We start from the raw sequence: 71,228 nt of genomic DNA on the forward strand, positions 1-71,228 counted from the left end.
TTGCTCTAGATATCCTAACCCTGCCACTATTACACTTTGTGTTCTAGGTTCTACAAATGAGCAGGACACTAAATGACTTATGACATTATGACAATGCTTGTCAGCAATTTCATTGTGGACTTACAAATATACTAAGGCATTATGGTTAGGCTGGGCTTTCACCACAGACAATGCTAGACCTATTTGTTATGTTTATTATGTAATACAAGCAAAGTTATATTAAGGCTTTATCGAGGCACAGTGCTCCCCTTTCGCATGCTTTGGACTAAGGCCCCTGCAGCCATTGGGTTTCCTCTTACAAATTTACACAAGGATTGTTCCTTTGCTTTGGTTCTTCATCTGTACCATTTGCAAGTGTCTGTCACCTTACATGCTAAGTGACATTGCATGGACCATTACGAGTGGGCTGAGTTTCTTCTTTCTTGAGTATGATAATGATCAGACAGAGATCTGATCCTCCTTAAGTGGTAGCCACAGAATTCTGTAGTCTGTACTAGTTCCTTCATCATGATGTAATTTTGCTCCACTGCATCTCCCATCAACTGCTGATAATTATTTTTGAGGTATGGAGGAAGAAGAGGGTTTGTCTTGTGACTTTTCAGGAAATTATACTTTGAATTAATTTTGTTACAGACTGTTATCCCGGTGATCTGATTTGTAAGACACTCAAAGCTACAGGAGGTTTTCAAATCAGCCATTTGCAGATGCAAATTCACCACCCAAGGCTGGAAACATGAACACATGACTAAGTAGGCTGCCTCTGCCCTAATGCATGCACTGTACAAAGCTGGGCACATATCCAAGCCACTCATTTGTTCCTGTTGTTCTTATGTTGGCTAAAAGCATATTTGCTATAAATCTCCATCAGCTGGGATTTGCTGAGTTGCAGCTAAGGAGGGCAAAATGTCTACAAGAGTCATGACTCATCAGCTTGGTTTTGTTATGACAGGAGATGGTTGTTATTGAAGGTTGTGGGAAGGAGGCCTCAGGATGGAAGACACTCATCCCTGTCACCCCCTCAGGACACAGCTGATTGAATTCACTGGTGTTCATCTTCCCCCTCACCCTACCTGAACCCAGCAAGACCCATGTGACTTCAAGCCTGATTTCATCTGCTTTGACATGGTGTTTTCTATGTTCTCTATGGTGCTCTCTAACAACAACAAACCCCTAATCTGAATAGAAATGCCTCCCAGATGGTGTTACTGGGAGACGACATTTAAGCAACTAGCTTTCTGTACAAAGCACGGTTTGGGTTGAAAGCAACTTTAAAGATCATCCAGCTCCAGCCACCCTGCCACAGGCAGGAACACCTTCCACTATAGAATGTTGCTCAAAGCCACATCCAACCTGGCCTTGAACACTTATCTTCAACACAAACTTCCAACATTTCCATATTATTTTTCTTGTTCTTCCAAGGCTCTGGAAATTAATACTTTTGCAAGCAGTTATTAATGATCTCTGTGTGAAGCTAAATACAATTTCTAGGAGACTACCTGCATATCTTGTACATATTAAAATACATGGCATATATCTAATACATACTTTCCTAGATATATGTGTGTAAAGATGTTTGGATGTGGTTTGTTTCTCATTAGTGTTTCTAATGAAACTGTAAGATAAAGAACTGTAAGTGTTCTGCTACACTAACTGCTTTTCCTGCCTTCCCCTGTTTCTCCAGAAACTAGAAACTGGTCCATGCAGAAGCTGTAATTTATCTGCCCTATATCTTACATCACCTCTGAGCCCTGATCCCAGAGGTGCACCATAACTTGTGTGACTGCCTGCCTCTGTTGCCTAGATGGTTTTTTAGTAAGATTACCTCTCTTATCCCTTATCACAATTATTTCCCAGCCTCCTATCCCTGGGAAGTTGACTTTAAAAAAAATTTGGTTAAAAAGAATCATCAAATAAAAAAATAAAATCAATAGAAAAAGGTACTCCATCAGAAGGTAATCTGCACAAGAGAGTAGAAAATTAAGCTTATCCTGAAATATTTACTTGATTAGATTTTGAATTGAAAAATTGAATTTGAATTAGATTTTTTAATCAAACATTTGTTGTTTTAATCAAGTGCATTTGATGGAAGTAGACTTTTCTTTTTTTCCAAAAAATAAGGAATTTGATGTTTTTTTTTCTCTTTTTTCTATATAGAGTATTGTAACATAACTATGTTTTATTTACAGTTTTGTAGAAATATCTCCCACAATAATAATTAGCTTCTTGGGAACACTGGCAATTCCTTAGTTTTAAATACATAAATTAACAGATAGGCATGTGTCCAATTTGCACAGAAGACTTTAGCAGATCATTAATCATTTACAGGCATTTACTGCTAATTTAATGATTTAATTCATGGTAACATTGCTAGAATGAGCTGTCACAACATTGGTCACTTTTTTGCATTACTTTGGTGGTAGAGGAAGTAGAACTTCTGGGAAATACAGAAAAGAATCCAAAGCCATATTAGTGGTAGTGGCAGCTCAGATTCCCCAGTGTGCATCTTCATAACTACACTTCTACCTTTTCCTTTTGGTGCCTCAGAGAAGATATAAGCACTTTAATAGAAATCATAGAATAAATATTTACAATCATCAAGTCCAACCTTTAACCTGGCACTGCCATGTCAATCACTAAACCATGTCCCTAAATGAAGTCTACACATACCTTAAATACCTCCAGAGATGTGACTCAACAACTTCCCTGAGCAACCTGTTCCAGTGCTTGACAACCCTTTCAATGAAGAAATTTTCCCTAATATTAGATCTAAGCCACCCCTGATGCAACTGGAGGCTATTTTCTCTTGTCCTTTTGCTTGTTATTAGGAGAAGAGACCAGCACTCACCTTGCTACAACCTCCTTTCAGGCTGTAGAGAGTTGCAGAGAGTGATAAGGTCTCCCCTGGGCTTTTCTACAGGCTAATCTACCCTAGTTCCCTCAGCCACTCCTCATAGGACTTGTGCTCTGCACCATTATTGCACTAGTTCTTAAATCTGAATTGACTGGGGGTTTTATTAAAGGTTTTCTACCAGTGCTTTAACCAGTCATTTACCAGACTCGATAACCTGACTTCCAAGCTATCAATAAATTGGATAAAATCAATAATATGCTGCCATTGTCGCCCTTTTACATATTTGTAAATAGGTCTCCATCAATAATTCTAACACTTCAACCATGTAAGTCCTGCTAACGAATCTCAGTAGTAACAACCTTATAGCTGTGTCCTGTATGCAGACTTTCAATTCCTCCACGTTTTCTTGAGCGTTGTGCATTAATACAGAGGTAACATTTCTAAATTGCACATTTTGCCTGCATTAGTTTTGCAATTCAGTTATGATGGTAGTCTTATTTTTCCTTCACAGATCTGAAGTTCCAATGATTCAATGAAATATCTACCGCCTGGAAAAGCCCTTCCAGATCTGAACACAAAAGCAAAGTACCAATTGACAATTATTAGGTGAATGGTTTAAGTAATATTTTTCATATATACAGGATCATAAATTAACTCATATGAAGGATTAAATAATGGTTCTTTCTCATGGTGGATAGTTTATCCACAGGTAATAATTCACAGATATGCTCTTTATGTCTGTAAAACAATTATGTTCTTCTTTTATGTAAACAGGATTTGCATGGGTGATCCTGTGTAACATACTGCTGCTTTTTTTGCTATTATACAGTTCAATACCACTTCTTTAGGGCTGTTAAAAGACTGTACGCATATTCTGTAAAAAGTCAAAAAGGTATGGGTCACGGTACTTTAAGGAAAAGTCAGGGTAGTGTAGCAAATGAGGCCATACAATACCACTGGCACTGTCCTAGATCCTCGAAGACGTATTTTTCAACTGTAAAGCACGCTGCCAGTTACCAATTCCCCAACAGTCAAGGTACTAGCTACATGTGCCATACTTGCATAACTTCCTCCTCGTATCAACCAAACCCATTTCATCAGGAGTTTCCCAGTAAAATCCAAAGAAAGAACCTGTGCAATTAACAGTAATTTTTTTTAATCAGCCTGAAAAGAGAGAAAACTAGCTCATACTGTTGGGCCTAAGCAGTTGGTGTTTTCCAATGCATGCTTTAGTAATCAAAGTAAATGCTCAGAGTAATAAAAAAAAAATGTTTAATAGCCAATAACTACCAAACTCCACCACTCTTTCTTCAGAACAGTGGTTTTAAGCTATATAGGAAGCTAATTTCAGCATTTCAAAGCACAAGAACAGTTATAACTGACTCATATAAAAGGCTTTCTTTTCTTTTTCCCTGTGAATGGCAGCGTATCAATGAGCCTAAGACTTTCAAAGTCCTAATACACATATACACATGCCTAGCCTAATAGAGTCAGCAGCCTACTGCTATCACAATACGTCATGACCCTGTTTCAGAAAAGCTTATACTGGGATGAGAAATTATTGGTCTCATTACTAGAAGTAGAAGTTGACAAGGGCAAGGTGACTTTGTAATGGGGTCCCTGTCTGCTTGGTAATGAAACAAATGATTTCACATGTGTAACACTGTATTTTCCACTAACCCAGTGGGGCTCAAACCACCAACATAAATAGGTGAAAGTTTGCTGCCAGTCTCCACTTTTGTGAAGTGAGAGGATTTTTCAAACGCTTTCTGCCTTGTCCCACTTCTGCTGCCATGGGGATCAGCCCAATATAAAAAGAAACTGATTTTGTGGCAAAGCAGCTAAATGAAGTAGGAACCTTCCCATTTTCTATGGAGGGGCAGACACAGTTAAAGTTTGGCCTTTGGTGGCCACCCGTGGCACCTTCTTTCCCCATTCATTTTTCTCTTCTGACTACCACAGGTCAATGTGGACACCAAATACTTTATCTACTGCACAGTGGATGTTTGATTCTCAAGTAGCTGTGAATGATAGTCATCAAAGATACCAGGGCTTCTTTTAAGTTCAAGAAGTTTATATTGTTGGGGGGGGAGAGTGGTTATATAGGGTTTTTTTCTCCAATTTTGCATGAATATATACTGCTTGAATGTGGGCTGTTTGATTCAGCACAAACTTCCACTACTGAAGCTAACAGGACTAATTCAACATGGGTTTAATACTTGTGCTCACTCAGTCATATAAAAAAATCATCTGGACAAGGAACAAAAAATAATTTAATTCCCATGCTTGTTACCAATTGTCCTGGGTTCAGCAGTAGCTTATTCCACAATGCTTGTCAAGTGCCAAATATTTTGGAAAATCCCTAGCACATCTAATCTGAATCTTGTAGGTGTTCGTGATTTCTGAAATTTCATGAAACAAATTATTTTTACAGTGAGTACATTACTTTTCTTCTACTTGAAGAAAAGTAATGTAAGGCATATGTGTGCAATTTAAGCTGCACAAGAGGTCAGTGAAGAAATTATTCAGCTTCTATTTTGAAGTAATAACATCCTCATACACCTCTTGTGATATCAGATTAAAGGAACCCAGAAATAGTGCTGATTGCTTTCAGTATTATGGCATTACAAAATCAGTACTACTAAGAGATGCCTAGAAGATGTGGTGGTTTGAGCCCAGTGCCAAAAGATTAGGAAGGTGAAATATTGGGGTTCTTTTTTCTTTTTTGGTTGTATATGTGTAGTAAAACTTAAGCCAAATCTGTCTTTGCTTGCTATTTTGAACATGGCAGATTCTTTGGACCAAAGTACTTCCAACTTAGAGAAATCATTATGGTTTGGAGAAGCAGATCCTGAGTGATTTTGCTAATCACTCCTTTCATGATAAATTTTTCTTGAATGTTAGGTAACTTCAGTTCATAGGTGAAAGAGTGTGGTTTTCTTTACACCTGCTTTCCCCTCTACAAGCAGTTGACATATTTGTTCAAAAAGCTTCACATAATATTGTTGTTCTTTGCCCACACAAAGCTAGTTTATTATTAAGAATGGTCTCTCTATTTCCACTATACATGCATGAGACCAAATCATGTACTAAAAAAATAGCATGAAGCCTCTTCACCGCAAGTCCCTACTGTAGCATTTATTCAGTATTTATGTGGACAGAAACATGCTTTGACTTCTTTACACTATTTCCCTTAATGCATTATTTCATTCTTCGCATATGTGAATTGAGTTGCAGATGTTAGGAGTCTAATCATTCATCATAAACAAATGGCAGTTATAGTCTTGTATTTGTTTGAATAGATGAGAAACTATTTATATTTATTGGGAGGATTTGGGGTTTGTGTCTGTTCAATAAACTATTATTCTAGCATAAGGAATACAGTCACATTGGCATTACTATGCAGAAACACAGACTGAGTCCAGACACTGATTTTATTTACTGGTTCTCCCTCTTTTTCCCAGCCAACACATTTTCACTTTTCCTAAAGGAACCAATATGTCTGAGACTCCTCTCCCTCCTGAGTTGGATTGACATGAACAGTAATGTCAAAAGTTAATGGAAGGAGGTGAGAAAACAGGGTGCACATTCACAGAGGCAAAATGGTTGAGTATGTCAAAGTCTCCCTGGAAAAATCCTATAAAATAACTATGTGAAGCACTACATGATTTTTTTCTGTCCTCACCTTCCTCTTTGCTCTTCTTTGTAGAGAAATGTAAAGGCCAAAAGCTATAAAAGGGCTATATTTATCTATAAAGATCATAAGCTTCTTTCTTTCTTCCTTTTTGCCCACTATGCATGGTGCAAAGATCCTTTCATAGGAAACCAGTTTTCATCATCCTTGTCATCTCTTACTGTGATCCAGGACATCTGAGCACATATAATGCATGACAAGAATACTTTGTTTGCATTCTTTTCACTTCCTTATTAACTCAGAGAGATAACTAAATAGAAATTTCCCCTATGAAGAGTATCAACTGAAAAAAAAAATTAGATAATCAGGCCAAAGTAAGTAGGCATATTAGTTGTGTATTCTATTTTATTGCTTGGGGGTTTTTAACTTCCCTATCCTTTATTTTCTCATAAAGACAGCTGTTATCAGGAGACTAACTTCACTCTATGTGAATGACTCTATGTCTATGACATAGCTGTTAATAATACCAAAGATAAAGGAGCACTTTCTGCTGACTTTCAGATGGATTTGAAATTATTCTGTTCCCACTGAGTCAGTAGCTCTTTGCCAAAAGCTTTTGAAATCCCCCTCTTCTTTCCTGCCATTTTTTGAACTAGCACCTTTTTCACAACAATGGTAAGCAGCACATTCAGACCATCAGTATGTACACCCACACAGGAGAGCACTGTGTCCTGCCTGCTTGCACATCAATTTATATTTATTTTGCTATTCTGCCAATCTTTCTTTATTCTCCCAGTCAACCTTCTTTTCCACAACTCAAATGAGTCATGGGATCATGCAATCTGTTGTAGCATAAGCAGTTTTCCTACATACTTGTTGAAAATGGTTTCCTTAGAGCCCCACCAAAGGCAGTGACTCTAAGTACTTTCTAAATATGGCATTGAGAACTACTTCTTTAGATGCCTCTTCATTTAACAGCTGAAGTACCTCACTCCATAATTCATTCTCCAGCAATACTTTTGTATTTTAGTTCCTACCTAAATCCATAAGATGTGGTACATCCTGTTCCAGGAATGCCAAGACATGCTTTTCAAACATGTGGTCTCCGAATGTACAGTCCTGTATGGGGTCTGGGTGAGGTGGAAATAGTTTTCCCCACAGCAGCCCTTATAGCACTGTACTTCGTATTTATAGCTAGAAGGGTGTTGCTAACTCATCAGTGTTTTGACTACTGCTGAGCAGTGCTTGCACAGCATCAAGGCTGTCTCTCCAACGTTCCCCCTCGCTAGTAGGCTGGAAGGTGGGAAAGATCTTAGGAGGTGATATAGTCAGCACAGCTGACCCAAATTGACAAAAGGGATATTCCAGACCATATGGTGTCTGCTCAGTAATGAAACCTAAGAGAAAGGAGGGGCAAGGGGGTTTTTTACATTTGTCTTCCAGAGCAACTGCTATGCATACTGAAGTCCTGCTTCCCAGGACATGTCCTGCCTATGGGAAGCAGAGAATAAATCTTTTGCTTTCTTTTGCTTCCACATGTGGCCTTTACGTTTATTAAACAGTCTATATCTTGACCCATGAGATTTTTTCACCTCATTTTCTCCCCCCAGCACACCCTGACCCGCTGTGGATAGAGCAGCTTGGTGGGCACCCAATGTCCAGTCAAGGTCAATGCACCACAAGTCCTTTATTTTGTATAAATCCTAATCACAAGCCTGCTATAAGCATCCTTACAGGGACCCACAGTATGTCTATGCTTTGTTTCCTCCAGCATTCTGGTTCTTCTTCCTGGCAGTACTACCAACACAGGAAGCTTCTTTACAGCTGCAGGGTTTTACACTGCTAACAGCTTTTAACGCTTTGCTCAAACTTGTTAAACTGAAATAATTTTGAAAATGCATTATAGTAACATGACAAATCAATTACCACAGCATAACCTTCCCTTTCTTCATCTGCAGATTTATATTAATTGCTTAAAAAAGGAAGATGAACTTGTCAAATAAATCTACTCTTATTCAATTAGAAAACAGAGGGAAAAGACATTTTTAGAAGTTATTCCAAAGTGTTCATAAACCTGTAAAACAGTTCATTCTGTTCTACATGTTTCTTATGCTCCTAAACTATTCCACCTTCATTTAATTCAAGATGACTAACTCTAGAAACAATCAACGGTTTCTTTCTTTCCTCCTGCTTTCCACAGCTGTTTGAGAATTCTCTGAAGTCATTAAAACTGAAATCTGTTACTATGCATTGTCCTGAGGTAAGTTAGGGAAGCTTTGACAAAGTCCTTTTCTTAAGCAGGGAGGGGTGCAGATGGCTGAGCTATTAGGAGGGTGGAGGGACAATGAGTGCACAGCAGTATCAAGTTGAATTCTTACTGTAAATGAGCTCAAAACTAGTATTTAAGCCACTAAAACTTGTAATTTATGGAGGAAGCTTGGCGGCTGTAACTTGTTCTGGCTCAGTGGAAGTACGGGACTGGGAGTCAAGAGACCTGGATTCTGTTTCTTTATTTTCTTTATTGCTCAGTTAACTTCAGTTGCTTATGTTTCTGTCTCCTGTTCTCTCTGCCTGTTTGGATCTGTGTAAACTGTAAGCTCTTTGAAGCAGAGACCATCTCAGTACACACAGCGCAGTTGCAAAGCATTGCCCTCACAATTAATAACACTTTTTCTTGTCTATACTAAAGATTTATTTTTTTGCAAGTATATACGCTGGAGGATACAGCAAGACATAGTTTCAGAAGAGGGGCACCCTGCAAAATTACACTCATGCTAACCATGTTCTATTTGTTACAGGAGCTAAAAACAGGAACAAAGGATGTTGATTCCAAGAACTGTGATTTTTACCTTATATCTTAAATCTTGCTCAAAATCTAATAGTGGAAATCAGATACACTTTTCTTCATAAACAAAATTTCAGCTTCTGAAAGCTCTTTCTGCCGTGTGAGCATCTGATGGTAATTCCCGATCACAATCAAGGACTTGTTTTCCTTCTGAGTCTTAAGTGAGACTCAAATGCCTATGCAGTGATGTCTCAGGATGCACTTCTGTGCTCACTTGAGACCTAGAGAATTCCCTTGGAAAAGGAGTTTTGGGAAATTCTTTCTCTTCTCTGTGCACATGTGACCATGGCAGAGCTACTTGCTGTGGTTGTGCTACCCTCCTGCTCAGGTTTGCCAAAAGACTCTACCTGTACCATGGACAAGACAGAAGTTACGCTGCATGCTCTCAGTGATATCTCTCCCTGCATCTGGGATACTTTGATCTCATTACAAGATGTGTAACTCTCCCCATTAACCTGAGCACCAGCTGAAGTTTTCAGTATTTTAAGACCCTGAGCTCTTCTTTTACCAAGCCTTTATCCTGTCATCTGTAAGTACTTTCCCATCTCATTTGGATGTTGTCAGGAGAAATACTTTTACAATATTGCATGTCTCTCAACTATAATAAGATGAATGCCATACACATAATGGATAGCAGCAGACAGTGTTCAAACCATTGTCAAGTTACAAAGCTGGAAAGTAGTATGTCCTTTTATTTAGAGGATATATTTTCCTACTTTTACTACATTTGTGTCAGTCACCCTATAATGAGACATGCTGAAATATTAGGTATTTATTTATAATTTGGGTATTATAAACATTTAAATAACTCTTTAGTTTCACTCCAAATATTTTGAAATAGTTACTGAATTAAACCCTTTTTTAAGCTGTCACCTTGTAGTTCATGCTTCTTTTATTATTTTGGAAAATGGCAATATAAAAAAAATAAAATATAGAAAACTACTCTTTTTCAAGTAACATGCATGGAATTAGTTTTTAATTGCTATTTAAAGCTGGGTAATGAGCTAGAAAATGACATATGTATCAAGGCTTAACCAGGGTTGTCACACAGGCCACATTAGCAAAGAAGCTGCTCACACAAGGAAAAGGTGCTATTCCACTTCTAGAGTTAAATTGCATTGCTGAACCTACAATGGAGTCACGTGAAAAAGTGATGTGGGTTTTATTTGGCACAGCATAGCCAGGTGTTGGCTAGAAGCACCAGCAAACCTCAGAACAAAGTGCTAAATGCCCACATATCTATTCACCTCCACAGAGGACATGCCAGACCAGGGGTCTAATTGTAGAGAAACGGTACAGCCCCACTTAATGGGAGCAGGCAGGGGCATGAACAAGGTGAAGATCTGGCCCCACTCATGCCACTCACCATCCACTGGAAGGCTGTGTGGGATGGGCCCGTAGTGACTGAAGGAAGCATTAGACCAGCAGTGAATACTTGCATGCCTGCGGCCAGGAGGAAGCGTGGAGGCAGCCTGCGTCAGAGGACTGAGTCACCATGCCTCCTGGGCCAATGCCCTGGGGTGCAGCTTACAATCACTGGGACCAAGCATTTAGTCATCAAAATCACACAGAAGCAATGCTTGAGCAGAGCCAACGAAGGCACCTGAAGTAAAGACGCAGTCAAAGTGGAGTTACAGGTAACAAAATCCAGCCAGGGTTTGAATAACTATACCTCAGCATAAACCAACAGAAAATGTATGCCACACATTTTCATGCTTCCCCTTTTAATACCTGTCAGATGCACGCAGAGCTAAGTTGAAGTGTGTGTTAAAAAAACATGCTGGAAGTAGAAGCATGTTTCCTGATGAGAGAGCTCCAGCCGACCCACATGCAGAGGCAGCTTATACTATACCTCCCGAGATTAATTTTATACACACTTCTATATAGGGGTGATACAGATGTATTTCATACAAAACAAAACAAAAAAAACCCAAAACCTAACTAACTGGTATGAGGCAGTGTTAGGTAGGAGCACACGCCTCTAATTCTAGCAGACCAGTGCAGCTATTAACTGAAATACTGCTCATCTCCTGTAATAATTTCCCACATGATCTGGAGTTCCCTTTTCTCTTTGGCATTGTTGAAGATAATGGGGACCTAGAGGCTGTACACCGCAATTGGGGAGATGAGTATGACTGGTTAATTGCAGTATGGATTTTATTTTCTGGTTCTAGACCTGACTATTTTATCTCACAGCAGATTTTATACACCTGACCTCATACAGTGTGCATTTCTTTTCATGGAAGCTATCCAAAAAACTACCTGCAAGCTGAAAATTTCTCCTCCTTTAACCTGCAATTGGAACGGTTGGTCTGCTGTGGACTATGAAATCTTCACCTCATAAAGGGTATTTATCACTCAAAGGAGCACTTCACAGCTTTGAAGCTGATGAGGTCAGCTTCTTGATAGTTCCTCCCCAGGAAAAAAAATCATGCTACTGAAGAGATTTTCTGGTGCTTCTGTGTTGGTAAAATTGTCCCTTTCACATACTTCCACTTGTTGTAAATTAGGGAAAAGTTAACTGTCCATTTTGAAAATGGATTGACCAAGTGTTAGTCGCATAGCACAGTCAATCTAGAGACAGCATCTTCAGCTACTGATAAAGGTCACTTGAACTTCCTTGGCTAGCCTTTTGCTTTAGGAAGGGAGTTCTCAGATGTTTCTGCTCCACAAAAGCTGTAGAAACAGCAAACCCTATGGTTATGGATTCTAATAACCAGCTGGAAACTTAGGCATTCAAATATTCCTGAATCTGATGTTTGGAGGCTTCCATACAGTAGCCTTGATGTTTCTTTATGCTTAAAAATTATTTGTCCTAATAGAATACATAGACATTAATTTTTCTTTGCAGTCAGTTGAAACCTGAAACTATTACTCTGCGGACAAGGTCCAACGAATTTTTTCCAGTATACAGGAGAAAACATGAAATTTCCAAGGAACACAAGAGAAAGGTAGTTTCATAGTAAGAGCATATTGTAAATATGGGCTTCCTCCTTGAGTCAAGTCTTGGCTGATTAGAAGGACACAGAAGATGTTTTTCTTTTAACGTGCAATATTCCATCACTATTTATTGAAATAAATTTTGTGATTTTGCAGGACAGAAACAACAAAGTCTACAAGCAGTACAGCACAATGGGAACTCTTGACATTGAGGTCTGCATGAATGAATGCAGAAAGTAAACTTGACTGAGTCTTTATTCTCCCCTCTCTTCAATGTGAATATTGTTTCTTTGAAGTAGCATTAGTAAAAGCAATTCAAAGCTCAGCTATGTGTACACAGCACCGTTACTTCTTTACAGCAACTTTTGTTGTAACGAAAAATATAAAACCTTTTTACCTGGATACAGTGCTTTTCATGTTCAAAGCATTTTCACAAATACACTCTAGCTAATTTGAACACCCCTTTAAACATAGTTAAGGTTGATTATCATCATGATTATGACTTTACAGGAGGGACAGAGTTTAAATTACTTAAATGCACAAAGTATTTAATGCTGGAAGAGGAATTAAAAAGCAAGGATCACTATGTCCCAATTATCTGCCCACAGCATTAGACCTTCTTCTCCCAACCTTGGTTTGCACTAGGAAGAATTATCTTATTATACATACACCATCCTCTATATTTAACTAAATAATATGCTATTTGTGTAATTGAAGTGCTTCTTAAGCAAACAAGAGGGTTTCAGTTCACTGGGGTAAGATTTCACAACCCTGTCAGACATAAGGCCAAAACTGCCAGATAGTTGCAGTGACCTTAAATTGTCACTTTCCCATCCATATTTCTAAGGACAGGGTCTTCAGGTATTAGAGGTGGGACTTTCACCATAATTCTCTAAAGGCACAACAGATGAAGCTTCATATTTAAGTTTGAAGGGCCTTTAATTAGGCTTATAAATTACTTATTTTCATCTAAAGGTTTTTTTGTATCTTTTGAGTGGTGTAAGGTGAGACTTAGTTCTTATACATTATTTTAATTTAAGCCAAGGAAACACTGCCCATGAGACACAACCACTGAAACACTAAGAAATCAAAGCAGAGAGACTTTAAGTCATTCTTCATTTATTTTTTAAAAAGTGAAACTCCACTAAACTACTCATTTTTATTCAGATAAATGAATTTACATTCAGAACATGAAGTACAAAGTGCACCCTCTGGGAGAATACAAAGCTATCATTTTATTTCAAGGTTTTCTGTGTGGTTTTGAGTTACCGGCTGGGCTTACACACCATGACACTGTAATATCATAAATGGAATTGTGAACAGAAATTGCAACCTCTCTAGTAATCCTGTAACTGGTGTCTTTTTAATAGTGTATGTTAATCCTGAACATACATGTTCACAATGTTTTCTTGAATATTATGGCAGTGTCTTTGGTGCGATGGTGTTTGATTACCTGCTGCCAACTTAAAATGGCAGCTGCAGAAAGCTGATTACTCACAATGATGAATGCTCCATTAAGAACTTTTAGATTACAGTTAACTGATGAACGATCACAGAACTGGATTCCACCTCTCAGTCCTGTAAAAGGATTTTAAGCTATTCAAAACTGACATACCAAAAGAATAACATCTACAAGAATGAAAGTATTAAAAAAAGTTTATTTCACAAAACACTGTTTCTTACCTGTCACTGAACACTTAAATCATTTTGAAGCCCTAAATGCATGTATGCCTTGACCTAGGGTGTATGCTGCTATAAGTAATGGGGATTCACTAGATGTTGATATATGGTGAGCTCACTTGAAGAAGTGCAAAATTTCATACTGATACAGATTTTGCCTACTAGTTAACTGTTAAATTTAAATTAGGATTGTATGAAATTTTAAAACGTACTTAGTCTGCAAGAATACAGTTTACAGATTCTTTCTCTGAGTATAAGCTGTCCACCTACTGTTTGGAATATGCCCAAATGGTGGCTCAGACTAGACATCTTTGGACACCTCATATAATGAAGCTTCTTTGAGCTTCCAGCTCAACGTCTCTTGAAGTATCTATGTCATCAACAATTTACCATGAGCTGGCTTTTCTGCTTGCTGTTCTATATTCAGATTTACCATTTATCTACATGAAGACATATATATATCCTTATATAGAGTAATGGTCCTACAACATATAGTACAAAGAGTCCATAAGCATGAAGTTGGAAAGCTGGTACCTCTCTAGACAGGTACAGGATCAAACTCCCATTGGAACAGCCTGTGCAAGAACAGCTAGCACAAGTTTTAAATGAGAGTAAGAAATAAATCTTTTAACTTACAGTCCCTGAGAATTCATGCAGTGAATATTTTTGAACTATTTGAACAAATGAGCTCTCATATCCAAAAAGAAGCAAAAAATAGAATCGGAAAAGCAAAGAGATAGCACATATTTGTGATAAAACTTTAATACTGCAACACAACTGACAGCTTTTTATAAGCAATTCAATGGAGGGAAAATGTAATAGAATTAGACAGAATTGCCAATAATTATTCACTAAAAGATTCTGTGCACTGGAAGTCGAACCTCCAATAGAAAAGCCAACTTAGAATGAGAAAAATAAAGTAAACTTCAGTCTGTGTATGAAGGTCTTTAACATACGCTTCAGAGGACTGAAGTGTTTAAAGCTGCACAGAGTGCAAATTTCAGCTGAAACACAAGTTCAGCACTAGCTGCTGCCTTCAGTAGTTATTAGGAATATCCTTTTACTGGAATACAGCAAACTGCCTCACAGATCTCAGCAGATTTCTCAGCTGTGATAAAATGTAGGACATAGGTTCAGTGACGAATCTGAGTCTGCATTTACTAGCAGATATGTGACATTTTTAACAGAGGGCACTGAACGGCATGTCTGGATGGCTGAGGTCTCTCTGGTATACGAAGTCGCTTTAAAGAAAATCTATGACAAATACTTCTAAAAATTAACAAGATATTGGTTATTTTTGAAAGCTCTAAATTTTATATTTTTACCTATTCATAGTAACAGAACACATAAACATATATCAACTATTGATGTCTCTCAAAATGTAAGATCATGTGACGGTAAAACAAATGTTCTGCTTAAATGCATGTACTTTGGGCAACAAGAAAGAGACCACAAATAGGAATACTAAAATTTTTAGCATATATATATACACAGAGTTTGCCTTTTCCTGCCACTTGAAGCTATATTTAGATTGGAAAGCTACATATGTGTACTTTCTGTATATATGTACTTCAGAAAGAAAACTGCTTTTTATTTTTTTTTTTCAAAACAGGCTCTTGTTTGTTCTTAGAATCACTTTTGGATACTGAAAAGACTGCCCTTAATTAAAACCACACTAAACTTTTTTTGTTGTTGTTTGTTTAATTGAAAACAAATCTCTTCCACTTAGTTACAAATACTATAAATCAGAAATTTTCACATAGGTTAGATCTGGAATTTTGGTCTCATTTTGCCATTTCTGGCAATCCAGGTCTAATAAGTACTTTTCACTTCATGTCAGCGTTTTATAAGGTGCTCCAGGCATTTTGTAGTGCTGTTTAGTCCTACCCTCTGTTGACAAATTAAGGAGTTTTGGGGGGAAAGTCAAATAAACCACAGTGTCTCCAGGAATATGGAAGTGGAATGACTGAGAGAGGGACCATCTGAAACTTAGCTTCAGAGAGACTGAGATGATGCTCAGAAATCGTAGCACATGCTCACATATAGCTGATAAATCATTTTTATTATACCATGACATCACTGCAGTGTAAGTTAAAAAAGCACTTATGTACCACCAGCTGCAGCACTGCTTCGCTTACATGCAGCCAGTGAAGAGTCGCGTGTAAACATGCAGATCAAAAGTATTTAACAGAAAGCAGGATGGGTACCCTGGCTGCGATTTCAAGAAGTATTTAAACGTAGCAGCATTCCCACTGACTTCATAAAAGAACTTCCAAGATGAAAGCTTTTTAAAAAGTGTAAAAACTTTCACTGAGGATACATTTCAAGGATGCAGGAACATTTCAGGGCTTACAGACCAGATGATAGTGATGTTTCACAAGCACACCAGAGATACTCTAATGAGGCCACTGGTGTAAGATCAGCATAATTATAGAAATAGGGATGGCAATATCCACTTCTGGAGAGGAAGTATCCTGGGAGAAAAACAGGGAGGAAGAAAAAGCACTTACACCATGTGCTGTTATCCCAACTAGGGCTCTGCATCCCACATTCCTAATTGTTTCCCGAACAGCTCCAGCGGTATCGGGCGCACATTCGGAGACCAGCCCTCAGGCTGGGGAGCAGCTTCCTCGGGAGCCCCCTCCCGCTCGCACCAGGGTCTCCGTGCTGTCGGTCCTGCCTTGCGGCTCCTGGCGGCGGGAACGGCGGCAAAGGTCCCCGCGGCTGACCTCAGCGCGGGCGGGTGCTGCCACCTAGCGAGCACAGGAGGCGGCACCAGCGCGTCCCCTGCCCCTCGGGACCCCGGTGTAAGCCGGGGCCGGGCCACACGCGGCGCACCGCCTCAGCGGGCTGGCCGGCTGCCAACAGCACCGCCCCGTCCAGGCTCCCATCCTGTTTGTTACAAACATGGCCGCCGCCACTGCGGCTGTGAAGGTAAGTTTGGATCTGTGTCGCAATGCGCTGTGGAAGGAGGCTGCGGGAGGCGGCGCCCGCTGCCGCCCTCAACCCCTCCCCGCCTGTCACCGTCCCCTCCTCACCACTCCCGGGCCGGTTGCAGGCTGGAAGGAAGGAGGGAGAGAGGAAGCGAGTGAGGAGAGAGGAAGGGAGCGAGCGGGAAGGCACCGGCCATACCGTTTGGGGCTGCGCTCTGGGAGCTGCCCCTGCCGGTGGATGGAGGTGCTGCCTCTCGCTCCTATGTTCTTATCCGCTCCCTTCCTTCCTCTCTTCTCCCCGTCCGCCAAAGGGAGCGGGCTTGGGAGCACTCTTGGACGCCGGGCGGGACAATGGCCGCCATGGCGGGTCGCGTGTTCCGGGTAGAGGGGCCTCTGCGCTGCTCCCCGCGCCTCAGGCTGCGCCGTGGCGCTTCTATAGTTACTCGTCCCGGCTTCTGTGGGAGTCCGGCCCCAGTGTGTCGCTTTGATCAGTGAGAGAGGCCAGGCCGGGTTTGTGACCAGCGCAGGGTGCGCACGGATTCTGGAGCTGCGGCTGAAGTTTGACGGAAGATGGCTCCAAAAGGTGACGGTCTGTGCGTCAGGCCAGTTAGGCGGAAACTCTGGGTTTTGTTTTGACAAAGTATGAATCAGTGTCCTGAGGTGAAGTAACTCTTGTTCCGGTGTGTAGAAATCGGTTATAAACAGTCTTTATTTTACAGAGACAGAAGGTTTATTTATTAACTGCATGCAGCTTGCTGTTTATCTCTGTAAAGTCTTTTAAATAAAATTCTCATTATCCCCAAAACAGGAGAGGAATACAGATGTATTCACTCGTTATCACAAAGGCTCATAGCTGTTCATGAGAATGCTTAGTATGTACTGCTGTTAAAGATCCTCAGATGGACAAGTGTAGACTCCTCTCTGGCACTTCATTGTCTTGTGCTTTAACCTATATGAGGAATTTCATCAAACAACAAGTGAAGAAAAGCATACTCTTAAGTGTGGTCATTACTCGGACTCCCACAGAGAAATGCTTTTGATTTTCTAGTTACTAGTATTATTATTTTTTTGTTAGATTTCACTTTTGTTGCTCTTCTTCTCAATGTTAGAGATGGACTATACCATAGTAAAATATTTCATACTTCATTCCACCTCAGTTCCCTTCACTTTAGATTTAATTCTAGATAACCTTAGCTACAGCTCTCATTAATTTTTTGCAGCTTATGTCCTTCATGTCCTTTCATAGAATGCAAGCTCTGGAATGGAGCAAACAGTCTTACTACCTCTTTCCATTCCTGAGATCACTCCTAGGTGTGACTGTCCCTGCCTTTTGAGGAAAGGTGAGACTTTTCTACCTGAGTCGGCTCCTCTCTGCCATTCCTTGCCTTCAGTGCCAAAGCTGTTAGGTGGAAGTAGACCTGAGTTCCCTTGGCAGGGTATCTCACCACTGAGCCTAGAGCAGCCACATTCCTTTTGATAATTCACTAGAAGGTCTGTAAAGCAGAATTTAATATAGAGTCAGTTTTTTTGGTCTCTAGTCCCAAAAGCAACTGATATTCCTGGGGAGAAATAATGTAAACTGGAGGAAAAATAATTCTCTTGCAAAGAAGTAAAAATTAATTTTAGAGTTGGAGCTGCCAGCTTTTCCCATTACGTGACTTGAGAAACAGCTGCCTCAACAAATCTCTGCTGGCCTAACTTTTCTTCTACAGTAGCTGCTCTCCTGTGAATTACAGTGAGCCCAGTATTCCTCTAGCCAGTGTTGCCTCACGTGGTGTGAAGCTTGACTGCTGCTGAAGTGTTTTGCAGGTAGGAAGAAGGCAAAAGCAATTCAAGGCAGTCTAGCACTTCTGTGCTGTGGGTTCTCCACTCTGGGAGCTGTGAATATTTTGCTACCTCATTGCACTGCTGCTCTTTCTGACAGCATGGTAAAAACCTACTCTGGTACTGAAATGTTCAGCAAAAGCACCTGTTGACCCCACTGCGGTCCAAGAACAAATCTGAAAGCAACCTCACCAGGGCTATGCTGCTGTGAACAGACTAAGCTCTGTGCTGCCCAGATCAGGATTGCTGCTTTCTGGTACAGCAACAGTCTGTTACAGTGCTGGATCTTTGTGTTCATAGGGACCTTAGAGCATTGCAGCTCCAAAATAACTTTACATCATGTAGCTATAACTAGTATCTCCAACAGTGCACTCTTCCTCAACATTGCACTTTTTTCCACTTCAGCAGATGTAAAAATACAGACAGATAAGCATTCCCTTTTTAGTGTTGTCAATCTTGAGTCACAGGGCACTAATAAAACAAACATTATACCAAACTGCACCAAATTAAGTTACTCAAGGAACCATTTTTCTTCTAGATCTGGAGAAAAAAAAAAAAAAGGCACCATTTTATCCGGGCTCCTATTGATACAGTAATCTTCCACGTTTACTAAATGCATGCATGGACAGTATTAAAGGTAGTATTTTCACAGAATCACACAAGAGGTTGGAACAGATCACCAGCAGTCATCTAGTCAGGATGTCTAGACAGCTCTTGAATATCTCCAGGAAAGGAGACTTCACAGCCTCTTTGGGCAGGCTATTCTAATGTCACCCTCACAGTAATGAAATTCTTTTACAGGCGAAATTCATGTACAGGTAGAACTTCCTGTGCTTTAGTTTATGCCTGTTGCATTTTGTCCTATTGCCTGGTATCTCTGACTGTTTGTTGATTGTGAATTTTATGATTGCTACCGTTGCACACTTATTACATGATTTTTAAGGCAAAAAAAATTATTTATCCTAAAAATTAAATAATTTTCATGAGCAATCTAAAAATCTGAACATAAATAAGCAACATGAGTAATGTGGGAACAGACCCGGTCTTCCCTAGTGCTTGAGTGTATTCGGGGTTGGAGTTTGGATTTTTAATGGTATTTTCGTTTGCACTACTCCTCGTTTTCCACGGGGGGGTAGCAAAAGGAAATAAGAGATCTGGATAAAATTATTACAGTGTTTACGTCATCTGGTGTGGAAAGCTTTCTCAGAGAAGTTTTTGATGAGTAATGAAGACACACAGAGCCTTTGCTTGTTGAAATGAAGTGTTTGATGAGGCAAGTTACATAGTGGTTGAACAAATGAGGTCTCTATGAATGTGGAAGTTAAGAAAAAGCTAGAGGAAAAGACAGTTGGGTGTGTGCTGTGGAAGGGTGGTGTTGTGTGTTGAAGTGTGGAGGTTTTACTTGAGAGTTTTTCTGTCTTTAAAAATAATAGTAAATGGTGGAACTATGTAGAAATGAGTCATGCCATGGTGGCTTCAGTTTCTTTTTTTCATGATAAGCAGCTCAGCCATGATATGAATTCTTCATCTTAAAAGTGAGACAAACTTTGAAACAACTGGTTGCATTGGAGCAGGAAAAAAAAATAAAGTGTAGTAGCATTTTCTCTGTATGTGTTAAATAGTGACATTATTTTTAAATATGATTTCTTTAAATGACATTTAGGCTTTAGCTTGTGAAGTGCCTGACAGTAGCCATTCTGTACAAAGAGTCAAGAGTCAAGAATACAAAGTCAAGAGAAAACTTCTCTTACTGAAAATGGAATTCCCACTAGAAAGACAAAACAAGATAGTTTTCGATAGTGAACTAGAAACAGGAAAATTCAGAGGAATTTTTCTTAAGGTGGAGAATGAAATGACAGGTCAATTTAATCTTCATAAAAATGCATGTGTAAAATTACCTTTTATTTCTTTCCCCTTTTGTACAAAAGAACTATAATAGATGAGCAAAAACAAGAAATCGGTGGTTACTGAAGCATGACAGATAAGTGGTAATTGAGTCACTTCATGCTTCTTCAGTACAAGCGGTAAAACACAACAGGACTTTTAGCCTATTTCCTAAGGAAATAAAATGTATTTTATTTATGTGGCCTTCTGCTTTGCCCTCTCTTCCATTTCCACTATGTTTGAAACTATTAGTCAATTTCATAAGAAATTGGGGAAGAAGTATTTGAAAAGACTTCATAAAAAGTGTAGGAGCAAGAGTCTGTTAAAGTTTCTACTTAGAGAAGGGTTGTGGGTTGAATAAAACCTGACATCAGTGTATTTTATTTACACAGGAGATAATTAGTGACTCAGCTGTAGGCAAAATTTGAATAAGTGTTTACACCATCTTAGGTACAAGATAGTCTAATTGCAAATATGTGAGAAACCCAGCAGTGCTCACAGCAGGTGAAATTGTTAGTAGCTTATTTTTGTTTCACTTGTCAAGATGATACTGAGCTGTCCCCTTTTTAAGAAGCCGTACAGAGACTATTTGCAGAAGCAGGGAAGTTCTTAGATCTTGGCAAGACAACACAAAAACCTGATTTTTAAAATAAAAACAAAAACATTTTGTATGTATAATACTATATATTAATGCCTGGTGTTCCCTATGGGGGTGTCCTGGTTTCAGCTGGGATCGAGTTAATTTTCTTCCTAGTAGCTGGTACAGTGCTGTCTTTTCGCTTTAGTCTGGGAATAATGTTATAACACACTGCTGTTCTGCTTGTTGCTGAGTATCAGCACTTAACCCTGATCAAGGACTTTTCAGTCTCTCATGCTCTGCCAGTGAGGAGGGGCACAAGAAGCCGGGAGGGAGCAGGGACAGGACACCTGGCCCAAACTAGCCAAAGGGATATTCCATACCACAGCACATCATGTCCAGTATATAAACTAGGGGTGGTGACGTGAAAGGCCCAGCTGCTTGGGTCAGGCTGGGCATCAGTTGGTGGGTGGTGAGCAATTCTATTGTGTGTCACACTGGTTTCTTCTGGGTTGTTTTTTTCCCTGTTTCCTTTTTAGTTTTATATTCTCTCCCGTTGTTACTTCCTTTATCATTATTATTACTATTAGTATTATATTGTACTTTAGTTACTAAACTGTTTGTATCTCAACCTGAGGTTTTTACTTTCTTTTGATTCTCCTCCCCATCCTACCAGGAGAGAGGGGGAAGGAGGAGGTGAGTGAGTGGCTGCATGGTGCTGAATTACCAGCTGGGCTTAAACCATGACACATGTATAGGGCTCTTTTCCCCATGCAAACAAAACCCCTTTTGTTATAATGTGCTTTATACAGGTATTTACCATTCATTAGAGGCATTCCCAAATAACATCTTTCATTTTTATATTGAGAATAAATGAATGGATACATCTTTGTGCATTTTCTGTAGTTTGTTATTTTGTTTGTTTAATTTTAAAGAAAAGAATTGTAATTTAAGAAATTGGCAATTTAAGTACAGCTTAAAAATATTTAAATTTAAATACAATTTTTTTTAATACAGTTAAATTTTTAAGTTTAAATACAGTTTTAAATACCATTTAAATACAGTTTTAAAGCCAGTCATTTGAAATTTTCTTTGTGTGAAACTGTGCTTGGCATACTATGTTTTGTTGATTAGTAAGTCTTACACCGTCATGTGTGTGACATTTGTAGCTGCTTAGTTAGTTTTTCAGACATGCTGTTAAATTGAGTGTAATCTTGAGAAAACTAATATGTATTTTTCTGTGTAAGATTGGAATTATTGGTGGAACTGGCCTGGATGATCCAGATATCTTAGAAGGCAGAACAGAAAAATATGTTGACACTCCTTATGGCAAGGTCTGTATAACCTATTATTATTAGTAGTAGTAGTAGTAGTAGTACATTGCTGAAACTCTTTCTGTTTTAAAAGATGTTTGTGTTCTTTAAGAATTTTCAGACTGTTAAATGAATGCATAAAGCAAGTATTGGCACAAGACTTTATTTGCTGTATATTGTGTGATTCTTGGCTTGTAAAACCAAGGTGTTACAGAGCTAATGTACAGAGGAGACTGTAACTCTTCTCATTTGTAGATTGGATGAATTCGCAGACTTTGTCCTGGATTCACAGTCAAGAGGGATAAACCCTCACTTTCAAATCCGTGCTGTTGTGTGACATATAGTATATGTCGGATTGCTTCAGGAACCTTTCTGAATTGCAGAAAACTGTCCTTTGAGGTATATGGGCCACCATTTTCCCTCTAACACTGAGTTATTCTTTAAATACCAATGCTCTCCTTACAGTCATGCTTATAACCACATCAGTTGAAACTGATTTGAAAATGAAACTGGTTTTGGGGCACAAGTGTTCTTGACCAGCTGTCCTTCACGTCTCTTCAGCCCGTTTCCTCAGCAAAAGAGTGAAGGCTAGGCATGTTGCTATATACACAATGCTGAGTGTGAAGAACAATTGCTGCCCCAAAGCATTTGGAGTAGGAACAGGCAAGACAAAGACTGAGAGTTACATAGGTAGGAAACCAATGGGGAGAGAAAGTTTCTAGTTGACACAGGAAGTTCAAAGAACTGGATCTTAGTTACTTTGTAATGTCATAAGATAGAGGGAATCTGGGTGCTTTATCTGAATCTGAATCACATCCTATGAAATCTACCAGTATATACATCTAATAAAACATCTGGCATGTGGTAACAAGAGACATTTTATGGGTAGAAGCTTGCCAGAAAGCTCAGCACTATGATATATGATTGAAAATCTGAATCCATGCCTCCATTCAAAATGGTTTATGGGGAAAATAAGAGTGTAAAGAGCAAGCAGAGTTTGTGTGTGTACCATTTAAGAAGGGGGAGGAGAAAAATATTAAGGGAGGAGGAAACATGATCAGAAAAATGCATTTGACTTTTCTAGCAACCTTCAAAACTGCAAGAGAGTGAAAGGATCTTGCCTCCTCCATTTTCTGTATCCTGCTCTTCAGATGGTACCTAACATTGGTTTGAAGTGGAATCCACTAGCTAAACAAAACAAGTTACCAGTGCCTTCCCTATTTTTTGTCATAATGATCGCAGCATGGCTGTGTCTGAAAACTGCTCAGAAATTAAAAATACCACTATGCTTGTAGCAGATATTAACTGAAGTCTTCATATCCAGGAAGGGTGAAACCTCTCATAGGGGTCTCTTCAGATCAGGGTTAGGGGCACAGTGGCAGCACAACACTGGGAGGGCTGTTCAGTCACAACAATGGGATAGAACAGGATTTGGGTAGCCCAAATAATGCAGTGTGGTACGTTGCCTACAGCAGGGTTTAGTATTACTGAGAGAAGTAGGAGTACCTGCAGGATGGCTCTTGCACAAGGGAGTGGAAAAAGCTTCCATGATCCAGCACTTTTAGTGTTAGTAGGTTAGTATGGAAGACTTTTTATTTTGGAAGCATCTTAGCTCAGTCTTTCTTCCATGTTCTACACAGAATGCAACAGAATAGGGGAAAATAAATCTTGGCTGGCTGTTGTGGTTTGTGAGAAACTTTGATCAACGGACTGTGTCTGAGCTTGTGCATTATACATTTAGCATAAACGTGAAGAAAACTGTTTCTTTACTTTCAGAATCAGAATAGTAGCTTACATTTTGTTCATAGAGAGTCCTTGAATTGTCTTCTGCTTTGGCTTTCTGAAATTATATGAATCATTTCATAACAGAATTTACATCAGTAAGGAACTTGATTTTTTTTCAGGTGAAATATGGAAAAGTTTAAAGGAAACTAGTATGAGAATTTTTGCAGTTCTCTATATTGGCATTGGTCCTCTCATGGTCTTTCAAGTTACATTAGTAATACTAGTGAAAATGTGGTACATTTGTTTTTTATTAAATAAATAAGCTTACACTTGTTAATATTCCAGCTGTCTTTTCTGCCTTGTCCACTTCCACCATTTTCATTGCATCCAAAATTTGATATTCTGTGGAAAATACCCTAAAACCTTTTAGCATTCCATTTCCAGATAAGGAAAATACTGTTCTTTTCTAGAATAAGAAGATTGTTGCAACAGCATTTATATTCATCATTAAATTTTGATGCAGATATACTTTCAATCACATTGTTTTACTTCCTGGACAACAGAACTTGGTTCTGAATTATCTTTCCCCAAGTCAGCAAAATATCTTCCTGTTCTAGAAAACTATTTTAGGTGCCCCCTCTCTTTTTTTGATCATAAGCATACCTGGCAAACAAACTGCGGGCAGGGGGGTTCACCTTGTGAATGAAAATCAGACCATGTGACATAACACTGAAGCTTTTCATCTGCCTCTCCCAAACAATGTACATTGCTTGGTTCCTAAACTAGATCACAGATTAAATGGCTTGAGGAACCTGTGAGATACTTCTCCATCTCAAGTTTTCCATATTTATTTTGCTTGTACATTCTTTTATTCGGTTCCAGCTTGCTTCTGAGGTAAGACAAAGGAAAAAAAAAGTTCTGTAAACATCATATGAACAATATATATGTTCATGTTGCATACAAAGGAGATTTATTTCAGTTGTTTGTTACTGTCGTCATTTAGGATTAATTGCTGTGCTTCTTTGCTTTCTTTTCTGTTTTGCAACACTGAGTAATATATATCTGACTTCGACTTTCTGGAAAGGGGAAGTAGTTAAATACATGTATGAATTATTAATGTTTGAGAACATTTTATTGGGCCTTTTATTAAATCTTGTTTTTAAAATACTGAGCTTTAAATTCAGATTGCTCCTTTGTAAGTTTTGTTATTTTATCAGCACTTCAAAGCTTCTGACTACAACTGAGATAATAGTAGAGAGGTACAGCATTGGAAAGAACTTCTGGGAGAAAGAGAACAGAACAGAAGCATGCACTAACTCTTACATACTTTGAAGTTTCTGTATCTTTCACTTCGTTATAACTTTTACACACACTGATTTGTCCTTATTTCCTCTCTTTTAATGACCCACAATACAGTATCTGCACATTATTCACTTAATTAAACTGTCAGTTCATCATTTTCAAGCACATTCTTTGCTCAAAATATTTCTTTTTTGCCACCATGTTTCTAGTAATCATGTGCAAGAAGGGTATGCAGGCAGTCACCTGGAAGATGCCCTCAAAGTGTTCTATGGAAATATGTGTGAAGATGACAACTAGATCACCCTGAAGCCTTTTGAAATTACTAGGGTGAATGTAGATACGGAAAGAAACCCTGGCTGCTGCAGCTAGATTCTGAAGCCTGCTGGATTTCAAAGGTGTTTCATTTTAGCTGCATCAGCTGTAAGCCAGAATTCAGTGGAGCTGTGTGGTGGGGATGAACATCAAATAGAAGTTAAACTACACCTTTCTACCCCAATTTGGACATTAATATAAACTTGAACCTATCACTTGCAATAAAATTTGAATCTGTCACTTGCAAAGAAAAGGGTCCAGTCTTCAACTTACTGATCTTTTAATTTTCATTATCTCATAAGGTTTAATAAGGCCAAGTGCAAGGTCCTCTAGCTGGGGTGGGGCAGTCCCCAGCGTCAACTCAGGCTGGGCAGAGGATGAGCTGAGAGCAGCCCAGAGGAGAAAGACTGGAGGTGTTGGTTGACAAGAAGATCAACGTGAGCCAGCATTGTCTGCTCACAGCCCAGAAACCCAGCTGTATCCTGAGCTACCTCAACAGGAGCATGACCAGCAGGTTGAAGGAAGTGATCCTGCCCCTCTACTCCACTCTCATGAGATTCCACCTGCAGTACTGTGTTCACCTTTAAGGACCCCCAGTGCAGGAGGAACATGGATCTGCCCAAGCAAGTCCAGAGGAAGCCATGAAAATACTCAGAGGGCTGAAGCACCTCTGCTATGGAGACAGACTGGGAGAGTTGGGCTTGTTCAGCCTCGAAAAGAGAAGGCTCCAGGGAGACCTTAGAGCAGCCTTCCAGTACCTAAAGGGGTCCTACAAGAAAGCTGGGGAGGAACTTCTTACGAGGGCATGTAGGCATAGGACAAGGAGGAATGGCTTTAAGTTGAAAGAGGGTAGATTTAGATATAAAGGCCTAAAGATCTTTAGATATAAGGAAGACATTCTTTACCATGAGGGTGGTGAGGTGCTGGCACAGGTTGCCCAGGGAAGCTGTGGCTGCCCCACCCCGGCTGTGTTCAAGGCCAGGTTGGATGGCTGTTGGAGCAACCTGGTCTAGTGCAAGGTGTCCCTGCCTGTGGCAGGGGGTTGGAACTGGATGAGTTTTAAGGTCCCTTCCGACCCAAACCATCCTATGATTCTATTCTATGAACTAGTTACTATAAAAAAATAAAATATTCTACATCAACTAAGCAACATGTACATGCTGCTTATTTTCAAGTTTGTGTAGCATTGTTTGAAATACTGTTTCAAAGTATTTGAAAGTATTACTGTTTCAAACCCTAAAGCACAGAGTTGCAATATTAATCTTGGCAGGAGCATATTAAAATTGTGATTTCGTGTTAGATCTGCCTGTTCTAACCCGCCATACCGTTACTAACCCATCATATCAAATTACAGAGCAGAGCTGAAGAAAATGTGAGTCTACAGTGGTAACCAGTATTTCCTTTCATAGCTGTCCTGCTTAAGTAGTAGTTAAGGTTTCTAATGTGATTGTGAGGCTGTAACTCATTGTTATTTGCTTGTTTTGCAGCCATCAGATGCTTTGATATTGGGAAAGATAAAAAATGTGGACTGTGTTCTGTTGGCAAGGTAAATGAACATTTTGAGAGAGTTTATATTATGTGTTCTAAAGTTTTCTCAGAAGTTTCTTTTTACATTAGGTGAGCTGAATTTTTACTCTGACTTCGCCTTGTTCTTTGTGGACTTTTTTTTTTTTTCTGAACAAATTTGGTGCTGCAGGGAGTAAAAGCATAAAAAGTACCGTCTAGGTTAGGAAAGGGAAATCCAGTGGGGGTGCTGCCTGCTTTTGTAATAGGTAGGTAGTGCCTGATAAGCCCAGTAATCCATCTCCTCTCTGTATTTGCAATTTTCTATTGTGAAACTTAGAAGTTGCCTGTTTCCAGATGAATTATATCTCTGGTATCCCTATAGACTCTTCCAAACCATTCCCTTTTATTACTGAGTCCTCTGGCTGTTACCTTTATTGCTTAGGAGGCTGCATGCCCTCTAGTTATCCTTCCTTGAGTCATTTTTATTCAGACATCTCTTAAAGAGACTCAGGAAGCAGGGACTGCACTTGGGTGTATGGAAATACCACAGTAGTGTAAACATGGATACCTAGGACGAGTGTGCTGCTAAATTAAATATAAGAATAGTAAAACATCTCACAGCATGACCAGAGCCAAGTGCTGATAGTGTCTGTCAGCAGTTCACAGGTGGTGAATTGAGTCCAGGATCCACCCAGAGTCCTGTCAGAAGCAGCAGAAAATGCAGGAGTAGTAGGGCCAAAGATAGGCTGGAGACAAGACTGCAGCATGTGTCCAAAGTCCATCCAGAAAACATATCTCAAGGCAAACTACAGCATAGGTCTAAAGGCCATCCTGGAGGCAGGGCTGGGGACAGGCACACCTGTGACATAGCTGAGGCCAGGAATGGAGGCTGAGGCCTGACCTTGGAGGCAGGAGGACCTAGGTTCATGGGTGTTTGGGTGAAGGGTGAGGCAGGCCAGGGCAACTACGACTCAGTGGTGCCCTTAGGGCCTCAATTCTTTTCGTTACAGTATTTTTCCATTAATCTACTCAGTGTTAAGTGTTTCTGCAACTCCTCTTTTGTGTGTGGTTTTACTTATCTTTCTTGCGCCGACTTTGCTCATGCATTTTATTCACCTGGACAACATTTTTCTGATTTTCTCAAATGAAATGCTAAGCCAAGATCTCATAGCTGTACTATATTAAAGTCAAACTTGGGTTACAGGTGGCTGAACTTACAAGCTGTGGTTTACATCCTCATTGGAACTTAGAACCATTCATATACAACCTTCATAAGTTTACTTCTGGGGCTGAGAAACTTGCAACTTCACTTTGTGTTTTGGGAAAAATAACACAATTGCTTGAGAATGTCAGATTTTTTTTTTAAGGCATACATATTCTTAAAGAGGATTATGACAACAAAAATTAAAAAATAAACCTACATGCCTAGCAGCTTACCAGAAATGCTAATGACAACATGAGAATCTTCTCTGACTGCTTGGTCATGTTGTGTGCAATGCCCAGTTCCCAACTGATTAAGTTCTTAAGACCTTCTGGTCTCTGTGAAAAAAATCAATTGGGAAATTAAGTTCCTCCTTTCCTCTTGTATGGTTGAAAATAACTTTCAAATTTGTTTGGTAACTGCATGAGTGATACACCTCTGTAGACATGACAGAGGTAACACGAAAGCTTGTGCTTACAAGACTAAGTATTTCCTGTCTTGGTAAAAAAATACACTGCAACAGTGTGAAGTGATTCTTCTAGTTTATGAAAGATCTCAGATCATTTTAAGAGCAAAGAGAAAAATGTGATGATTCTACAGTGTTCTTTGGGAAGGTGACTTTCTGTTCTTTCTGGTCTTAATTTCCTGTGATACGCTGTTCTTTTCTGGGTAGAAGAAAACAAACTGAACTTCTGAGCAGAAAATTTGTAGGCATATATAAATCTTAAAATTTGTTGTAGTATGTAGAAGATTAAATTTGTTACATTGGATTTTCAGAATCTATGGAACTGAAAAAATTCAGAGAAAAATGCTTTTTGTACTTTTGAAGCTGCTAAAGTATATTTGGATCATATTTTCAGGTTTCTTTCCCTTTCAGTCTTGAACTTAAAAATATTTCATTTAAAAAGAAGACTATACCAGTACTTCTTTAAATCAAATACTGAGAGAACATTAATACACTTAGGAAAACAAGCTACACTGAAAGTAGCTGAAATGATTCTACCTCCAATGTTCCACCTCCAGTGTTGTTAGAGAAATTACATTTTCTGGAATTCTCTTTAACTGGGAGAAAGAAGGCAATTTCAGTCTAGTTTATTTTACTCTCTTGCAATGTGTATCTTTGCAGACATGGAAGGCATCATACAGTTATGCCATCAAATGTCAATTACCGTGCCAATATCTGGGCATTGAAAGAAGAAAATTGTTCCCATGTATTAGTGACTACTGCCTGTGGTTCATTACAAGAGGAAATACAACCTGGTGATCTTGTCATAATTGACCAGTTCATTGACAGGTGAGTAACATTTGGGCTTAATTGTGTTCTTAGTTTTGAGGGAGAAAAATTGGACAAGTGAGGTTAAACTGTTTAATAACATGTAAATTTTTTTTTTTTTTTTTTTTGTGGAATGAGGTGGTAGCTTCAGTTCTTATGGCAAAAAGTAACATCGTACAAGAAGACATGATAGGAAACAGGAATGAGATTACAAGAAGTTCAGCTCTCAAGACACAAAAGAAAAATCAGGCTTTGAAGAATAGCCTCAAGCAAACTAACATATATCTCTTTTGGAAGAGCTTTCTGAAGAGAATATATCTTCTGCTCTCAGATGTGGGAGAGGAACATGAATAAGAGCATAGGCTGTTATAAATTTTAAGAATCTGAAAGGAGATGGAAAGGTGCAAGAAAACATAGTAGGAGCCAGGTAGGAAAATATGTACTGTAATAATGAAGCTCTGCAGAAGAGAGATCATATGCAACACAGTGCATAAAGATAGGAAGTTGTTTTAAAAACAGGATAGATGCTAGCATTTTTTATTTGCAAAGAATCAAAAAGAAGTAAATTTTTTCCAAAGTCTGTGTTTTCCAGTCAGTCCTCTCCTCTTTGATTATTTGACCTTTAGAAAAATTCAAGCACAGGGGAAAAAAAAAACAAACATATTTAAAGACCACCAACTACATCAAATACTTCAAAAATGTAGTTGCACTTTTTAAGAGGTAAATTTGTTATTTGTGCTTACAGGTGTTCTATATCTGGAATTATTTGGGTATTCCACCCAATTTTAAGTGTTTGGAATGGTTTGTGCAGCTTCTTTATGCTTTTGTGAGGCTGCTGGTAATACTTTGTTGCCAACTGAAGATGGATACCTACATTTGTTTTCTCCTGTGCTGGGGGCCCAGAGAGGTACTGGAGTCCCTGTTTTTTGGAGATATTCAAAAGTCACCTGAACGTGGTCCTGGGCAACCGGTTCTAGGTGGACTAGCCTGAGCAGGGGGTTGGACCAGATTACTCCAGAGGTTTTTTCTAACCACTTTTTCTAGCCACTCTGTAGCTCTGTGGTCTGTGGTCTTCATTTAGAGTTTATTCAGATGATCGCCAGTAGTAGCGCATAGCCCATATATGAGCAATGTTTTGTTCAGGCAAGTAAGTTTTCATTTCAGTGTAGAAGAGTGGGAACTTTTGGAGACTTGTTTCATGCTTCAGGAAACCAAGAAGCTACTCAGAAAAGTAGTTGAGAATGTTTCAGTATGGAAAACAATATGTAATAGGAATTTAAAGATCATTACTAGCCTGCCCTTTAATTCAGAAAACTGAATTAAAGACAAGTTTTAATAGTCTGTTTCTTTTGACAGTTTCATTTCTCTGATTAGTCTTTTTGCCTGAGGACCTCTGCCAGTGAGCGTCACACTGCTGGCTCTTTGGAGAGAGGGTCTGCATTTTTGCCTTTCACAAGGCTGTATCATTCCTAAGAGTTTTTCTTAAGTTTGTATATGTAGTGCTAAAATAGTGGGATTTCTTTATTAGACCATGTCATAATGTGGCCATTCTCTCCAAAAAACACGGGGTATCTGAAAGTCAGAGATGAATATCCTCAGAGCTTTTCTAAGCTCTTGTTGGCCTGTCCAACAACATCTGAAGTATTGTAGTGCACAAAATGGATTATGACTTTTCCCATTTGCTCCAATTCCAATTGCATATGTTTTTAATTTACTGATCTCTTTTCCTATTTTATTATCTCATCCTTAAGACTACACCATTGTTTCTTTTTATTTTTCCCCAAATCTACTCTGACATATAACTTGTATTTTATTTAAATATTTGCTGGTGACTTGGACGGGGAACTGTTTTGAGCAATAGTAACAGTAGAAATTTTGTGGTTTAGCTGTGGGTTGAATTTGACTGTTGCCTTACTTTTCTCCTGTAGAGTACAGTATTTACACACTGAGGGGAAGAAAAGAATGTCTCAAATAATTTTGTTCCAAATGGGGTTTGCCATACAATTAGCTGAATTAGCTTGAGGCAGTACATTTGAAGGTAAAGTGATGGTGGGCAACAGTCCTAGTAGTTGTCAGAATGGCATGCTGAATGGCAATTTTTGTAGCATTTGACCATTTCTGTGCAAGGAAACAGTTTCTCAATTGAAAAAAGGAAGAAGAAACATTCTTTTGCTTGCAGGCTACCAATACATGTATGTGATTTTTCTGAGAGAATGAAGACATCCTGTTCCAGGGTTTTTCTGATTAAATTCACACCTCTCTTGTTCAGGAAGCTGTTCCTATAAATTCTCATCTCTTAAATTTGGGAGTGAAATAATATGATCAAGCTCTATTTTGACTAGTTTGATTCAGACTTGATTCTTTTACTTCCTGGAAGCTTACCATGCTTTTATTTTCAGAGATTACTTGCCTGACTATTGAATTTAGCTGATTTCTTCTGGGTAGAATGGCAGCATATTGTGGCAGTTTGTGTAATTTAGGAATAAATTGGCTTTTCAGTATGTTAACAACAGATTTTCTCTAATTAATTGACAGTGTGCAACTGGAGTAACAGTTAATACTCCTGAGCTCAATTCTGAAAGGTTTGTACAGGTAGTCATTAATATCATACTGATACTTTTGTTCCATCCCAGGAATGCTGTTTTCAGATTTGTGTAAATATCTTGCTTTGTCTTCTGTTTTCTCCCTGTTCTTCTCATTGAGCATGTTTTCTGCTTTTCCAGGACAACTAAAAGGCATTGTACTTTCTATGATGGGCAGCATTCCAGTCTTTCAGGAGTATGTCATGTTCCAATGGCAGAGCCATTCTGCACCAAAACCAGAGAGGTTAGTGAATTTTGTAGTGATATTTAGAAATGTTACTTTTGTGGCACTTTCTTGTGATACAGTAGCCTAATTATGCATTCTTAGAATACAGTGGCAATGTGCATCTCTTTATTCCTGTTTCTCAAATATGTCATGGTGTGAAGGAAAAATGTGACATTTGGAAAGCATGGAAAATAACAAATCTTGTTTCTGTAGGAGCTGTCTTCCTGAGGGAGATATGCAGAAGACATCAGTTGGCAACGGAAATTTTTCCAGGATCTTAATAACAGAACAAAAGATCTTAATTTCATGTAACCAGAGAAGAAAGCAACAGACTGGACAAAGCATGAAATTAATTAGGGAATTAGTTCATTTTTGTTCTGAGTAAAACTTCACCTGTGGTAGATGCTCTCTGCACACTTAATACAAAGAATTAAATAAATAGTACTTTGGCATTCACAGAAATTTACAATATTGCATTTGTGCTTTTTTACATTGTAGCAATGGCTGACTGTGGAGAGGCAAAGCTTCGTTTAAAGGATGTTAAACATAGAAACAAGCCAAATTACAGTAGTCTTTTATTCTTAACTGTTGCTCTTAGTTTCACCATTTCAAGATCTTCAGGGTTCAAAAACACTTAAGACTAAGCAGTGTGAAGCTGTGCTCCCTTTTTCAACACCCTTAGAAGCTTCTGGGAGGAGTGCATCTGTGGTTAAATATGCCAGCTCAGTATATTCTTAGATTTGAGGACCTATTGGTCTACAGCATTGTTAGAGAAATGCTTCAGTCCACTTGGAATCAAGGTGTTTTGCAATGAAGTAAAAACATTTTACATCTCATGAAGAAACAAACCACTACATATTATACATGTACATGCTTTTGCCTTTCCTCCATTGAGCAGCAAATTATACAAAATACTTTGCATTTTCATGCAACAAGAGCCTAGACACATGCTCTTACCAGAGGTTAGTTGTTACATAGTTGCTTACTAACTTTGGACATGAAGTCATGTCTCAAGAGATGCAAGAAGTTTATTGAGAGCTAACTGTACACTTTCTGAAACTGGTTAAAACCAGTGTTATTACTGAAGTGATAGGCAGTATTTCATACTGTGTGCCTTTCTCACTTTTTTAACAAGGTAAGTAGATACGCATAAACCGTTTCCTGAGGTTGCAGGAAATACATGACAAGGCTAGTTTTCATTTGATTCTTGAGCAGCTAGAAAAGATGTTCATTTTTTGAAAAATAACAGAGAAACGCTTCTTTTTAAACAGAGAAAAAACATTTAGGTACTTCCCAGTCTCACATGTGATCATTACCTCATTAGCCTATGTGTTCTAATCAGCCTAACAGATGTTTTAAAGAACATGAGAACATGTGGTTTTGAGCTCTCAGTGAGGCTGAAAATGGATACTTTCACTTCATTTGAAAATGCCAGATAAAAGAGACTTTAACTTTTTTCCTGGAACTGTCCCTGAACATTCTTGGGATAATTTCAGCTCACTAACTTATCTTAGTTCAGGAGAATTTCTTAGATAAATGTAATAATAATGAAGTCAAAACTGTTACTGTAATAGACTATGTAAGGAATTTTGCATTAAAACATCTGAAAACTTTATATTAAATTGCATTTGTGTAAATACATGAAAGTAGTGTTTTATTTGGTTTATGCTCTGTAAATTAAATGATAATCTGAAAGGAATTTACCTTTTATCTGACTGTAAAATTTTTAATAATGTAGGGTGCCTTGGTTATTACTGCTTTCAGAAACAGAAACTAGCTGCAACAACTTATAGAGAGTAAAGTTGGAACTTTGTAAAGAGTTTCAGGGAAATACTGTTCAAGTGTGGTTTAAGTCAAATCACAATTGAAGTTCCCTTATTGATTTATTAATAACATATAATTAACTGGCAATAATTGAATAATATATTCAGAATGAATATCAGCAATAAACCACAACATTAAGTATGATTAATATTAGATTAACTTACAGCATGTGAATAAATACCTACAAGTTTTAAAATGTCATACTGTGGCTAATCCCCAGAAGCTGTGCTTTACCCCTATGCTCATTTTCACACAGTTGTATGAACAAATACCCTTTCGCAGCACATGTGGGTTACGTGCACCCATCCTCTTCTGCGGGTGCAGGTTCACCTGTAGTGGGAGATCTGGGTACTCCAGCTTTATGTGTTCTTGCTCTGCACCACACAATCCACTCATGTCAGTAAGTAGACACCTCAGAAGGTCTTATAGCACACTCAAAGTATCGCGGCTTGTTGCACCTGTGTATGTCGAGTGCAGGCTTCTAAAAGGCTTTTTCCAGGGAGGCTGCTCCACCTGGACTGTGGGAGAGTAATGATGCTGACAAGTCAGCTTCTGGTGGTGTCAGACTAGGTTTTCACTGCTGCTGTGTTACAGAGGTCTCTCCTGTCACAATTTTTCATACTGCTTTTATCCTTCTTTTCAAGCTTTTATTTTCTGTTGATAGTAATTTTAAACAGATATCATTGCAGTTACTTTCCCCTTCCTACTCAGGGCAGTTACAGGTGTGTCAGTCTCATTTATACTTGCTGGTACCCTCTTATTCCTACTGTATCAACTGGCGTTAGCCGGGCCATTTACCAAGAGAGAAGGTCATTGTGATTTTGTCATATACAAGGTCCTGGTTGGAACTGTAAAGGCTAATGTGAAGTACGTGGTATATGTAAAGTGTACAGTTCAGTTACTGGCATGGAAAAATGAAGTAATAATTTCTCTACAGATTCCCAGGGTACTCTTTGAAATATGTGCTTCATAGCTTGAGTTTTACAAGCATATAGTAATACAAAGTCTTACTTTTGAAAAAGTAAATTTCCTATTACTGTTTTCACCAGCTCAACTCCACCATGTGGTAATGTAGTGCTCAGTGGAGCATTTTAACCAATCTGTTCTCAGTATAAACCCAGCCTAAGTGTCATGCAAAAATTTTCTGTTTTCCAGTCTTCTCTGTCTGCATTTCCAAACAGTAATCCAACTGATACTTAACAAAATCAGAGGAATTCATGGAATCATAGAATAGTTAGGGTTGGAAAGGACCTTAAGATCATCTAGTTCCAACCCCCCTGCCATGGGCAGGGACACTTCCCGCTAAACCATGCCATCCAAGGCTCTTTCCAACCTTTCCAACACCACCAGGGATGGAGCATTCACAGCTTCCCTGGGCAACCCATTCCAGTGCCTCACCACCCTAACAGGAAAGAATTTCTTATATCCAATCTAAACCTCCCCTATTTAAGTTTGAACCCATTACTCCTTGTCCTAGCACTACAATCCCTAATGCATAGGCCATCCGTAGCATCCCTATAGTAGGACTATTAACATTTCTTACTGCATGAGGAAAGTGAAACTGATCCTTGGTTTTGGATGTCTCTAGCTGTATGAAGCTTGACATTTTTGTATAAAGCTAATTTTATTTGTATGCAAGTTTTTTGATGGGTTGCAAAAGTAGTGCATCAAGGGGAATTATTTATTTCCTTTTCCTGATATTGGCATGTTTTTCAGGTTCTCATTGAGACCGCCAAGAAGCTGGGGCTCCAGTGTCATTCTAAGGGGACAGTGATCACAATTGAAGGCCCACGTTTCAGTTCTCGAGCAGAAAGCCTTATGTTTCGCAGCTGGGGAGCTGATGTTATCAATATGACCACAGTGCCTGAAGTGATTCTTGCAAAAGAAGCTGGAATGAGTTATGCTAGTATTGCCATGGCAACAGATTATGACTGCTGGAAGGAGCATGAAGAAGCAGTGAGTAAAACTTTTTTTTTTCTCTGGGTCCTGTCCTGAGTAATCTGGATGAGAACCTGTAGGTTTTGTAAGAGATCATGTACTGAAATACATCTGTTTTTACATCAGTATTTCTGAGTTATTCTGGGTGAACAATTGTGAAAGTAAGAACAGAATCAGTTGTTGCTACCTCATTCATTTTCATAAACTGGCCTCACTACTAGCAAAATTGTCTATTCTTGCCTGAATCAGGGCATCTGTATATGAAGCTCATGAGCTCGTGTATGATTTGTCTTCCCATAATTTGTCTAGCGTTTTGGGGTTGGTTTTCATGTCTTTTGCAGCTCAGTGCAAAATGATGTATCTGCTTTAGTTCTCTTATTTGTGTAAAATACAATCAGACATGCGCCCACAGAGGAAAGAAGTTTTTACTGGCTAAAAAGATTTTAAGGCTTCACCTTTCCAGTTAGAGATGTATGAGTTAAATTAATTTATTTGGGTATTTAAATTGTGTGCCATCAGAAATAAGATACACCACTCAGTTTTATTGTATTTCTAGGTTTCAGTGGATAAAGTTTTAAAGACGCTGAAAGGGAATGCAAATAAGGCTACTAGCATACTCCTTACCGCTATACCTCAGATAGGTTCCATGGAATGGACTGACACCCTGCACAGCCTGAAAGTAAGTATACACGATGCTGATGAGTAGTAGGAACAATGTATGCATTTATACATGTAATATAGGTATACATTCCAAGATGTTTCTGCTTAAATCACAGCTTCTTAGAGTAGGTGCTTCAACAAGCTGAATCCATTTAAGATGAGTAAACAAATCCATACAAGATTCTCACAAGCTTTATTGCAAAGATCTAGCTTCAGTTTTAAAAAAGAGTTACAAAAGGTAAAAAAATTTAAGAACATCTGTATATTGTTGATGAAGTGTTATCCTTCATAGCACAGGTAAGATACAAGTCCGTGTGAGTATCCAAATGAAAAACGCGTACCTGTACTCAGTTTTAGCTTAGCTCTTCAAAACTATGAAAATCCAAGCAGAGAAAACTGAACCAAATTAAAAACATGGTGCTGTCTTAATATGTAGAAAGAAAGGAGTCTGTTATATATATATAGATAATAGACTGAAATTGTTGGAACTGTGTTCTCCCACAGGTTTCAGATCCACAAAGCATTAAAAAAATACAAGATAAAAACATTTGAAAATACATTGATGGGAAATTTGGGGGCAGATTTTTTCTTAGACAAGAGTTTACTTAAATATTTTAGATCACCTCCAGTAATGGCATGTTTGACGTTCATTTGTGATTATATCATAGAGGGAAAGAAAAATTTTAAAATAGTTTATATGTCTGTACAACTGTTTTTGAGATTTTGAGAGTTGCTGTTCTCTGGTAACTCCTCTCTTGGGTTCTTTCTTTCTTTTTTCTGAGAACCTACTTTTTATTAGAAGGTCTTTGGTTATGTTTGTGACTCTTCGTCGCCCAGTTATCTGAAATTTTAATGTTTCTTCTGTACATTTATGAGTTAACTGACTTTTTTCCCTTTCCCCTTTGCAGTCTTTAGGAAGTTATGTCATGGATGGGTAAGGGAGACAACAGAATCAGTATTCCTTCTCACCTCTACTCCACAGAAGATATTTTCAGAGGACAAGGGTTACACTTTTTGTTTTTGTTTACTAGGCATTTATATGCCTTGTATACAAAAAAAACTCTCAAGCGTTTGAACAAATAATCTAAAAAGAGGTGCTAGATATTCCTCAGCTACTTTGGCCGTGCTGTCATGCAAGGAAATTTTCCAAGCATATAATGCCGCCTAAGTACTGAGGAATCTGTCTCCAATTTTGGCAGGTGTACTGCAGTAGGCATTGTTCTGTTTCTTTCATTTGTATGATTGTCATGATTCTTCATCAGGAGTAAAAGAGCAGGTGACTGGCACTGAGTTTGCAAGGTTCCTCTTTAACAAATGCTAACCCTTCTTTCAGTTCATTGCAGCTGTTTAGAACACCAGTTCAAGTGCTTCATCCAGCTCAGCCCCTGAACTATTTGCTGCAAAGAAAATACGCATCAAAGGAAGGGTCATTCCATTCTCATATAGCTTCTTACACACTTAGGCATCTGCTACTGCCTGATCAGTGATGAGTATTGAGATAATTTTTCTTGGACTTGGCAATTCTTTTGTGTGTAGGCTATTTGCTGATAGTAACTTGGTTTGAGTGATAATATACTGAGCAAGAATGTTGATCTGAAGGCATTAGAAGAACTGAAAATAGGAACTATGTATGGGCAGTGAGGATTGAGATCTTATGTCAGAAGACCAGGAGTCATTGATTGGTTTCAATTTAAACAAGTACTCTGGAAAAGTGACAAGAAAGCCCAAGGCTTTGGAGGTTACCTCTGATTTTACTTAGTAAGGGCAGGAAAGGCTAAAAATCTTTGTTTGAGGCAGTAAATATTGCTAGTATAGATGAGAGATTGGTCCTAGGCTTCTGTGTTACTGAATAAGGAGAGAGACAGTTTTGCAATACAGCAAAGAGATGCATATATGTGTATGAGTGTGTAGTTGAACCATAAAGAGTTTTAAAAAAATATTCTCTTTGTAGATGTGTTCTTCTGTGTGTTTTACTCTGGGAATTTTAAAGGCCAGATGATGGAGGCACCTTTTCCTAGAGCTTGAAGGCAGTGCCTCTTGCATGCCCTGCAGTAACGTGGTAAGGAATGCAGACAAGGAGGCAGCTGAGCAAAACTGCAGCTGGTACTCTGCTATTATTGATGATGTAAAGCCATGCCAGCCTGTATCCAGGACACATCTGGGCATCTCATATGGGCATTTACCAGTGTCTGCTTCTAGTGTTTGGGAAAGCCTGTGAAACCATCTCTATATAGACACAATTTTTCCTCTGAGTTTTGTCATCTGGCTGTTGTGACTGGAGGAACTTCACCAGGCAGGAGTTCTTTGAAGTTTGTCTCTGCCTGGCTGCTGTCTCTTCCCATATGCGCCTTTAGAGAAAGGTTTCTGTTCTTGAGAGCTGTACTTCAATATTGATGGAAGAAACTTGTAGAAATCACTTTTTTTTAAGGAACTTCATTTTCAAAGCGTTCTGATTATATTTGTAAAGAGCTTTCTGGAATGTGATGTAGCCAGTATGCTAGCCTTAAAAATGAAAAGCAAGCTGCACAGTGTTTCATTTGTAGCCTGTGAGCCTAACATCTTTAATTTAGTGTTTCTTCAATATGATTGTTGTTCTCAGTACCAATAAGCCTGTTACTTAGGTTTATGGAGTTGTAATGTCAAGTCCTTGAACTGTTGGCAGGTATCCTGTCCCTGTAATTTTTGTGGTGTCAGAGGAAGTTGGAAATACTGTACACATGAAAAGAGTTATGCCTGTTTGTAATCCAAATAGAAGCTATGTAGTCTGGCTTTTATGTTGAAAAGTAATTCTGCTGTGCATTGGCAGAGGAAGCATTCATCTACTTTGTCTTTGTATTTCAGACAACAGTGCAGTGTTCGGTCATTCTGCCAAAACAGTAACAGCCTGGATGGATCTTGGAGTTCAGGTGCTCACAAGGAAGAGTGGATCACTCTTGAACTCCAGAGGTTATAATATCTTCAAAAACTATTACAAACATAAAAGATTACAGTAAACATTTACCAATGATAATGTGTAAGACAACTTTTATAACTTGTCGTGCTTGATAATGTATAAGATGTTGTCATGCTCTGTTCAGTGACACCTTTCTGGAAGAAAGGATGGGCTAGGTAATACTCTTACAGTTTCATAAAATAAGAACTAAGAAAGCAGATTCACAGGTATGCTATTTGCTTTGCTGTTTCTGCCTGCATCTTTTCCTTCAGCAAGGCAAATACTTACAGTTCACTTCAGAAACATACCAGAAAAAATGAACAATCCATTTCAAAACAGAATTATACTATTTTTGTACGTTATCAGTTTTTTTTTATTTCAGTGAATTTTTTTAAAGCAATGGTTTTTGTTTGTGTTATAAAAGACACATATTAATAATTGTGGTGGTTCTTTCACAGCAGCAGTTGTGAAATGAATGTTATCGCTTTAAATAATTAGGTAATGCCTAAGTCAATTTGTGCCTGGAAATGTACTTATGTCACTTGCAGAACTGTACTGCTGCCAGTGTCCCGAACACTGTGCTGGCCTTTTGCTGCTTCATTGATCTGAACAACTCCAAGATTAGTTTCTGGTTTAAGTGATGCATGTGCTTTGAATGTGTGCATTTCTTTTTTTACACAATTTGACCAGTAAAATACTGCGCTTCTTGCCTAGTAAATAAAACAAATGAAACCTATGCTTCTCCAAGCTGTGTGGAACTTTTTTAATTAATATTATTTACTTCTAGTCATTAGTGAGTGAATTTTGTTTGTCTGACAGTAACTTTTCCCATTCATGGGCAGGTTAGTGGTCATACCTTGTGAGCACCACTTGTAGAAAGACCACTTTCCGGAAGTACTGTGCTGCTGTTCTGAGTCCCTGAAATAGTAGAGATTGTTGAGACAGAAGTGGGTGAGAATCCAGTCCAAACCAAGCAAGGGAAAGATCAGAAACATGAAATGTATGGATTGTTACAGAAAAAAAAATAAAATCCAAAGGTAAACAAAAAAAGTAGGTACATAAAGATTTTTAGCTTACTAGTCCAGTCTCCTTCTGTGAAGCCTTTAGATTTGGTCACATTTTCCCAAGCAAAAACAGTGCAGATGCTTTTCAGGTGCTGGGAAAATAGTCTAACCAACTTTCTGTATTTCCTTTTTAAAGAAACTTAAATTGCAGGAGGCACACCTTGAAGCTTGACAGGAAGAAGGCTACCAATCTAACATAGCTTTTTCTTTTTGTGGTTTAAGCCCAGACGGTAGCTCAGAACCACGCAGCTACTAGCTCACTCTCCCTTTTCCTGCCCCCCAGCTCCCAGAGGGGTGGGGAGGAGAATCGAAAGAATGTAACTCCTATGGGTTGAGGTAAGAACAGTCCAGTAACTAAGGTATAGCACAAACCACTGCTGCTACCACCAATAACAATAATGATAAAGTAAATAACAGGGGGAGAGAATACAAAACTAAAAGGGGAAAAGGAAAAGCAGACGATAAATGCAAGTGAAGCACCATATGATTGCTCACCACCCACTAACCAATATTCAGATGAACCGAAGCAGCGATCTGACCTTCCAGGTAACTCCCCCCAGTTTATATACTGGGCATGATGCGCTGTGGTTTGGAATACCCCTTTGGGTCAGGTGTTCTGTCTCGGCTTCCTCCCAGCTTCCCGTGCCCCTCCTCACTGACAGAGCATGAGATTGAAAAGTCCTTGAACAGAGTAAGCATCACTAGCAAGAAGTAAAACATGGGTGTGTTATCCGCACTGTTCTCAGACTACAGTCAAAAAAAACAGCGCTGCAGCAGCTACTAAGAAGGAGAAAAATGGCTGCTACTGCTGAAACCAGGACAGATATCTGCCCAAATCAGATAGCTGCCCTTAGACAATGTTTTTCATTGTTGTTTTATGTTTGCCCCTGGACAATTTTAGTGAATTGGATTGGAACCATAAAACTTGGGGTTGGATGTTCTAAGAGAAAGCTGTTTCTGGGTGTCTGTTTTCAGTCCCCCTTGTTCTGTTTTTACATTCTGCAGTGACACAAGAAGATAACTTGTGTTAATTTTCTTGCTTTAGATACTGAGTACTTACAGTGTCATGGGACAGCATGTCACAGAGCAGATCCATTGGTAGTTTTGTTACACATTTCTGTTATAAATTCTTTATCTTTCTAAACAAGGCTAGATAAGGATAAGGAATTAGGTAGATGACCACATCTAAAGTTACTGTCAATAGCCCAGTGTCCAAGTAGAAACCATTAAGAAGTGGTGTCCCTCAAGGGTCTGTGCTGGGACCAACACCACATAGTATCTTCATCAATGACGTAAGATTGTGGGATTGAGTTTGTGCATGACATCAAGCTGAGTCAAGCTAGCTGATTTGCTGAAGGGTTGCCATCCAGAGGAACCTTGACAGGCTTAAGGAGTGAGCTTATGGGAATCTCATGAAGTTCAACAAGGCCAAGTGCAAGCTCCTACACCTGGGTCAGGTCAACCTATGGCATCATTACAGGCTGAAGGATGAAGAAATTGAGAGGGCAGCCCTGTGGAGAAGGGCTTGTGGATACGGGTGCATGAAAAATTGGATGTGAGATAGCAATGTGCTCTTACAGCCCAGAAAACCAGTTGTATTCTGGGCTGCAGCAAAAGAGAGATGACCTGAATGTTGAGGGAAGTGCTTCTCCCCAGCTCGTCTGCGTATGTGAGGCTGCGCCTACAGTACTGCATTCAGCTCGGGTCCCCTGCACAGGAAAGACATGGACCTGTTGGAACAGGTCCAGAGGAAGGCCACAGAGATGATCAAAGGGATGGAGCGCTCCTTCAATGAGGAGAAGCTGGGGCAGGGGGGTGGGGGGTGTCAACTTGCAGAAGTGAAGGCTGCAAGAGACCATATTGTGGCCTTTCAGATGGGGTTTATAGGAAAGATAGTAACATTTTTTAGCACGGCCTGTTGCAAAAAGGACAAGGGGGAATGGATTTTAACTATAAAAGGGTACATTCGGACTATATATAAGGAAGAAATTTTTTATGATAAGGATAGTGAAACATTGAATGAGGCTGCCCAGAGAGCTTGTGAATGCCTCATCATTGGAAGTGTTCAAAATCGAATTGGAGAGAACTTTGATCATCTTGATCTAGGGAAAGATGTCCCTGCCCATGGTGGGGAGCATTGGGCTAGATGGTCTTTGAAGGTCACTTCCAACCCAAACCATTTTATGTGTCTGTAATACCTATTTGCTCTGTCAACATAAGCATGGTATCTGAAGGTGTCTCATGCAGAATTAATACACAGTGGTAGTGTGCTTGTTCAAAGTTTAGCATAGATTTTATTCTCTTAGAAATGTATTGGGAGATACTTATCAATACTATATAATAAAGTTGGTAACTGGCAAGAAAAACATAGGTAACATGTAATTATATAAAGATAGGCCAAATAGCAGGTTTTACTTGTCTTTCTAAACAGTCCTAAGAAAAATACTGAATTTATTGTAGGAACTGCTGCAGGTATGCTAGAGAACAAGATGCAGATGTACTGCACCACTAAAACCAAGTAAACATTCTAGCAGAGAACAGTAGTTGTTCTTGGACTCAAAATGTCTCAATTGACAAGAGTGAGACAATAACACACAGAGGACTTCATTGATGGAAATTACTTCTCTTCTGTTTGACTGTCCCTCTGTGACAATTCTATTTTTTTACAACCATTACTCAGTCCATTCTCTGTGGTGGATTTGGAGTGCCACCTTCTAGTGCAGAGTATTGACACTGCTCCTATATTTTAACATCAGAATCAGTGCTAACACATACTAGCTGGAAGCTCTTGGAAAATCACATCTTGGCCTAATATACAGCTTAAGGGCATACAGGGTGCTATATTGTTGCTGTTGTTTAGTTTTCAAATACCTCAGGCTCCAAAACAAATGCCTCTCGAAGTTGACTGATGTCACTGCTCCTCTTAGAGAAAGTTTGGGTCTTCTGGTTTAAACATAATCTGTTGCACACTTACTGCTACAGTTTTACACTGATATCTTTTATACCAAATATTGTCTCTCACCAAAATTAACAAATCTTTCAGTAGGACCTTTCAGAACCTGACTGGTTTGTATGTGTGTTTCCCAAACCTTTATGTTTTAAAGCCTCATTTGAACACTGACTACTTCAATACAAGTAGCTAAACAGTGACCTCTGGAGAAAATTAAGCAGCTTCTCTGTATTTTGCATGCCTCATGCAGGATGGATTAGAAGTGTGGGAAGCCTGGCATAGTATTAATTAATGAGATTTAACCTTACATTCTTCAAGCCTAATTTTCATTTTCCAGTGGAATTGTTCTAAACTAACTCATTGATTTTTTTTATGACTTAAATGCTTTCAAGGTGCTTGAGGGAAAGCAATCACCCTTAGAGACAGCAGGAGCTGCTGAAAAACAGGTCAGTCTAACATGCTTCTATGCAGGATTTGCCTTGGGGGAACAGAAAAATGTAGCTGGGAAACAGTGAGGTTTTTTGGAAATAAATGCTGAAAACCTAATTTTCTTCCCTGTGTATACAGAGGGGAGACTAAATGGAAGTGAGTGATTGTAAATAGCACAGGTTCACAAAACAGGAGGCATGACAGTATTAGCAAGGACTGGGAAATACAGAATTGGTAGCCAACTGATTCCTTGTAAAATTTTCAACTGGGCTCCAAAGAAAATGCCAGAGCTTGGAACTACACGAAATCCACACAGACCACAAGCAGAAGTGCCACTGCAGGGTATGCTCAATACACAAATAATGAAAGCAAGAGGAAGACATACACCCACTTGCAGGAGCTTTTGTCCAGTTGTACCTCCGGTGGCATTCATTAGGAGTTCTGCTTCATCTTGGTGGATGAGTCACAGGCGACAGATCTCCTTCTGTGCTGACTATAGAGACTTCGGGATCTGGACTCTGTAGCAATTTAGACCCAAACAGCCCTTGTCTGTATTCCAAGCTGGCACCCCATGCTTGTACCATGAGTGTGTGATTTCTCTGTCTCTGGAGTTGCAGTTTCCTACCCTGCTTCTCGCTGACTGTTTGGGTGTTGTATTTTGCTTACCCCCGCTGTCCAAGGCTTTAAAAGTCTTTTTCTCTTGGAGATTTCTGTTTTGCTCAGAGCATCCTCCGGTGTGCATGTTAACAGCATAATGTACTAATGCCAATGCGATATTGCAGGTTCAGATACGGCGCAAGTTAGACCATGAGGCAAGCCACTAGGTTTACCTTTTTTTCTCCCTTTTCTGTTTCCTCTAAATGACTCTGTGCAGCCTAACACCGTGACATGAAAGTTCTCATCTATCTTGCTAACCTGAAATTGGCCACTCGTATCTCATTTTCACATAGTTAACACTTCACACGTACTAACATCTAACGCATCTCTCAGCATCAGCACAGGTGGCATGTGACATCAGAACTTACTCTTTACATCAGCATTCAAAACAGACCGGAGAGCAGTTGGGGTCCCCAGAACTGTAACCAGTAAGAGTATTTTATTTATTGAAACTAGCTGAGTATCAGCAACGGGAGAGATTACTTCAGGAGGTGCTCAGCTCTGGGCAGGACCAGCTCTCTAAAATGGAAACTCTGGCTTAACTGCTCTAACGACTACTTCCTCTCCACACTGCCGCTGCAATACTGACTGACGGGGCAAAAACACTGAAATTAGGATTTAATCACTCTTTTGGGAAACTTTGCAATTGTTTATTTAGATAATTGTCAAGTTCTCACCCCTTTTGCACTAAATTGCCTCAGACAATTTGTGGTGTAAAACCATGAGTCACTAAGCATACTTGGAAATGCATTTTCTATTTGAATACCAGAACGTAATAGAGGAAGCCCAGCTGCAGAATTTAGGAGACTACAGGAATTTCTGTGAAAAACAAAGTCTGCCAGCTGCCCTGAATTGATCCCAAAAGAAAAGCAATTTAGTTTTCTTCAGTCTTGATCTGATTATGGAATCTACCCTATTTCTATCACAAAGCCTTGATGCTAAAAAAAAAGAAATCAAACTTTGGATTGCCTACTTCTGCTAATTCTGTAAATAAACAATGAAGTATTTTTTCATCCCTAATTCCTGGCGTACAACTGGCTGTCTGTATCTCTTGATCTTTTTAAACTGTATGGGAGAAAATAACACTAACTTGGTGGTTTTATTGAAAGAGAGTAAAAATATTCTGTGTAGATAAAAAGGTCCACACTTAACTCTCTATCTGAATTTTCTCATGCCTTTCAATTCTATTTTCATCAAACTAAGCAGTAAGAAATAGCATAATTGCTTTGTTACTACCACTAAATATATAACATGATTCCAGAAAACTTAGGCAGGTGTGAATGACACTGTGAATCTCCTGACTCAGTCTTCTACTCAGGAGAGAGCAAGATAAATGCCTTATGGTCTCAGTAGCAATACCAGGACACAGAATATTTCAAATTCAAGTGGAATAAATCTGAGTGGGATCCAGAAATATCTGTTTGTTTGGTTTTTTTTTAATTGACATAATCTGTTTTTCCCATGGCTATGTAGACTGTGATTTTCTAGAAACTGTCGTTGGCTGACATGAAATGTGAAATGTGAAAATGTGGCATGAAAGTTCTGCATCTGATTTTTGTGAACCAGATCGCTGAACTAGTCTGCTTGCAGGATGTTATTTTTTTTTGATGCATACGCCACTAGGTACTTTCAAATGTCCTGCCTTAAGGCAGGCGTTCTTCTTGGAATCAGGTGTGGTTTTTTCTGCACGTTATTAAGCATGAAATTATTTATCTTGACGTGTGGTGAAGCAGTTTGCCTTACTACCAGCAAACAGAACTGCTTAAACATTCCCTGAAAACAACCAAAGAAGGAGCACTTATGCAAATGAAGTGCATTCGTAAATCGTAAAAGCTTTTGTGTTTTTATACAGCTGTAGAAAATATATGGATGATACAAATTTGTAGAGTATCTTGATGTCCACAGTGTTGAAGAGCATTGCTTCAGGGAATAATACGAGTTAAAACAGTGTTTTCTATGTACCCCTTGAAAAGGGGGGGGGGGAAGAAAAGAAAAAGATGTTTGGGCATGATGTTAGAGCCCCAGATTTAGCAACATATGGAATCAAGAATAAAGCCTGTTGTAAGTGAAATGTGTCTTACAGGACTCATGAAGTCTGTCCAAGTGTTTGTTTTCCTACAGTACGGTTTTCCTAACACAAGGAAGACCTTTGATCTCATGGAAATCTCTTAATTTGACCTTAGACTCTGTGGTTTATGAATTAGTGCTTTATGGGAAGTAGCTTTTGAATGAGAGAAACAGAAAAAGAAAGGGGGGGGGGGGGAAGAAATGGCGAATTATTTCACTGAGTGTCAGATTGGGATTGATTGACACCTGATTAAAAAAAAACCATTAAAATAATAATGACCTAGAGCCACTAGCTATAAGATCCCTCATCTCTACTGCTGGGAGTGGTTGCCCCACCAGATCTCTTGTAAGGTATGAATGCCTTCAGAGGTCCTGTGTCCAGCAGCAGGTCCTCTGGTTTACCTGTTCCATCTTCAAATTCCTCACTTTCTTCTACGAGGGCTCTCAGCACTTCCATTTTCCTCCTGAGGCTCACAGTTGCTTGAGGTTTATTTTATGTGGTAGTGAAGCAGTGAGGTTTATGTATTTCTACCCCTTTGGGTAAGGCAAGATCGGGTGATGACTTTCTTTTTTAAAATGCTTTCTGCTTTTCACTTCTGTGAAGCCTTCAGAGACTGTGAACACACTGTCTAAAGCCTATAGACCCTTTAACACAATAAATTTAGGGGAATTTAAAGGGGATTATGCCTGTTGTAAAACTTAAGAGTCATGTTCTCAAAGAGTATATTTCCAGAATGTGTCGTAGAAAAAAACTTTATTTTCCTGTCGTAGAAAACACGTTATTTTTCTAAGTGTCATTACACCTGAAGGTGTTTTCCTTAGATATAAAAACGTGTCAGAGGACACCACAGTGGAAAATTCCTAGCCAAATTATTTAGATGCTGGCGTTCACGCGCAAGTGTGCTTTGTAACACTTAGTGCTCCTGGCTCCTTGTCCAAAGAGCGAACACTTATGTCAGAACAGAAAGCCGCATAAAGCTGCTACGTCAGTGTGACGAACGCACCTTTTAACAGACATTTTTTTAGAGACAAAACCAAAAATCATGGGTATCTTTTCCCAGAGATTAGGTTGGACGCTTGGAGGGAAAACATTTTTCTGTACTTTCCTAAAGGAGCCTGAATTTTTCGTTTCCTTCCGTGCGCGCGGCAGCAGCGGTTAAAGGAGAGCTGCTCAGCCCGATGAGTGCCTTGTCCGTTCAGGCTCTTACTGCACTTACACCAACCCCAAAGTCACCATCCGTAACTCCCTCCCAAAACCTCTTCATTGTCTTCTCTTCAGGTGACCTCTCAAGGAAATTCGGGGCTTCGGCAGCTCCGAGGCAAAAGCTCCAGGGAAGGTCGCAACTTTCCGGCAGGGCTTCACCGTGAGAGGCAGGGAGGCTGCGTGGAAACCCCGCGGGCTCCCCTACCCTCCACCTCCTTTGAGCCACGAAGGGCACGAAGGGACTCCCCTAGGAACGAGCTCCTTCTGGCGGGCAGCCGGCGGGGCGCGAGGAGCAGGGAGCCGTGCCGGCAGCTTGGGCGCTTGGGACCGTCCACCCCTGCCCTCGGGCTCAAGTATTGCCAGGCTAAGCGGGGCTCCTCGGCCGAGGGAGGAGAGGGGAAGAAAAAGACAATCACCTTTGCCCCCCTCCCCAAACCGATTTGCTGACCCCTTTCCCGCCGTCTGGTGCAGGATCGTTCTCGACTTTGCCCCCAGAGAGCTAGGAAATAACCATTTTTTTGGGGGGGGGGGAAGAGAGTGATTTTCCCCCCCCCCATTAAGTAAAAGAGTAGCATAAAGCCGATCCTTGGTAAACTAGAGGCGAAACGACGGCTCATCGCTTCTTCCGTTTTTCGAATGTGTGCCCTGAGCAAAGCGCAGGCTCCTGAGAACGCACAACAAAAATACCAGTGTATCTGCTGGAATAGGGGGAAAAAAATACCCGCAGGGGAGACCCAATATGCGCCCGTCATGCCTCGTTCTACAACGTGGGTTTGCCATCGTTTTTATAAGCGGGAAAAATACATTTCGCTTTTAAAACATATGGTAAAGTCATGCAAAGGCGGTTGAGCTTTCCTGCTGATCCGTAAGAGCTGTTTTAAATAAGGAAATTGACGAGTTTCATAGGTGGTTTTAACTTGATTGTGTATGTGTGTAAATAATACACACCTGCGTACAAGCCCTGTGTATTCGTCCTCCGCAAAGCTGTTGTATGTGTATGTGTTTATGCACAGACACAAAAAATTTTGGAGACGTACAAAGTCGAAATAAGTAACACCGTCCCACACTGAGTAGCGCTGTGTACAGAACCGTTTAATAGTTAAACACAAAGATTCGGGATTTTTTAAGCAAGCCCTTTCCTATTTTCTGCTGAAGAGTAACAGGCATTTTACCACGCCAGAAGTGGTACAAACATTGAGTAGACGATTGAAATCGCTTAGGAAAAACAGAAGCAATGGGTGTGAAGAGAGTCAAACTTATAACTAAGCTCGGCCATTTGTTTCCAAATATCTGGTTTAGAGACCCGGAAAGCCTCCTTAAAAATACCGAGCTCGTTGCGCGTATCTTCTGAATCAATGGGGTGTCTCCAAATGTTAGAACTACACAGTAGCTGAAGGATAAACAATTGGTTTTCTTACATGGGTAGCCTTCCCTGAATACATCTATAACAAATATTTGTAGTAGTTCCCAAATTGTAATTTCAATCATTGTTAGATGTTTTAAGACTTTCTAAGTTAAGCGGGGTGACGAGAGGAGAAGATTCGAACATTAATTACATTTATAAACGGGATGGCTACGGTGTTCACTTTTTCGGAACGCTATGAGGAAGAATCCTCATGAGGAAGGATCGTGCGGCACTGAATAAGGTCAGTACCGACATGAATAAGACAAGTATCTAACGGAAATCAAACCAGGGGCTTGAAGGGCGCTTAGCGAGTCGCTGAGGAAAATGGAGCGTTCTCACTTCTCTAAACCGCATCAGTTTTGAGGAATCATCATTATGAGCAATCATTAAATGAGGAAGGAGGGGACGTAACTTTTTTACCCTTGGAGCACGGGGGAACAGCTCTCTATCTGTCCTCCTCCCGCCAGAGAGCAGGAGGGGACGGAGAAGACAACGCGCTCCCCGCAGAAGAGTTTTGATTCTTTAAGCTTTTTCTTAGAAAATGCATCAGTATGCGTAGCTCGCAGAAAAGGGACACGGAGTGCCCGGGGATCAGCGGGGAGAGCTCTGGGGCAGAGGGACAGTGAAACACCTTCCCCAGCGGCCGGGGTCCCGGGAGCACCGCCAGCCGTGGGCGCTCGCTGCGGGCCAGGTCGGCGGGACGAAGGGACCTGCCGCGGAGACGGGGAAGCGGAGAGGGTCTCGGCGATCGAAGGGAGAGAGGCAGGGAATGCTGCCAGCCGCTGCGGGGTGGGACGCGGGGGTCGGGTCAGCGCTTAGCCCCTTCCGCGGCCAGCTCGGCTACCTGGGCGGCTGCGGGAAGGGGTGGCGGGTGGCGGAGGAACCTGGCCACCGGTCCGTGCGGTCCCCCCGCCGCCACGTCGAGGGGGAGGCGGCCGCTGCCATCGGGCAGGTCGAGGCGCGCCCCGGCTCTGTGTAGCGCCGCCAGCGTCTCCAGGAAGCCGGCGCGGGCCGCGTCGTGCGCCGGGAAGCAGCCGGTGCGCGGGTCCGGGCGGTTGGGGTCGGCGCCGCGCTGCAGCAGCAGCTCCGCCACCCGCGGGCTGCCCAGCATCATCACCTGCGGGGAGAGACAGAGTTAGCGTCCCCCTCAGCCCCGCGGAGAGCCGCAGAGAGCGGGGCGGCGGCGGGAGGGGGCTGGGAGGGGGCTTCTGTGCGAGAAACTCCTGTGTGTGCTACCGGTAGCTGCGACCTGCATAAATTCACACGGCTGTACTCGGTGATCCCTGTGGGCTCCTTTCAACGTGAGATACTGTGTTATTGATAATAATAACGTGAGATACTGTGTTACTGATAATTAAAATTAGCTGCAAGGGCTGTGGTTTCCAGACTGGGTACTGCATATGTGTATGTTCTGTGCCACGCTTTAGACCGTTTATTATGCCATGGTATGTGCTCTTATACGTTTATTATGGCATGGTGTTTGTGGCGTGTATGTATATATACACACATATATGTATGTACGCACATATATACACAGGAATACTTGTGTACATACTAGTACACAATAGGTATATTGTGTGTATACATATATTGTGTGTATACATATATATTTACACAATATATACGCCATTTATACAAAGTACCGTTTATTATACCATAAATAGTGAGTGTGTACATGCTTTTATATATGTGTACACACACTACACATATATATGTATGCACACTATGTATCCTGTGGCAGTCCTGAGACGCCTTGTGTTAAACCTCCTGCTACCTGGGATGTGTCCCTGATTTTACCACTGAACTGCTCAGCCAGACTGGCAGGGCAAAGCACTGGCTGTACTGGCCCTTGGCTCTTTTCGGTGCTCGGTGTAGATTTGCTGCCTCCTGAGTTCTGGCTTGAGCCGTTTGTCCTTCGCTCAGCTCTGGCTAAATTTTGTTGTGGCTCGGAGGAGGGAGGAAAGCTTTTGAGAGGCCATGAGTAACATAGAACTTTCCTGCTGAACCCTGATACGACTCTGCAGCTGAACGAAAAGCAAGCTCTGATCATGCAAAATTGAACATAGGCAAAAAGGGCAAGCAAGCAAATAACAGCAACAACAACAACACCACCACCAACAAAGACAGTTGGAGTTTTACTTCCCGCATTCTCCTATTCATTTTTAACGGAATTTTAACCCCCATAAATTGGATCTTAATAGTGTAGAAATTATCTTGAGATAATAGGTTTTCTCTTTTTTTTTCGTCGAGAGAATTTGATTATGGACTACAAATATTTGTCCCTTTTTTTTTTTAATATCATAGAATAACAAAAATGCTTATAAATTTCATAATTTATAAATTCCTGTGGAAGTTAAGTTTTTTGGTTTTTTTTCAGAAAAAAAGAGCCCACAAGTCATAGTGGCAGCCATTTTGTGACGTGTTGCTAAGAAAAACAGAACTTAATCTCATTCTGAAATGAGGGGAGGAAATTAAAAATCTGCAAAAAGAAGAGTTTGGAAATAACAATTCCTTTTCATCTGGAACAATAGAAACAAAACGAGTAGCTTTCTCAGTACCTTTCTCAGTAACTCACTTCAGAAAAACAGTTCATTTCCCATGTAAAGTGCAAGGAGCAAAATGGCTGTTAGTGTAGCTGGTGAATCATTAAATACATCACTTCAAATGACAACTCGAGAAAGCCTTTTAATGAAATGCACAACTTCAGTTTAAATTAAAGTACACTGATCGTTCAATTAGCATTTGAAAAGTTTAATCTTAAACATGTCGATTAATACAACACACTTCCAGCTCTCAAAATGCCTGGAAAGCAACTCCTCTACACACTGGTACTTAGAATATCTATCTATCAGTGAATACAACCACTACTGATGAATAGTGAATATAAAAAATACTACTAATAATAGTGACTAGTAATATATACCTTTTTTATTTTCAAATTACTAAGTGACAATTTCTATGCCATCTTCTGTGCCATTCTTTCACATGAATATACTAGTAAAGAGAACCACTTCGATTTTCTCGGGAGGAAAAGATCTATTAAGGCCATATTTACAACAAACAAACAAGAAAAGTCGATAGAAGCACAGTCAGATCCCCGAACCCATCTGAAAACAGATTTTGCAGCCCCACTAATCATTTTGAGTACCCACTAGCATAATTCGTTTGCTGACAGAGGTGCCACTCTGAGCTCTATCCGGTACTTGCAGGAGGGCGAGGATTCAGGCAAGCGTCCTCATTATTCAGTCAGCTGCCGCTGAGTCCGATTCGATAATAACAATAAGAATTTATCCAAAACCCGAAACTGACACACACAAACAGTACCACCTCCCCTCCCCCAACGCGGCAGAGAACAGCCCCCAGCCAGGGGTGCTCCGTACCTGGAGCGGGGTCCTTCCAAAAGAGTTGGTCGCGTTGGGATCCGCGCCCGCGTCCAGGAGCTTCCGCACCTCCTCGCTGTCCCCGCGGGCGGCGGCGGTGCACAGCCGGTCGCCGGAGCAGTCGCCCCGGCGGGACGCCTCCATCTACCCGTCGGCCCGACTCGCACAGCCGCTTCTGCCTGCCCGTCTCCTCCGGCCGGGTCCTCGCCCTCCCGGCAAGATGCTCCTCCCCAGCAGCCGCCCCCAGAGGAGGCCCCTCGGCCCCCACGGCGCCTGCTCCGTAAGCTGCGAGCCGACAGCAGCTCGGGACCTCTTCGGGGAACTGCGGTGTCACACCCCCTCCCCCCCCCCCGACAGCGTGCAGCGGTTCTCTCGGGGGCTGCCCGCCCCAGGAGCTGCCTTCAGTGGGGAAGGAGGCGGGGGATGGGGGCTGCGCGCCAACCTCCCCCTCTTTGGGGGATACGGTGAGGGCAGGGGCGGGGGGCTCAGCCCCACAGGCAAACGGCTTCTCCGGGCTGGCCGCAGCTGCCCCGGCCCGGGCAGGTGGGACTCGCCTCTCGGTTGTCTTGCGTAGGGCGGACGAGAGGGGATGACACGGGATCAGAGCTTTCCTTGGGGCAAAGAGCCACACTTGTGTTATGGCTTCTTCCTCCCCCTGACCTGCCCCGAGCCCCTCAGAACGGTGGGCTTGAGGTCCGTCCCTCGGTCCCACCGCCGGCCGGGAGCCGGCGGCCCGGATAAGGAAGAGAGCCGTGCCCGCAGGAAGTCTGCTATCCACCTAACGGCACCCGGTAGAAGAGGATAGCCTCGTCCCGGCCCTGCGGGACCCTCTCGCGGGCAGAAAACCGCTGCGAGACCCAGCAGGGGTAAGATACAGCTCCAGCCCGGCAGCCAGAGGCTGGGCAGAGCCTCCCCTTGCCGCTGGGAAGGTCCGTCCCCCCCCCCGAAAAAAAGCACCTTACTCCTCCCCCTGCTTTCCGCCCTTCCACTCATACCTGCTGGACAAAGAGGCTCTGCTCTGCGAGCCCCAGGGGCGCCCCTCCGCCCCCTCCACAGCCTCCCCACCCCGTCGAAGGTAGCGGGGACATCCTCCCTCCCCACCGCCTCGGAGCAGTGGGGTGGGCAAATGCAGGAAATACATGAAGGAAGTTTTTCAGGTTTCGGGTTTGTTTTCTCTCTTTTTTTTTTTTCCTGTTCCCCCCTCCCTTTTTTTTTTTTTTCTTCTCAATGTCACTTCCCTAATCTCCCGTTTTAATTGCAGGAACCGGTGTCATTGCCACAGATGCAGTACCTGCCAGTCAAACGCAAATTCGTTCCCTTCGGGGTTAGCCTCGGGCTCAAGAACACCCCTGCCTACAGAAAAAAGGTAAACCGTCTATTTTGTACCTATATGTAGCATCTATATGTAGCAGCGGTCAAGAGGCAGAGGCATGAGGAGCAGATTTATCCCCGTGCAGGCAAGTCACAGCTCCACTGAAACTTCCTTGTTTTGGGGTTTTCTCAGCCTCCTTTGCGAAGTTTCTGAGCAGAGGAGCGTTGCAAGAGCAGAGCGAGACACTTGAAAGGGGCTGGGGCCTCTGCAGGGACCTGCGGTGGACTCCAGTGGGTCGTGGTTCTGCTGTAGCACTTGGTGCAGTGCTCACCTCAGTGCTGGTGGGCTGTTTGTATATATTTATAGTATATATACACACTATATATATGTATATGCGATCTTATATATATATATAATTCCATAAATAATGTTTAAAAGTGGATTTTGAAAAAGCCCGTAAAGTCTGAGAAACTGAGAGGATCCTCCCTCCAGGAGGCGAAATGTCCTTCTGTTTGTCATATGCTCTCTGCTATTGATGATAGCCATGTGGAGATAAAACCAAGGAGAAAGCCTCCTCGGTTATGTCTGTCAGGTGTCTTAAAATTTCAGATCGATACTGTGGTGCAGCAGGGTTGCATATTATTGCTGGCTGATCCTGCTTTCTGTTAAATGGTATTGATAGTGGATTTTATTCTTCTGTGCGTGTGTGTATAAAGATATGCATTCGTATTTTTCTGTGAGTATATTGATATAAAAAAAAGTATACACTCATAGGTATATATATTTGTAAGTGAAGACGTTTCTAACGAGGTGCCAGAAGGCCTGCCTATATCTCCGGCCCGGCTAAAGTCTATTAAAAGCTACGAAATTGTAGAATGGCATTTAAAACCACATACAGTCCTGTGCTAACGTTTACTGACCCCCCAAATCACTCGTCAAGCTCCTGAGCCATTAAAAAGACGCGATTTTAACTTATATTATTAAAGCCGTACCAATTTTCCTCCCTCCCCCCCCAAAAAAAGAAAAGCAAGTCCTGTTTTGCAGAATTCTAGTACCAAAAAACGTCCTCAAATTAATCGAAACACAAAAACACACGGTCATATCTGAAGTTAGGTAAATAATAACACAGCCTGTGCAAATGCATTCTGAAAATGACCCTTGTATTACACTTATATTTTAGGGGTAAGGAATAAAACCCACCTTCTCTCCACAACATATATTTCTCCCCCTCCCCACCCCACCAAAACAACAAAAAAAAAAAGAAAAAAAAAAAGAAAAAAGAAAATAAAAAATCTCGACCCTAGTTAAGCAGTCCCTATCCTAAATTTCTTCTCTTACTTACTTTTAAAGTCACTTTGACAGATACATTTTAATCTTGCAAATGTTCTGAGATGCTTTGATAATAGTATACAGGACGGAAAAGGTAATTTTCAGCTACCAGAAGCGTCCATTTTATGTCCTGTTTAAGATTTAGCAAGTACCAGCCTTAAAATGCCGGGGGGGGGTGGGGGGTGGGGGGGGACGGACGGGACGGGACGACGACAAAAAAAAAACCAAAACAACAAAACAGAAAAAGGTGTTTTAAAAATATACATTTATCTGAGTTATTTTATCACCTAACAAGTATTTTGGTAAGAAGTTTAGGGGTTCATTAAGTACTACAAAGAGACAAACTATAGAGAACATAAGATTGGCATTCTCTCGCCTGTAAATAAACAAAAAAGGCTCACGAGTGGCATGGGTGGGGGGTGCGACGGAGAGGTTCGATGCAAGTAACCTGATTTACAGTTAAGGAGAGGGACAGTTGATAGGAGTTACTCTAAAAATGAAGTAAAAAAGATTAGTAGAACTAGTTCAACGGTATCCTTCTACTCTTCAGTTTAAAATATCAGTATGTGTTGCAAAAATAATTATCTTGCTTCCACATATTGGGTAAGCACAGAAAAATCTAGCACCCTAATTTTAGACCTTTGAAAATTGTGTCATAAATGTTTCTTTTGAGCATAAAAATGGAGGGAGAAGGGAGGGGAGAGAGAGAAAAGGAAAAAAAATATATATAAAAAAGAAAAAGACAAGAAAGTAAAAGAAAAAATAAACACACCCCCATCGAAAAAAAAAAAAAATCAACGACTTACAACAATCAACAGTGAAGAAAAATTACATCGGTTTCTGTTTCCCAAGTCGTGTGATACAAACTTCAGCAGAGTGCTTTCCTGAATGTAATATGCTGCCCTAAAAACATCTGTGAATATAGCCCTCGATATTTTTCTATTTTTGGTACAAACCCTCTAGAAAATTTCAGATGTGTATTATTCCGGTCCCTCGTTTTGAACTATGGAGTTATCGGGAAGTAAAACGACATAATAGCTCCGGATAATAACATAAAAGTTCACAAAAGGTAGGCATTCGCCAGGCAAAATATTCCCTTCTTGAAAAAGAAAAACAGCAGAACAAACAACAAATCTAAACCAAATAGCAAAGCGAAGACAAGTAATAAACACACAAAAGGCAAAACAAATAAGCGTTCTCACATCACCCTAAGAACTAAACAGTTTTAGAGGTTGCAAGAGCAAGAAAACAATGTCACGACGTGGCCAGTGCTCTGCCAGGGTGAGCGGTTGTAGGATTGCCTCTATAAACCAGTTTTTGGCTGTCGGTGCCTGCCTCGGACCCTCTCGTGGTTCAGAAGCAGCTTCGTGGACCCTGAATTAAAGAATTTCTCTCTCACACACAGCTTGAGGAGTGTTAAAATGTTATTTGTTCCATCTATTTAATTAAACAATTTAATTTCGGACAAAGCTTGAGAATAGGACCCGTCTCCCTAAACAGACAATAAGGAAAAAAAGACCAGTTTTCTCTTTATTTTCAAAAGTATTTTTCTCCCCTCGGACTAGATTTACACCTAATTCGAATAAGAAGCCTTCCTCTTCCTGTAAACTGTGGCCCTAAATACTGTAAATTCGGGGTTCACTGTCTCCGAGCTGCGAAAACATTTATGAATCACTTTTGTGACCCTAATTGCTGTTACAGCCTATTAGTAGGAAGGAGTAGTTAGGCAAAAGGAAAAAACCTCGTATTTGTTTAGATTAAACACACACTCTTGTTTTACACCCCCCCCTCCCCCCACAGCCTCTTCAGCGTCAGATTTTCAGCACATTTCAGTGATTATTTTAGACCTAACTGGCATTTAGAAGAAATAGGTACACCTGATGAAAAGTTTGGGGAAAAAAGGAAAAACAAAAAGTGTGGAAAAAGAAAAAGGAAAAAAAAAAAGGCAGTATTTACAGCAAGTGGCAAGTTGGAAACAGAGAGCAGAAAAAAATTGCCACAATGCCTGATCCATGAGAGGGTTTTCTCCTTGCTACAGCGAATTTACTTGGAAATACTCAGCACCTTCATATTTATGTTTCATTTTCGAGATTCACGCATTTCAGGTCAGGCGGAGCTTATGGTTTCTTTTCCCCCCATTTAGTGTAACATGAAGAAATTAGGCCTACTAAAAAAAAAGAAGTGCAAGAAACGAGGGATTGAAGGCAACAAGGAAAACTCGATATTATTTCTGTTTTTATATATACATATACAGACACAGACATGTGTGTGTGCAAGTGTATCTCCCCACACTTGATATTCAAGAAGTGCTGAAAGTGATCTAACCAGAAACTGAAGCAGGCAAACTGTGAATTGCTTTATCTCCAGACCCCAAGTCCTATGGCTTGAAAGGTTTCAGTTTTACAGATACAAAATCATATATTCTAGTTTTGTAGTTATTTTTAGGCAAATATTTCTACATTCCTTCTCTTCTTTGTGTGCTCCTCTCCAGTCTGTGCTCTGGATTACGAGAGGGCTCCTCTAAAGACCCCCTCAGAGGATTTTGCAGAACAATCCTCAAATACTCATAAAAATTAATATTATATTTATATTTTCTTTATGCATCAAATTATATGTAATGAATGAGGCCTAAACTGCACCGTGCAGATCCTCAACCACTCCATTTTGCATTCTGCAGTTAGGAAAAAAGTCTCTAAAAAAATTCGGAGGCGTTTTAAAAACGGGTGTCTATGACTGTCCTTTATACGTGGGTATTTAAATTACTTTTTCTGACTCTGACCTTACTGTGCATATTTATGTAACAGCAGGCGACGGCAAAGAGGCCACTTTATTTCACTGTTATTTACAACAGTGTATAGGGTTACATACATAGAACACCGTGGCCATTTTCTGTCTTCAAAGAAATAGTTACGTTCCTTGGTCAGAAGGAACCTCCTGCAAATGTTGGTAAGGGGTGGTGGGTTTATTTTTTCTAAGTTAGCCACAGAGAAAACAAAAAGAAAAAAAAGAACTTCTCGGGGGGGGGGGGGGGGGGGTAGGGGCAGAAATAAGTTGGAGAAACTTTTCAAGAACCTTCCGGTTTCTATTGCGTTAAAAAAAAAAAAATAGAGACAGGAAAAATAAAGGAGGAAAAGAAAGAATAATCCCCATGCCTATGGAGCACCTCAATTGTTCCCTGTGCAGCGTGGGCATGTGGGGCGCAGGGGACTCCGGGCAGGCATCGCTCACCCCGGGGCGGCCTCCACGGCCTCCAGCTCCCACCGCCCCTTCGAGCCGCCCGCGACCATCGGGGCCCCCGCCCCCACCACCCCCCCCCCCCACCCCCCCGCTCTCTGCTTAGCTCCGCTCGTCGGGGCCCTACCTTGTCTGAGGCTCCCGCGGCACCGTCTCCACTGGGCCAGCAACCGGGCCAGCAACCGGGCCAGCCGCCGGGCCAGCCAGCGCCGCGCCGCAGCCCCTCCGCCACCACGAAGGATGCGGCAGCACAGAGCCTGGGCCCGGCAGGGGCTGCGGGCGAGCCGAAAGCGGACAGTGCACCTTATCCGGCGGGTCATGGTAGCCGGGGAGCCCCCGGCGGGCTGCGCTCTAAATACCTCGGCGGCGGGGCCCCGCCGGTGAATCGGAGATTCATTGGAGAAGATTTTCTTTCTTTTCTTTTTTTTTTCTTTCCCCCCCCTCTTTTCTGTTTGACTAATTCCGACTAGCAATATCGCCTTACCTCCCCCTTCCCCCCCCCCCCCCCCTCCGCCCCAGCTCCTCCTCCTATGAGCTTCAACGCCTTCCATGATGATGGCTCCCTCGAAAGCGGGCGAAGGCGGCAGGGGATGGGGAGGGGGGAGGCCGCTGGCTCCTCTTCCCTCCCCGAGGAGCATCAGCACCGAACACTCGTGGGGCACGGCCAATCGCAGGGCGCTCCCCCGCTTTCAAATAAAGCCTTGACTACATGTCCTTGCCCTCCCCCCCCCGTCAGTCCCCTCCAAACAGGCCGCCTCCCGCTCCGCTGAGGGAAGGGGTGGGGAGAGGGTGAGGAAATATTTTGGGTTTTTTTCGTGTTGTTTGGTTGTGTTTGGACTCCGCTGCCGGGCACTGCGGCTGCCCCGCTCACCCCGACCCTCGCCCGTTCCACCCCGGGGGCAGCGCTAGAGACCCGGAGGGGCGGCTAGCGGATTCCTGCCGCTTTAAAAGCGCAGGCCAGTATTGGCCCGGGAGAGCAGCTATTTCCTTGTCACATGGTCATTTGAACGCTACGCGGGGCCGTTGCGTAGAGAAAAAAAAAAAAAAAAAAAAAAAAGGAAAGCAAAAAAAGCAAAAAAAAAGCGGATCTCGTCTGCCCCCCGGCCGGTAACCGAAACGGGTATTAACTGTTTCCTCTCCCCTCACCTTCTCCCCGGCCCTGACCCGCGCTGCCGCACCGCTTTGTTTTCGATTTGGAGAGTTTAGAGCGGGCCAGGGGAAGCAGAGGAGAAGAGCTCAAAAGATCCGAGCAACCTGCAGGCGCTCCCCTCCTGGCCCGCTCCAGGCGCTGCCGCAGAAGGGGTGCTGAGCCCTCCCTCGCCCCGCAGCCGATGCTGACCCTCGCCGCAGCCCAGGAGCTGAGCGAGGCCCTCTACCCCAGTCTCGCCCTCCTCCCGGGCAGCCGCCTGCCTGCGCATCCACCTCCCAGGGTGCGGATACTTCCATGCGAGGAGAAGGTAAGGGTGATCGGCGGGCGGGGATCTGTCCTGCGGGGGCATCTTCCCTCTCCGCGAGTGAGGAAGGGCCTTGTGCGGCCCGGCATGGCCTGGCAAGCCTGGCACAACTGGATGCGTCTTGGCTCGAAGCCGGGGGTTTGGAGGGACTGCGAGGGACCGGCGGGGAAGGCTGCCGTGAGGGCAGGCACGGCGGCGGTCCCCGGGAGGGCTGGCGGGTATAGGGGTATGCAGCACAGCCTCCGCCCCTCCGTGTCCGTCCCCCCCATCCCCCCCCGGCCCAGCAAGCACCTACTCCTGTCTGGACAAACGACAACAGCACAGATGTCAACAGAAATTGCCTTCTTCTGGCCTGGGCGCGCAGTAACCCTAACAACAATGCTAATAAAAGAAGAGCCTGTAATAGTTGCTCCTGGACCGAGTAGTCCTGTTTCCAGCCTGGGAGATGTGTCAGTCTAAACAGGCGTTTCGAAATTAAAGCTGATCTACGAGAAGTTTGGTTTTTTTTCCCCTTTTCCCTTCCCGTAGCGACTCCTCCCCGACAGAGGGAGGCAAATGGAGATGAATTAATACCTGCTTGGCCGCATGATGCAGGTGCTGGAGTGGCTGTGGGAGGAAGAACTGACAGATTTGGTAATAGAAGTCAAAATACCTACCAAAGCTGAATGCATGGCCGACCCGGGCCCGAGGAACATCTCGTCGATCATAGGTCGACACGTTGCTGCAGAGGGTTGTGTGTTGCGTGTTTGCGCGCATATATGCTCAATTACACCTGCGATTTAAAATCAAAAGCGTCAGTTATCTGCCACTTTAAAAGTAGCTCTTTTAGGGCTTTTCCGAAATGTATGTTGCTGCTGTTTAACAATTACTAACAATTACTGTTACACTTTTCAGGGAGGACTCCAAGCCCTGAAGCAGATGCTGCTGACAGCAGAAAAGCTGCTCATAGAAGCAGGACAGCGTCGGGGCCCCCTGTCCTCCCATGGGGTGAGTAGCCCCCAGTGAGATCCTGTCCCTGGCAGGGCCTCTGGTACTATGGTGTGAACTGGATTTATAGCAATTAGTCATTTACTCCTGCTGGGTTTTGAGGGCATATTTTGCTCATTTGGTATAGTTATCCTAGGGAAGTCTGTTACTTCCCTTAAAAATATTATGCATTCTTAGTATGACTATTGTTGTTTCATAATTGTAATGGAAATAGTAAAAATTCTAAATAAATTCTGGTTCTTCGAGAAAGCGAGCCTTTAAAACAAGAATACTGGTCTAATTGAAGATGGAAACACAGTTCATTAGACCCTTACCTGTTCTGTAAAAAAGATGATCAGATGCTAGCTTTGCCCCATCTCCCAGCTCCATCGCGGTTCCCTCAGGCATGGGATGAAGGAGCTTGACTGCTGCATTCCTAGTGTTGTCCTTGTCTCAATTATAGCTATGCCATGTACTAAGAATACGGTACAATTTAATAAGGTGTTATCGTCTCAGAGTGTAATTTTATATATATTCTATTTAAATATATGTATGAAATACATATCCTAAGCATACCTACAATAAAAAGAAATTAATAGGGACTAAACATAATGTGATTTTTCGATATTTTACATGCATATAATTAAACATCAAAGTATTACATAGAAGAAAAATTTATAGGCAAATACTTAGGCTCGATACATAATAATAAAGTGTGTTGTATATGCGCATATTATGTGTATTTTTATATAGGTATAGACGTATTACATAGACAAATGGCATACGTATAAATAGTGCGTTAATTTATACGAAGTAATTATAAAACAATTCTAAAGCACTATATAAACTAAACATAAAACAAGTGTGAAGTTGCTGTAATAAATAACACGTTCTAATACATTATAAAAAGTGTATATATTACATTTAACTCCAGTCAACTTTCTGCAGATAGCTCTGCAAAGTGCCCGGGATTTGCCCTGGAGAACGAGACCGGAGCTGTCCCGCTGCCCCGCATTGCTTCCTCCGGCACTCAGTCCCTGAGGCGCAGGACAGGTAAGCGCAGCCCCGGGAGCGCCCGGTCAGGCTGGCAGGGTCTCCCAACCGCGCTCGCTGCTGCCGGGGTTCTTACTGCAGCACAGCAGTGGGGTTGGGACCTGCGTCAGCGAAGCGGGTGTCCGTATGGCCGTGGCTGGGCTGCGCAGCTGCTGTGGCGTGGGGTGCCCAATTCCAACTTCCTCGTGCCGGGACAGTCTGTAACATATGGGTCAATTTTTACCGCCGCACCCCTTCTTCCTCCAGCGCGACCACTTGTTGTTACAACGGGGTTTTTGTTTCGTTACCAAACGCGCCACCTTCGAGAAACTTGGGAAACCCTGAGGTGGAACTTGGACGTACGAGTTTTAGGTTTTTGTTCCACACTGCATTCGTTTTGCAACCTTTATGATTTCTTCAAAATACGGTGAAACTTATAGTATCTCTGGGAAAATCACCTGCAAGATGGTAAAACACCTATTTATTCGAGCGAGGGCGGCATCGAGCTTGCAGCGACACAATTCTATTTTCTCCTTCCATGTCAGATGTTTACAACCTTCATGGGAAAAGCCATGGATGCACCACGGGCCCATGTACAGACATGCAGAGCATCTTACGTGGTTTTAAGAAGGTATTTGCCAAAGCCTCAATCACGCCAGGAAGTTTTAACTCCCCACTGTCCCGGCCGGTTTTGCTAGGGAGAGGCAGGGATTGGCTTCAGCGCCCCTTGAGTCCGATATAACTGAAGACTGAAATCAAACGGGGAGCTGTTGGCTTGGGCCCGGAGCCTCTCCTGTCCCCTTCAAAAGGAGGGCTGGGTTGTGGAAGAGGGAAACCCCGGGGAAAGAGGGTAAACAGAAAGACCAGAAGCGGCCCTGTCAAAACAGGAAGAGTTGAAGGGTTTATTGTGACACCTTTGTGCGGTGGGGTTCCTTCATATTTACTTCTCTTCACAGTGTTGGGACTCCAGAGTGAGGAAAGAAGGGCGTGGAGGGCAGTGGAATTTCTCGTGCAGGATAACATTACAGACACGTGCAAAATGTAGTGTACAAAACAAGACATGTCCCGCCGGTCCTTCATGCGTGGGGAAGTGCGATGTGGGGGTTATTTACAGCAAGTGGGTGCTACAAGACTCTGTATCTCCCGAGGCGGACACGAGCAATAAATTAGGGCAGGGGGCGGCAAAGGAGGCGGTTAGGCGCGCGGCGGCGGGTGGCGGAGGAACCTGGCCACCGGTCCGTGCGGTCCCCCCGCCGCCACGTCGAGGGGGAGGCGGCCGCTGCCATCGGGCAGGTCGAGGCGCGCCCCGGCTCTGTGTAGCGCCGCCAGCGTCTCCAGGAAGCCGGCGCGGGCCGCGTCGTGCGCCGGGAAGCAGCCGGTGCGCGGGTCCGGGCGGTTGGGGTCGGCGCCGCGCTGCAGCAGCAGCTCCGCCACCCGCGGGCTGCCCAGCATCATCACCTGCGGGGAGAGACAGAGTTAGCGTCCCCCTCAGCCCTGCTCACTCTCTCTCCTTCAGCCTCCCAAGAGCCGGGATCGCCCACGGACAGGAGCGGGAAACCCGCAGATGAGGCCTACAGATCAGCTCCGGAGGAGACGTGAATGGCGGTGAGCACGGACCAGGAGGGAGCGTTGCGGAGTCGGGGGAAACACTCCTTCCCTAGCAGGGGGATAGGTGAGGCATAGCTACACGGAAGCCCCATCGAGGCCGGGGCGTGCGGACCTGTACCCCGGCTGCTCTGCGACAAGAGCCTGCGGGGGGAGTGGCAGGCGCGGGGCAGAGGGACAGTCCTGCCGGCGGCCACTGCGGGAACAGAAGGCGAGTCCCGAGCTGCTCTGCAAGGGCAGCCGCGGAACCGTCCTGGTGGAGCTGCTCCCAGGGGTTGCCGCAGTCCCACCCTCGCCCTGGAAGCTCTTCCAGGAGGTGTTCCGCCAGGGGACAAGCGTGTGGGGGGAACCTGCCCCCTTTGAGGGTCTGCCCCAGAGGGTACCCTTAGCCTGAGCCGCCTGCCCAGTGCTGCATCAAAATGTTCCGGAGCCCTGTCCCCCGGGCTCGCCGTTCTCTAAAACTGAGTCTCTCGCAGTGCACTTGGCAGAGAGTCCAGCGCAGGAGCTAAATCCCTGCTGCGCTAAGGCGTAGAAAAAAAACATGCCAGAGGACGGCATCAGGAACGTGTTTCGAGTGATATGCTGCACCGACATTTTGTAGCAGAGAGTTTCGCAAGCCCTGGCAGTAAAACTTAAATATAGCTGCGCAGGTTATACCAGTTTCGTTATATTTTGAAAATTTAAGAAGAAGCTGGGTAGAAGAACTAGCTCGGAAATCAACTCAGCTTCATGAATCTAGTGTGTACTTCGCCTCCGAGCACTACATCTATCTACATGTTGACTTGACTGTAAAATGCGGGCAGTCCCCTACAAGGAGGGAGTGCTGGTTGTTTACCTGTAGTGTCTGCGGGGCAAGACTATCGCACCCGGATAATTCTGTTTGTAAGGGTCAGTGAACATCTAGTGAGAGTTAGTTAATATACCTTTTTTTCATGAGAGATGAAATAAAATACTAATAGATGTTTAAAGCAGAAGACTAGGTATGACGAAAGGGTAACTCTTTCTGAAAAGCTGACTAGTTACTTCTTATTGCACTTGTATTGCGAGATGAGCATTGAAGTTCTCGGGTTTGAGTCATCCTATCTCAGTTGGTTAAAATAAAGTCGAGGATTGCTAAGATTAAAACCTCTCTGTTGCGGCCGTCACAGACTTTCGCCTTTCCACAAAGGCGAGGGGAACAGCTGCGACGCTTCGACAGCAGCCAAATACAGGTGTCGGGGGGCTGCCAAATCCGGAGGCTACTCAGGTCCGCCGTTCCTCGGGCACGTAGGGACCGCTGCCCCCGGCCCGCCTCCCGCAAGCCCCGTGTCCTCCGGCCTCCCTACCTGGATGGGGGTCCGGCCGTAGGAGTTGACGGCGTTGGGGTCTGCCGCGCCGTCCAGCAGCTCCCGTAGGCGCTGCAGGTCTCCGCGGGCGGCAGCGTTGGCCAACTCGTCCGCCGTCGTGCTGTCCGTTCGCCACTCCATGCTCCGGCCGCTCAGCGCGGGCAGCTCTCTGCTGTCCGAAGGTGGTCCCGGCCCGCGGAGGGCGCCCTGCCCATGAGAAGGCCCGGACCCACGCCCCCGCTCCGCCCCTCCGGCGGCCCGCGGCAGCCCGGGGAGCACGGCCCGGCCCCTGCCCGGAGATGTCTACTCAGTGCCGCCGCCGGAGTAGCCTCCACCTGCGAGGACTCGGCGAAGTCACCCGCAGCTTGTTTTCTGCGCACAGCTGGTGCCACTCCGCTCCGCTCCTCCCCGGTCCGGCCCTCCTCGCCCGAGCGCAGATGTCACCGTCGCCACGGCGGAGAGCAACGCAGTCGCTGGCCACAGCCTCGCCCCTGCGGGGCGGAGCACCCCGCGCTGCCCTCTGAGGGCCGGGCTCCGGTGGCGCGGCGGCCTCTCCATTTTCTTTGTTCTCTTTATTTTTTCTTTTTTTTTTTGTTTATTTATTTTTAATTTCCCCCGTCCTTCTCTTGAGGGCAGCAGCGTCTGATTCCGTGCCAGGCTGCCTCTAGAGGGAAAGAGGCCGGGGGAAAGGGTAGGAGAAAAAGAATCAAGGGAGCAAAAAGCTTTACTTAAGGAGAGTGGAGTTTAAGGCCGGGAGCGGCACGCGGGAGCGCTCGCCCTGGGGCTGTTTCTCCCTCCCGCCCTCTCCGGACACCTGCCAGTACCGAAGGGCAAGGGGCGGCCGTGACCCTCCTTCCCCCGTCTCCAAGGGTGACCTACGGACTCTTCTGGGGATTCTTAGTTGGTACAGATACTAGTAATGGGCAGCAGCGCAGAGAGTCAGCAAGGGGATACAAGCCACAACTGCGACGTCTCCATCCTCCAGCTGTTTAAATTTTATGACGATTATTATTATTATTACTATTATTATTACTATTACTATTAGCATTATTACAATGAAATACAACAGGTCGAGACTTTGAACCCTGCCTCCAAACAAACGCCACAGGGGACGGGTAAACGCTTCTTCGGCGGGGCTGGAAGCAGCGGGATGCGGCGGCGACCGGCGAAGCCGGATGGAGCGAGGAGGGTCAGAATGCGGCGGGGCGGGGCTAGGCGGTGTGCGGGGGGCGGTGGCAGCACCACGGACAGCTCCCGAGCAGCACAGCCTGCTTCGGGCTGACCAAAAAATACCCATTTCTTTGCGAATCTCACTGTTTACTATCAGTAAACTGCTTCTGTTGCGATGGGAGGTACAAAAACTTCCCCAGGTGTTAGTGTGCACGGTCTTGTGCAAAGACTCAGGGGAAGTAAGAGCTCCTCACTTCATTCAGATGCGTTTCACAATGTTTCTCACTGAGTTTTGCAAGTGCCCTTGAGTCTTCCACTGTGAAGTATCACAAAAGCGACCTATTTCCTCATCGTAGCGTGAGTACCTTGGCCAGAGACACGCGATCTCTAAGATCAGTCTCTTGGGAAGTTTGTAACCATAATTCCACGCCATATTGCCATTGTCTACTTTCCAATTCTTTGACAATCATGCTGCCCACTTGCCCACTTGTTTACCCGCATCTCATCTGAAACAATTAGCACATATTATCAAAACAATGAAATTACTTTATTGGTCTAACACTTCAGAACGACTCAGCCATACTACCAAGAAAGCTCTCTGTTTTCAGTACCAAACAGTGCAGGCAATTTCCGCCAGCAGCAAACAGAAGAAGGCTAACTGGCTTGGCCAGGGAAGGTTGTCTATGAAAAGGTTAAGCTTGTGATTTTATTTGCAACGCATGGCATATTCCTGTAATTGAATCAGCCACCCTACTGACAAATTATTCTTTTTCACTCACACTGGCTACTATTTCTATGCTCAGATAAATAGATATGAGTGCACTTTCAGTCATGGTGAAGAGCTCCTTGATTTAACCATTATTATGGTTAAATAACTGAGCATTTATATACAGTGAGGTAATTTCCTAGAGTTCTGGGATTTTTTATTTTATTTTATTTGTTTTCTCTTTCTTTATTAATACATTTGTTATTCAAGAACTGAGTGCTATAAAAATGAGAAAATAAAGATACTTCAGACCTCTATAATTAAAAAATAAACAAAAGGAAGAGTTAAATCTATATATGCTGGTATGTGCATTATACAGCAGAAATACCCAAGCAATGGATGCTATACTTAAGCCTTAAAAGGACTGCAAGATAATTTTGACAGCAGCTGGAGTAAATAATGATATTGCAGAATCAGTTCAGTATAGATACTAGATTGAGCCTTATTATCAACTACAGGACAGCCATACATTAGTGGTAGAAAAAGAATTCTGACAGGGCTTTGGTGCTAATGATACATCCATAAAGTAAAAACAAACAAACAAACAGTTCATGTCTACTGGAATTGTGTGAAAGTTTAAGGAGGGTGTGTTATTTTAACACACAAAAAGCATGAAAATCATGTCTAAAGGAAAACACACTCTCTACTAACTTGTTTAATTCTCTTATTACTACTGGGCTGTGAGGTAAAAAAGATAACCAAACACCAAAATATTCCTTCACATTGCTTTCAGAAGAGGCTGGCATTTCTTACAAACCTCAAGACGTAACACTGTCAAACACATGACTGACAAGGCAAGGAGTCCTTCCTGCAGCTCATAAACCCCACATTGTGAGGAGATAAAGAAGAGAAAAGAAGGCTGTCCTCAAAAAGGCTGGTTTTGCAAATTCATTGTTTTTTCTCCTCTCCATGAACTCAAAATGCACCCATAGGAGAAAATAAGGTTTTTAGTTGAAAACTGCATGTTTTAGAGCTGAAATCTCAGGCAGTGTTTTCCTTTTGCCCTGCATATGCAGTTTCTGGCGGAAGGACATTTTCACTGTCCAGTGATGGTGGCTGAAAGTGACTTCTTCCAGTTTCAAAGTTAATCATGGAAGGGTGAGTTGTACAATCATAAACTTAATAATTTAGGGCAGCATCATGCCTTTTGTAATTATATTAAAAAAGGTGTGCTGCAGGCATATTAAACATGGATATGGTCATTGACAAAATGCCAAATTAATAAACCCTCTCAGCAAGTAGGTAGACCTTGCAAGCACCGCAATGTTACTGATTTCTACAGTCAAAAGGAAGAAAGAGAAATGTTGAGAGATTCAGGAAGATAATTGTTAGTACTCATAATGTGTAATCAGCTCAGTAGTACTCAAAAGCTGCTTACCACAAAGGAAAACATTACTTTCAGCAGATTTTCTTAGTTTTCACTGATTTCACTCTAGAGAAACAGAAGTTCTTCCAAAACATTATTTTACAATTAGAGCAAATAACTCAGTATCACAATGAAATGTAATTTAGTGGACATTAATGAGCTTTGGATTTTGAAAAACCTGTCAATATTTCTTTCTTTCTGCAGAATAATCTTAATGTACCATGCTCTGATAAAGTAGGTGCAGGTGTTAGTAAAAATCCCCATCATTAGTTATGTTACCACTTTTACTGGGGAGAATAGATATAATTGACTCCTTTAGGAAATCCCCAAGGATGTCTGCCAAGAAGAATGGGGTATCATAGAATAACAGGAATATTTGGAGATACAGTGGTAAGGATCTGAAAACAAAACAAAATCACACAAAATAAACAAAACAGACAGAAAGGTTTTAAAAGCCTCAAGCTGGGTGATAATATGACTGCAAGAGCAGCAGGCTTCCAGTGTCCAGAAACACCAGCTCTTCACAGGCCATTCTTACTGACGGCACCTCATGGTATAGTTACATGCTGGCTCTTGCAGTCTGCTTATTGGTAAGATGACCATTTGGTGTTCTATCCCATTACTAATTGCCTTTATCAGGGAGACTTAACTGTAGCAGGGGAGAATCTGGCTTTGTGGAAAAGTCTGTTTCTTCCCTGATTTCTTCTGCTTGGTCTGCCAAGAAATTGGGCTAGTTATCAGTGGGCAGAAAAAAATGCTATTGGCAGGTTTGTCACAGGTACACTTTCTACCTAACACCTATCAAGGAGTTATGTCTGAAGTAAGAGGTTCTGTTGTAACCACAGCTAGGTCTTTTTCTTTGTGAGGGAGGAAGATAGCACTGTTGACTTAGCTTTCCTTGTCCAAATCAAAATAAATATGCAAATTAATCAGAACAGAAAAATATGATGATTTTTGATTTCTTTCAAGTAGAAGTATAAGCACTAGCTCCAATTTAGTTGTCTCTGTTTTTAACACCATTGAAACTATTTTCGAAGTCGATTTTATCTTATTTTACCTGGTTGCTCTTCATGTATTCTTTCAAACAGTGTAGATAAAGCACTACAAAACACTGCACAGACATGTATCTGGCAGTTTTATGGCTATTTGCATAGCTGTGTTTGCAATGAGCTGTCTATGTGCACTGTTACTCTTCTTGAAGGTGTAAGCATTACAGGTTCAGTGAGAGAGACCTTGAAACTTGGTTCCAGGTTTGGTTACTATGTTGAAGATTACATTTGCTTCACTGGGGCTCTTTGACAAAGCATTCTCCCAAAACAGCTGAATCAGTGGCAGAGAAATCAAACTAAAAAAAAACCAAAAAAACAAAAAAAACAAATTCGATTACTTTATCAGAGAATGCTATCAGAAACAGAAAGCTGTTTTGGCTGCAAGATACCAAAACACAAGCAGGTGCTAGCAGACTACCTCCTCTGGAAGCTACCCCTGATTTTGTTATTTGAGATTTAGTTTTGTTCCATTAGAAAGTAGTGAATATTTCTGAGTTTTTTTACTTGGCAGCTGTGCCTGCCCTACCTTTGAGTACCGAACACAGGGAGGAAGTCAAGTCAGTTTCAAAGCACAGATGTGTGCTTTGAAAAGTCATTGGAAAGTAACTTTGTTTCCAACTTTACCTGGCATCTTTTAAACATCAGAAATAAGTCTGCCCACTGTCTTTGTCTTTTGCTATTTATCATTCAAAGCCCTTTTGCAATGGCTGTATGGCGGAAACATGGAGATGCAGATGATATCTGAAGCTTTGGTCAAACCCCACTATTTAGGCAGGCAGAAGTATATTCTTCTTGTGCAGGGATGGGATGGTGCTTGGTGTTTGGATTCCTTTACTATCATGCAGTTTTTACATACAGTTAACACATCTGGCAAGACCTGTTATCGAGTTAACTGGTGTACAGTGTTTACACAATTAAAATAGGCTTCAGTAAAATATTGAGCATTCATTACATGTGCAGCACCTGTCCATGCAACATGTGCTTTGTAGAGTTCACACTTGCTGCTGAAATGCTTGTGCTGGGTGAATTAAGTATTGTTAAGTCTTCCCTACATCTCTAAGATGTCATTTAATCTCTTTCTGTGCTCCACCTTGGATTTACTGGTGTTTCTGGCTCATGTCTTGGGACCAGAAGTATACACTTTCTACAGTTTTGGACACAGTAAATGCCCTGGTTTATTGATCTTTTCTGTTTAGGTAGTTTCAGGGGATGCTGGTGTCATGATTAGCTGTGTAGTTGCAGGTGATAGTGAAAGTTAACATCTCCCACAGTAAAACAAGACTAATCAGGCAATCAAATCTGGTGTTGCATGTGCACAAATATTTTAATCCTCAGTGACAAAGTTTTCTGCGTTAAGAATCCCTAAATCCAAAAATCCAGTTATTAAACCACTTTCATTGTTCTTGGATGTCATAATTACCGATAATCAAGGAGACACCGTGAGGTCAGGAAAGGACTGCCTTAATACTCTGCTAGTTTCTAAAAGCCCATGACCTTGGACT

The 71,228-nt window shown here is 41.9% G+C and overlaps 3 protein-coding genes and 1 long non-coding RNA gene across 4 annotated transcripts; 1 reads left to right on the forward strand and 3 right to left on the reverse strand.

Annotated features, from left to right (window-relative positions):
- Positions 1 to 16,804: 16,804 nt before the first annotated feature.
- MTAP (methylthioadenosine phosphorylase) lies at positions 16,805 to 40,698 on the forward strand. The gene is made up of 8 exons (XM_061468733.1): positions 16,805 to 16,884; positions 22,416 to 22,502; positions 27,308 to 27,366; positions 29,654 to 29,821; positions 32,524 to 32,626; positions 36,149 to 36,388; positions 36,927 to 37,049; positions 39,872 to 40,698. The coding sequence occupies exons 1-8, from the start codon at positions 16,858 to 16,860 to the stop codon at positions 39,908 to 39,910; spliced, it is 846 nt and encodes a 281-aa protein (XP_061324717.1). The 5' UTR covers positions 16,805 to 16,857; the 3' UTR covers positions 39,911 to 40,698.
- Positions 40,699 to 50,237: 9,539 nt separating this feature from the next.
- Positions 50,238 to 53,378, reverse strand: LOC133277130 (cyclin-dependent kinase 4 inhibitor B-like). The gene is made up of 2 exons (XM_061468734.1): positions 53,119 to 53,378; positions 50,238 to 50,855 (listed from the first exon to the last, which is right to left on the reverse strand). Exons 1-2 carry the CDS (start codon positions 53,260 to 53,262, stop codon positions 50,547 to 50,549), a joined length of 453 nt encoding a protein of 150 aa, XP_061324718.1. The 5' UTR covers positions 53,263 to 53,378; the 3' UTR covers positions 50,238 to 50,546.
- A 3,220-nt stretch (positions 53,379 to 56,598) lies between these two features.
- Positions 56,599 to 59,435, reverse strand: LOC133277131 (uncharacterized). Its single transcript, XR_009746093.1, has 3 exons — positions 59,121 to 59,435; positions 57,331 to 57,411; positions 56,599 to 57,251 (listed from the first exon to the last, which is right to left on the reverse strand). It is a non-coding gene; the product is annotated as an uncharacterized LOC133277131 (long non-coding RNA).
- A 3,888-nt stretch (positions 59,436 to 63,323) lies between these two features.
- LOC133277132 (cyclin-dependent kinase 4 inhibitor B-like) lies at positions 63,324 to 65,781 on the reverse strand. Its single transcript, XM_061468735.1, has 2 exons — positions 65,376 to 65,781; positions 63,324 to 63,903 (listed from the first exon to the last, which is right to left on the reverse strand). The coding sequence occupies exons 1-2, from the start codon at positions 65,514 to 65,516 to the stop codon at positions 63,640 to 63,642; spliced, it is 405 nt and encodes a 134-aa protein (XP_061324719.1). The 5' UTR covers positions 65,517 to 65,781; the 3' UTR covers positions 63,324 to 63,639.
- Between the last annotated feature and the right edge of the window lie 5,447 nt (positions 65,782 to 71,228).

This window comes from Pezoporus flaviventris, unplaced genomic scaffold (genome assembly GCF_033815535.1).
Source record: "Pezoporus flaviventris isolate CSIRO_AGI_PZ_B2104156 unplaced genomic scaffold, CSIRO_AGI_Pfla_v1 ptg000050l, whole genome shotgun sequence".
Classification (NCBI taxonomy): domain Eukaryota; kingdom Metazoa; phylum Chordata; class Aves; order Psittaciformes; family Psittacidae; genus Pezoporus; species Pezoporus flaviventris.

Bases quoted from the DNA above. Each gene is read 5' to 3' on its own strand.
- LOC133277132 (XM_061468735.1), bottom strand. From the start codon at position 65,516: ATGGAGTGGCGAACGGACAGCACGACGGCGGACGAGTTGGCCAACGCT. The intron at 63,904-65,375 runs GTAGGGAGGCCG...CTCTCCCCGCAG, and splicing joins ACGGCCGGACCCCCATCCAG to GTGATGATGCTGGGCAGCCC.
- LOC133277130 (XM_061468734.1), bottom strand. From the start codon at position 53,262: ATGGAGGCGTCCCGCCGGGGCGACTGCTCCGGCGACCGGCTGTGCACC. The intron at 50,856-53,118 runs GTACGGAGCACC...CTCTCCCCGCAG, and splicing joins TTGGAAGGACCCCGCTCCAG to GTGATGATGCTGGGCAGCCC.
- MTAP (XM_061468733.1), top strand. From the start codon at position 16,858: ATGGCCGCCGCCACTGCGGCTGTGAAG. The intron at 16,885-22,415 runs GTAAGTTTGGAT...TTTCTGTGTAAG, and splicing joins CCGCCACTGCGGCTGTGAAG to ATTGGAATTATTGGTGGAAC. The intron at 32,627-36,148 runs GTTAGTGAATTT...CATGTTTTTCAG, and splicing joins TCTGCACCAAAACCAGAGAG to GTTCTCATTGAGACCGCCAA.